Source organism: Bos grunniens, chromosome 11 (assembly GCF_055505025.1).
Source record: "Bos grunniens cultivar Pamir isolate PY7600 chromosome 11, Bosgru_T2T1.0, whole genome shotgun sequence".
In the NCBI taxonomy this organism is placed as follows: Eukaryota; Metazoa; Chordata; class Mammalia; order Artiodactyla; family Bovidae; genus Bos; species Bos grunniens.
Genome location: NC_141175.1, coordinates 10190128 through 10262216, shown reverse-complemented (window position 1 = coordinate 10262216; position 72089 = coordinate 10190128). Strand labels below are relative to the sequence as shown.

At 44.5% G+C, this 72089-nt stretch overlaps 1 protein-coding gene across 5 annotated transcripts; it reads left to right on the top strand.

Moving 5' to 3' along the window:
• Positions 1-38133: 38133 nt before the first annotated feature.
• Positions 38134-66939, top strand: ZBTB43 (zinc finger and BTB domain containing 43). Of its 5 annotated transcripts, none has more exons than XM_086325124.1 (3): positions 38134-38256; positions 61124-61177; positions 61487-66939. In XM_086325124.1, the coding sequence occupies exon 3, from the start codon at positions 61509-61511 to the stop codon at positions 63003-63005; it is 1497 nt and encodes a 498-aa protein (XP_086181250.1). In that variant the 5' UTR covers positions 38134-38256; positions 61124-61177; positions 61487-61508; the 3' UTR covers positions 63006-66939. The 5 variants fall into 5 exon arrangements, with proteins under 5 accessions (XP_086181250.1, XP_086181253.1, XP_086181252.1 ...); XM_086325127.1 differs by lacking the exon at positions 61124-61177 and adding an exon at positions 57085-57231; XM_086325126.1 differs by lacking the exon at positions 61124-61177 and adding an exon at positions 53634-54063.
• The last annotated feature ends 5150 nt before the right edge of the window (positions 66940-72089 follow it).

Genomic DNA, 72089 nt, shown 5'->3' with positions numbered 1-72089 from the left:
GAATAAAAGCTATGACCAACCTAGACAGCATATTAAAAAGCAGAGATATTACTTTGCTGACAAAAGTCTGTCTATAAGTCAGAAAGAGAAAGATAAATATCATATACTAAGGCATATATATGGAATCTAGAAAAATGGTACTGAAGAATTTACTTGCAGGCCAGCAATTGAGAAACAGACATACAGAATAGACCTATGGACATGGGAGAGGGGAGGAGAGGGTGAGATGTATATTGAGAGTAACATGGAAACTTACATTACCATATGTAAAATAGATAGCCAATGGGAATTTGTTGTATGTCTCAGGAAACTCAAACAGGGGCTCTGTATCAGCCTAGAGGGGTGAAATGGGGAGGGAGGTGGCAGGGAGGTTCAAAAGGGAGGGAATATATGTATGCCTATGGCTGATATATGTATACTATGGCTGTATATGCCTATGGCTGTATATGCCTATGGCTGTATATATGTATCAGTTCAGTTCAGTCTCTCAGTCGTGTCCGACTCTTTGTGACCCCATGAACCACAGCACGCCAGGCCTCCCTGTCCATCACCAACTCCTGGAGTCTACCCAAACCCATGTCCATCGAGTCGGTGATGCCATCCAACCATCTCATCCTCTGTCGTCCCCTTCTCCTCCTGCCTTAAATCTTTCCCAGCATCAGGGTCTTTTCCAGTGAGTCAGCTCTTTGCATCAGGTGGCCAAAGTATTGGAGTTTCAGCTTCAACATCAGTCCTTCCAATGAACACCCAGGATTGATCTCCTTTAGGATGGACTGGTTGGATCTCCTTGCAGTCTAAGAGACCCTCAAGAGTCTTTTCCAACACCACCGTTCAAAAGCATCAATTCTTCGGCACTCATAGTCCAACTCTCACGTCCATACATGACCACTGGAAAAACCATAGCCTTGACTAGATGGACCTTTGTTGGCAAAGTAATGTCTCTGCTTTTTAATATGCTGTCTAGGTTGGTCATGGAGAAGGCAATGGCATCCCACTCCAGTATTATTGCCTGGAAAATCCCATGGATGGAGGAGCCTGGTAGGCTGCAGTCCATGGGGTTGCAAAGAGTCGGACACGATTGAAGTGACTTGGCAGCAGCAGCAGCAGCAGCAACAGGTTGGTCATAACTTTCCTTCCAAGGAGTAAGTGTCTTTTAATTTCATGGCTGCAGTCACCATCTGCAGTGATTTTGGAGCCAAAAAAAATAAAGTCAGCCACTGTTTCCATTGTATCCCCATCTATTTGCCATGAAGTGTTGGGGCCGGATGCCATGATCTTAGTTTTGAGAATGTTGAACTTTAAGCCAGCTTTTTCACTCTGCTCTTTCACTTTCATCAAGAGGCTCTTCACTTTCTGCCATAATAAGGGTGGTGTCATCTGCATATCTGAGGTTATTGATATTTCTCCTGGCAATCTTGATTCCAGCTTGTGCTTCATCCAGCCCAGAGTTTCTCATGATGTACTCTGCATATAAGTTAAATAAGCAGGGTGACAATATACAGCCTTGACAGGCTGAGCTACCTCCCTGTTAGTTGTTTGGCCTGAGGCAACCCAGTCCTGAAGTCTGCAGGCTCTATGGTAGGGCTATTGGAGACCTCCAAAAGAACTTATGCCAATATACGTCTCCCAGAACTGCTGCTGCCAGTGCCCTGTCTCTGAGGCAGGCCACTACCAACCCATACCTCCATGGAAAACCCTCAAACACTCACAGGCAGGTGTGGCTCAGTCTCTTGTGGGGTCACTGATCCTTTCTCCTGGGTCCTGGTGGGCACAAAGTTTTGTTTGTGCCCTCCAAGAGTCTCTGTTTCCCCCAGTCCTGCAGAAGTGCTGTAATCAAATCTCTCTATCCTTCAAAGTCAGATTCGCTAGGGGTTCCCAGTCCATGGGATTCTCCAGGCAAGAATACTGGAGTGGGTAGCCATTCCTTTTTCAGGGGATCTTCCCAACCCAAGTATTGAACCTAGGTCTCCCACATTGCAGTCAGATTCTTTACCATCTGAGCCACCAGGGAAGCCCCTCCTAGGTAACTGTGACAATTGTTTCAGGCAAATACACATGGTTCAAATTGACTCTATAGGAAGAAACAAGAAAAGACTAATACTGTAGCAAATAAGTTTAAGGTAATTGTCAAAGGCCCTAGAACCAAATGGTCTTACAGATGAATTAGCAAACACTTTAGGAATATCTACTGCCTAAATTCTTTAAAAATTTTTCAAGTCACTGAAATGCACTAAAATATATGGAAAATTTTCAGTTTGCTTTATGAGGCTTGCATAATCCTGATGCCAAAAGCAAATAAAGCACAAAAATCTCACCTACATATAAAAATTCTAAATAATATATCAAGAAATAGAATCAAGTAAAAAGTGATATTGCATTCTAAGGTTTATTCTTGGAAAGCAAGTTTGGTTTAATTTAAGAGTGTGGGTTTGGGAGGCAAGCTGCCAAATTCATCACTTCCCAGGGTTTGGTGAGGTGACCTGGGTAAGAGATGTAACCTTTCTGATTCTTTTCTGGTTTGTAAAATGTAAATGACAATATCTAATTCAGAATTTAGCCAAGTATTTGGTACAATGTAAGCACTCAACAATGGCTAGATACTAGTATTAATTTTAAAGTGATTTTTAAGAAAACCCTTGATGATGCAATTGGCAGTTGGCTTGAGCTCTCCACTCAGTTCAAGTTCTCAAACAGGGGCCAAACCAAATGTCTTAATTTCTGAGTGAAAGGAGTGGAGAGGAAGACAGAGGGCAGGACACTCGAGCAGCAGTCCCTGTGTTCCCAGTACTCTCCTGGCCCAATCTCCCTAGATTGGTTTGACAAGTTTAATATCAAACCTGGAGCATTCCTAGAATTACTGCTCCTATCCTAAAAGTCTCAGCCAACCACAGAACTCAGAACGGTCCCCATAGATATTTAAGTATTATGGGGTTCCCCCATGGCTCAGTGGTAAAGAATCCACCTGCAATATAGAAGATGCAGGAGATCTGGTTCGATCCCTGGGTTGGGAAGGTCCCCTGGAGAAGGGCATGGAACCCACCCCAGTACTCTTGCCTGGAGAATCTCATGGACAGAGGAACCCGACTGGCTACAGTCTATGGGGTCACAAAGAGCTGGACACGACTGATATGACTGAGTATACACATAACAAGTAACCACAAGGAGGCAGCAAACCGCAGGTTAGTTCAGTCACTCAATCGTGTCTGACTCTGCGACTCCATGGACGGCAGCACACCAGGCTTCTCTGTCCATCACCAACTCCCGGAGCTTGCTCAAATTCATGTTCATCGAGTCAGTGATGCCATCCAACCACCTCATCCTCTGTCATCCATTTCCCTTCCTGCCTTTAACCTTTCCCAGTGTCAGGGTCTTTTCCAATGAATCAGTTCTTTGCATCAGGTGGCCAAAGTATTGAAGGTTCAGCTTCAGCATCAGTCCTTCCAATGAATATTCAGGACTGATTTCCTTTAGGATGGACTGGTTAGATCTCCTTGCAGTCCAAGGGGCTCTCAAGAGTCTTTTCCAACACCACAGTTCAAAAGCATCAATTCTTCGGCACTCAGCTTTCTTTATGGTCCAACTCTCACATCCATACATGACTACTGGAAAACCATAGCTTTGACTAGACAGAACTTTGTCAGCAAAGTAATGCCTCTGCTTTTTCATATGCTGTCTAGGTTGGTCATAGCTTTTCTTCAGGTAATCAGGGTCATCTTGGACACTACAGCCTAACCCTGAGAGCGCCTGACCTGCTGGCTGCTCAGTTTCATCCTGTTCATTCCACAATCATGCAGTCCAGCAGTTTACCCACATAGAATATCTTGAACCACATTTAAGGCATTGTGGTGGAGTTTCACTAGACAAATTCAAAAGCATAAAATTATATGACCATCTTCATAGATATCTAAACATCACATGATCAAATTCAACTTCCATTTCTATTTTTTAAGAAAACCCGTAGTAAACCAGAAATGAAAGAAAATAGTCTTACCAAGATAAAAATTATTTGTTCATTCACCCAACAATTGTTTTTCCAAAAATCACAGCAAATGTCATCCTGACTGGTGAAGCAGCTCCAACATTACCTGTTTGATCTCTGTTCCAAGAGATGTTACACAGTAAGGCATGAGAAAAAAAAGAGTTGATGACCAATCAGTTGAAGATAGGGCTTCCCAGGTGCACAGTAGTAAAGAATCCACCTAAGAATTCAGAAGACATAGAAGACACCAGTTCAATCCCTGGTTCGGGAAGATCCCCTAGAGAAGGCAATGGCAGCCCACACCAGTATTCTTGCCTGGAAAAATCCCATGGCCATAGGAGCCTGGCGGGCTACAGTCCATGGGGTCACAAAGAGTTAGACACAGTTGAGCACAGACACACACACACAGTTGAAGATATGTTACTTAATGTAGAACACCCACAAGGCATATTAGCAAAGAATTTTCTGATTATTGCTGAATTAAAGAAGCATGTTTGTCTTATTTAACCCAGTATAGTCAAAAGTTATCTGGGCCCCAGAGCCTTTTTTCTCAATAAAAATTTTAGCATCCTGCAGAAAAGTATTCTTCAAATGTCAGGTTTAGAAGCTGCATTAGACTCTTCCTATTCAAGGTAGCAACATTTCAAGAGTGTCTCCTGTATCTATCAGCAAGGCAGAGACAATGTTTTCATTATCTGCAAATGATGTCTCTCACCACCCTGAGAAACCAAATGCAAAAAGCTACAAGAACTAATGAGAGCAATGAATAAAGAGAGGGCACAAGGTGATAAATATGAAGATCAATGCCTGTCCATTACACCAGCAACAGCAAATTAGAAAGCCTGGGGGTGGGGAGCAGCAGGTACTACCCTGGTGACTCAGTGGTAAAGAATTGACCTGCCAATGCAGGAGACACAGGTTTGATCTCTGGCCCAGGAAGGTCCCACATGCTACAGAACACCTAAGCTGGTTCACCATAACTGCTGAGCCTACATGCTGCAACTACGGAAGCCCACGCACCCCGGAGCCCATGGTCTGCAGCAAGAAAAGCCACTGCAATGAGAAGTCCTCACACTGCAACTAGAGAAAAGCCCCAGCAGCAGTGAAGACTCAGCACAGCCAAAAATAAATTTAAAAAAACTTTTTAAAGAAAACATGAGTGGGGGAGAAGTACATTTAGCAAAATATGTGCAAAGATATATGCTGAAGTTGGATGAAGGATATTTAAAAAAGACTTGAATCAATGGAGAAATGGATCCCATTCTTGAACTGTATTGCAAAATTGTCCATCTCCCCTCAGGTAATTTATAAATTTGATGTGATGTCAATAAAATCTCCCCAGGAAAGTTTTATCTTGAGAAATTGACTCTATGGTTCATCTAAAAGAGTAATTGCACAGAATAGTTAAGAAAGTTGGGAACTAAAAGACTAGCCATGGGGGTGGAGGCTTGCCTTACAAAGTTACTTTCAATACCATAAAACTAAGCTAATGAAAATACTGATGGAAAAAGTCGACAAATAGACCAACAGACCTGGGGGGAAGGGGTACAGAAATAAAATATCTGTGTATCTGTGGTGGTTTCTGTAAGGCTTTGGGAGTGCAAAATTAGATGATCTTGCCATTATTGTTTAGTTGTTAAGTTATATCCAACTCTTTGCGACTGCATGGATTGCAGCACGCCAGGCTTCCCTGTCCTTCACCATCTCCCAGAGCTTGCTCAGACTCATGTCGATTGAGTCGATGATGCCATCCAACCATTTCATCTCCTGTTGCCCTCCTCTCCTCCTGCCCTTGCTCTTTCCCAGCATCAGGGTCTTTTCCAATGAGTTGGCTCTTCCTATCAGGTGGCCAAAGTATTGGAGCTTCAGCTTCAGCATCAGTCCTTCCTATGAATATTGAGTTGATTTCCTTTAGGATTGACTGGTTTGATCTCCTTGCAGTCCAAGGGACTCTCAAGAGTTTTCTCCAGGACCACAATTCGAAAGCAGAATCTAAATAAAAGGTGAACAATCAGAGCTTGGGCAGGGCAGGAGCCAGGGGTGTTCAGGAGTGTCCACAACAGAACACGTGGTCCTCCCGGTAAAGCTGGTGCTGTCCTGCCTCTGTGTCCTCTCCCTCCATCTCTTCCTCATTTCAGTTCTGAAGCTGCTGATTTGGCTCTTTGCAGATCAGATATTTGCCCCTGATCCCACTAGGAACGGCTGGGGTGAAGGAGCTTACACCTGGATGCAGAGGGAAGAGTTTTCTCTGAAACCCAAATATGCCCAAAAGATTCTTTACCTTGACATCACTCATGATTGTCATAGGTACTTCCAACTCTGCTCAAAAAAAACGACGTGGGCTCTTCCCCTACTAACCTGGTCTTTCTCCAGGTGTCCTCTAGTTCAGGAAGATACTCTCATAATCCAAGCCGGGCATATCAGAAGCCAGACGTCCCCAGACCCCTTTGCTTTCTCCCATCCCACATGTCCAACTGACCACAAAGTCCAACTTATTTTATCTCCTAAATATTTCTACAGTAATCTATCTCTATTGTCTTAGCCATAGTTTAAAGAATTATCATGTCACCTGGATTTCAATATCCTCTTTGCAGGCACATTGCCACTTGCTAACATTCACCAACCACACTGCATTTAGCAAATGCAAAGTGAATCAAGTCATTCCCCTTCCAACATCTCCCAGGAGACCACTAGCCTCTGCAAAGTCTGGCCACTGCCCACCCACCAGCCCATCACTAGCTACGTCTTTCCTTATCTTCCGGACTCCTGGCCCTCTGGCCTCCCTCCACCCCTGGAATACATCACATGCTGTGCTGCCCCGTGGTCTATGCACACATTGTACCATCTTCCCCAGGCTGCTCTGCCAGAGCCACTACATTACACAACCCAGGAATGCAATTATGGCTATGGTAGTGGCGCCCCCTAGGGTTGTGCCGTGGGAGCAGCTCTGCCCACCCAGCTTTCTCCAGGTTAATGTTTACTCATCCTTCAGAGCTCAGCTCAACATGACTTGACCAGAGAAGTGCTCCCTGGTGGGACCGGGCCCACGACCTTCTGCTTGTTTCACCGCTGCCGATTCTGCGTAGCACTCACAATGCGCAACACGTCGTTTATTGTACGCTGGTTTTGCTAGTTGGGGTATAACTGCTTTACAATGTTGTGTTAGTTTTTGCTGTACAGAGAAGTGAATCAGCTATATGTATACATATATCTTCTTCTCTTTTTTGAATTTCCTCCTCTCTTAGGTCACCTCAGAGCACTATGTTACTTCCCTGTGCTATACAGCAGGTTCTCATTAGCTACCTATTCTATACATATTCGTGTATGTATATCAACCCCAATCTCCCACTTTATCCCACCCCTTTCTCCCCCCTTGGTGTCCATACTTTTGTTCTCTACATCTGTGTTTTTATATCTGCCTTGCAAACATGTTCCATGTTCCTCTGTACCACTTTTTAGGTTCCACATATATGCATTAATTCATGATATTTTTCTCTTTCTGACTTACTTCACTGTATATGACAGTCTCTAGGTCCATCCACATCTCTACAAATGACCCAATTTTGTTTCTTTTTATGTCTAATATTCCACTGTATATACTGTATGAAGTTTTAAGGCAGTTTACTGCAACATAATTTGTATATAATAACATTCACCCTTTTCCAGGGTACAGACCTATGAGTTTTAATAAACACATACAGTCGTGAGACCACCACCTCAATCAGGATATATAACACATCTACCACTGCAGATGCCTTCAAATTGTGGTGCTGGAGAAGACTCTTGAGAGTCCCTTGGACTGTAAGGAGATCAAACCAGTCCATCCTGAAGGAAATCAACTCTGAATATCCACTGGAAGGATTGATGCTGAAGATGAAACTTCAACACTTTGGCCACCTAATGCGAAGAGCTGACTCACTGGAAAAGACTTTGATGCTGGGAAGGATTGAAGGCAGGAGGAGAAGGGGACGACAGAGGAAGAGATGGTTGGATGGCATCACCGGCTCAATGGACATGAGATTGAGCAAACTCCGGGAGATAAACTCAGGGAAGCCTGCCATGCTGCAGTCCATGGGGTCACAAAGAGTCAGATATGACTTAGCAGCTGAACAAGGAGCAATAAAAACCACCCCAGAAAGGTCTCTCATACCCCACCCCCAACCCAAGCCGCCAGAACTATGGACCTGTTTCTGCACCTATAGCTGTGTCCACCACAAAATGCCACACCCATGGGCTCTATAGCACGCAACCTTTTAAGTCTGGCTCCTCACACTTAGTCTTGTATGTGACTTAACATGTGTCTTCACCGCCAGAATGGAAGACTCTGCACAGTGAGGGACCATGACTGATTCAGTACCCACTGTGCCATCACAGTCCACCCCAGTGTTTCTCAACCTTTTGTTTACTGTGGCTCCTCTAAAGAGAAATTTTTAATTTAATTTCAATTCTCCCTGATTAGAGAGATTAAATACTAAAGAATAAGCTATAGCTGAGTAAGGTTGAGCTTCACAGAGCCACAAAACACTGAAATAACTTAATATTTTTTCACTCTGCAAGAATGAATTTTCATCTGTGGGAGTGGAAATCACCCCCACTGAGCATATGTGGCCCGACAGATAGTAGGTGCCCAAACAAATGTCTGGATTCAGAAGAGAATGCGTTCAGACATTGCCATGTGGTGGGACCTCCCAAGAGAGCCAGCTCATCTTATTGGAAGACATTGCTGGGTTTCAAGCTGAGTTGAGAGTGACCACCCACCCAGATGTGGAAACACCTCGCTTCCTCTCTTGAAAACCCTACCAGTAACTGCCAGGCACCACGCCAATGGCTTCAGAAGCGAGATCCTAGCATTCATGTGTTGTTGTCGTTTACTGGCTAAGTCATGTCCAACTTTTTTGTGACCCTATGGACTATAGCCCACCAAGCTCCTCTGTCCATGGGATTTTCCAGGCAAGAATACTGGAGCAAGTTTCCATTTCCGCCTCCAGGATCTTCCTGACCTGGAGATGGAATCTTTGTCTCCTGCATTGGCAGACAAATTCTTTACTGCTGAGCCACCTGGGAAACCCAGAATCCAATGTACTCAGGACTTAATCAGGTTCATCCTTTTGAAAGTCTACTCTGGCTCCAGACAGGGAGAGGAAATGGGGAAGAGGATGGAAGAGGGCAGAGCAAATAAGAGGCCATTGTAGTTGTGGCAAGAAATGAAAGTGGGCAGTGCAGACAGAGAATAACTGAGAAAGTAGAATCAGCAGAACTTGGCGATGAGTTAGTTGTAGAAAGAGGGAAGAAGGGTGGACATATTTCTAGCCTGGACGTCAGGGGGAAAGGTGGGTGACATCACGGAGATTGGACACCTGTTTGCAGGGGGCTGAAGGTGGCATGAAGTTTTATGGACTCTTGAGGTTGAACTGGCTTTGGTTTATTCAAGCGCAGTGTCTTCTTGGCTGTTGGATATACAGGTGAGAAGTTTGAAAGAACTCTCTGGGCTAGAAATAAAGATGTGGGGATGGTCAATGTAGATGGTAGCCCAGGCCATGAGTGGAAGACCTCATCAGAGAGCATGTAGCCAGACAAGAAAAGATGGTGCAGGGTAGCCACCAGGAGAATAGCAACACTGAAGGGTGCCCAGCTGGAAGAAGAGGCATAACAGTGAAATTAACCATTAGCACTAACATTTAGGTAGTATCTAGTTTTGTTTTTTTTTTTTTGTCACTGTTGCTGATTGCTTTGCTTTTTGCTAATATAAACAATTCTGTCAAGAATATCTGTGTAGAAAGCTTTTGCTGAGTATAGGACTATTTTCTCAGGATATATGCTTAAAAGAAGAATAACTAGATTAAAAGATCAGAACATTTGTGACTATTGATGTATTCTGCCACATTGCCTTACGAAAGGTTATCAATATGTCTTCTTGTCACCAAAGCTTGAGAGCATGCTCTTATGGACTGGGTAGTCTTCAGTCTTGTTCTTTTTAATCTGCTTAATTTGATAGGGAAAAAGGAAGGAAGGGAGAGAACTGGTGGGTGAAGTGGGAGACAAGGCAGGTGATGGAGTCCTCAAGATTTGGTGACCAATGAGATGTAGAGAAAGCTTCCCCAGTGGCTCAGCAGTAAAGAATCCACCCTCACTGCAGGAGCCATAGGAGATGCGGGTTCGATCCCTGGGTTAGGAATATCCCTTGGAGTAGGGCATGGCAACCAACTCCAGCATTCTTGCCTGGAGAATCCCATGGACAGAGGAGCCTGGCAGGCTACAGTCCATAGGGTCGCAAAGAGTCAGACATGACTGAAGTGACTTAGTACTCACACAAGAAATGTGGAGTGGGGAAGTCACGGAGAAGTCGGAGATAAGTCTTAAGTTGTCCCTGGGTGGATGGTGGGATGGACAACTAGTGGGAAAAACAGTCTGACATAAAGGTGACGAGTTCAGTTTTGGTTTCTCTGAGTTTGAGGTACACGTGAGGCATCCGGGAGGTCAGATGTTAGAGGATCAGTTGTGTTTGCAGAGCTGAAGCTCAGGAGAGAGGCTTGAGCTTCAGAAGGGAAGAGCTGAAATCACAGTTCCTGATCCTGATGTGGAGGGAGCACTATAGTGTGGAGGGCGTGTTTTGGGGAGCCCCCAGCATCCTGCATCCCATGCTTTCAGCTCCCAAGTGATTTCAGCTGCAGCTGTGGTGGACAGTTCCATCCAAGCTCAGACTTCTCTGGCTGGCAAGGTCCTACCTCAAGCACACACCACGTGTCTTGTCTTCTGCACCATGGCTGTGTGTTCATCCTGTATTCAAGTGAGCCCTGGGAAATGCAGGGAGTTAGCAGCCTTGCAGACACCCTCCCGCAGTGGAGGCAGGTGTCCCATAGGTGGGTGAGCAGGAGGACTCTTCCTTTAACAGGCTGAACGAAGATTATCTGCACAGTCCTGGAATCCTTGACCCTGAATCCTCTCCACAGAGCCTGGATCTTTGCAAAACAGTCTCCTGGAGGCTGTGCAGTCTGGCTCCTCCAAATGGGAAGGGATGAAGGAGGGAAGGTAGGTTTCCAGTCCAAGATGACACTCTGCCCCTCCTCTGCCATCAGTGCCCCTGCCTTCTTCCCTGCTCTGTACTGTCTCCAGGGCTGGTGAACAGGACCTCCTGCAAACCCAGGAGGGCCCTGTATCATTCCCAGCGCGTTCTCCCATCCCCATCTCAGTCTCTTTATCTTGCCTCAACTGCAACAGCACCACCTTCAGGTCATCCTGAAGTATTCAAACCCCATGAAGGGTCTGGATTACAGTCCTTCCCGGTTGGGAGGTGGGATGGCAGAGGCCGGGTTTACAAGGGAAGCAGATTGGGGCAACTCCCTACACCTCTGGGAGCCCTGTTGCAAAATGGTCATTGGCAATATCTCAATGGGAGACTCTGAGGATAGAGCGAGATAACCACATAACACACCGAGAACCAGCCTGGTGCCCAGCAACAGCCCAGTGACCAATTCTGTTATAAGGTTGGATGAAAAGCTTGTTGAAGCTTCCCAGGTGGCTCAGTGGTGAAGAACCTGCCTGCCAATGGAGAAGATGCAGGTTCGATCCCTGGGTCTGGAAGGTCCCCTGGAGAAGGGAACGGCAACCTACTCCAGTATTCTTGCCTGGGAATCCCATGGACAGAGGAGCCTGGGCTACAGTCCATAGGGTTGCAAAAAGTTGGCCACAACTGAGAGACTGAGCATGCACGTATGACGTGCTTGTTGGCCTCATTTGGAAAATCCCTAAACAACTAACAAGCTCTAGGTTTTATTTTTTAAAAAAAACAAAAAACATAGAAGTCCTTGACTCCTTTTTCTTTGATTCTTTCCTTTCTTTGCTTTGGACCACAAAAGCACAGGATTCAATTGCTCACAACTGTCAGTTCAACTCAGTGATTATCAGTCATGCACAGGTCCTCTTGTATCTTTGCTTTGCTTTTGTCTCTTCCATCCTCTTTCTTGAACTCCCTGCCTTCCCTCGCTCCTCTCCCCACGGGCAAATATTCTTATGTTGTCGATCTGTGAGCGTGTTAGCCTTGAGAATATATATTGCAGCATATATAAGCAGTACCTGCCAGACACCTTGTTTGGCATTACCTTTTTACGACCTGCCCATGTTAATACACATCATTCTAATTCATTCCATTGAATCCTGCCTGGTGTTCGTTATTTGCATATGCCGCCTGTGATTTATCTACTTCTTTTTGAGTAGACATCTTGGGCGTTTCCAGCCCTTGGCTATTACCAGCAAATGCTTAGAGGAGGAGTATCACTGGGGAAGTCTCTTTGTCTGCCTGTGTGAGAGATGCTCTGGAGGACGTGATCAGAAGTGGAATTGCTGGGATATATGCCCTCCACACCGGCCCCATAGCTCACTCTTCCACTAGGACAAGGATTCCTAGGTCTCTACCAACACCTGCCCATCGGATGGTTATAAAGTGGAGCTCAGGACTTCCCCGGCTGTCCAGTGGCTGGGACTCCGTGCTTCCACCGCAGAGTGCTCACATTCAGTCCCTGATTGTGGAACTAGAATCCTGCACGCCATGAAGATCGGCCAAAACAATAAAATAAATTGGAGCTCATTGTTACCCACCTCTCTTTGTCCAACCAGCCTGTCCCTCCTGCATGTGCTGGAGAAGGGATGGATGAGGTCTCCTAGATGCCACGTATTTTGTTACCTTTGAAGATAAGTGGCTCCAGCTGCTGGGTGTCCTCAAACTCCATCACTTGTCATCATCCACGCACAAGGAACCAGTCGAACAAGCAAAGACGCACGAGCCTAAAGATGTACCAAGGTGTGTGGCCAGCCCCAAGATGGCCCTGAAAACTCCATTCATTCCAAGAGTGTCAAATCAGCCATCAGATGCAGCTTGCCTGCCCACCTCCTCTTTCTCAGAAGTAGACATTCGGGGCAAACAACAGTGGCGTGGGTGATTTTGTTAGGACTGCTGTTCTGAGCCCCCATTAGCAATGCTCTTGGTTGCCCCTGAGGTATAAAGGGCCATGCAACTCAGGATAAGCTAGGGTCTGGGACCAAGTGGCCATATTCCCTTTAAGCTCAAATTCCTCCAAGTCTCTGCAGTGTGTTTGCTTAGAGGATTTCAGAGTCACAGCCTCTGGAGTCAGAATGTCCTGGGTTCCAGTCCCAACTGACCTCACAGGACTACTGCAGATGACAAAGGCGCAGTACGTGCGAAGTGCTGAGCGGGCTTCCAGGCACGTGCTAAGCCTCGGAAGGCCATCTGTTATCCAGAACAATCCACAATACAAGAAATACGTTCTCCACTTTACAAATTATAAAATTTGTAATTTTATATACCCAGAGAGGCTGAGCTACTTTTTTCGGAGAGCAGAATTCAAACTCAGGTCTGTCTGTCTCTTTTTGTTTCCCTCTTCAAAGGAAACTTCGCTGATTTCTGTCCTCTGCCAGGACCTTGGGCTGAGACTGGCATTAGATGCCTCCACGGGACTCCAGGTCCTGGATTCAGTGGGGACAGGCCCGCTGGGCCTTCTTGGCAGGAGTCCCTCAGGGAGTGGGAGGCCCAGGGCAGGCCTGGGCCCTGGCTGGGCAACAGGAGGCTTCCAGGTGTTGGGGAAGGCAGCAGCCTGGCTGGTCTCCAAGCACATTCAGAGCCAACCCGAGGGAAACCCCAATTCTGTCCGTGGCGGCACGCCTGGGGCAGAAACATTGGAGACATTAAATATTAAATGTGTCGGCTGGCTTCCAAACTTGGTAATTAAAACTCTTATTTCATATTTTACACAGGATGGACGCGGAGGTCATGGGGCTGCTCTAAGAGGTCTCATAGCTCCCTTGTTCACAGATGAAGTGGCTCTTCTGAGGAAAACCTCGCTCTCATTCGGGACCCACACTGCCCTATTTATAAAGTGATTTCCTGGGAGGGCAGGCAGTGGAGGTCGGGAGGTCTTCCAGGGAGGGTAGGGCCCGTTCAGGGCTCCCAGCTGGGTCTCAGGCTTTCTTTCTACTTCTCCGAAATAGGCCTGCATTCCCAGGAGCCTGCAGAGGGTCTAGCCTCAAGCCCCTCAAGTCTGCTGCAAGGGCAGCCCAGGGAGCTGGAGTTGGCTCTGAAAATGGGGAAGGAGAAGGAATAGCCAAGGGAGGGCTGCAGGGAGGGTCCGAGGGAGGGGGACCCGTCCCTTAGCCTCTAGCTCCATCTGCTGGTCATATGCTGAACTGCATCACCCTGGATGCCACCTGGAGACCTCACGGGAGCTCTGGGCTGGGTTGAGAACAGGGGATCAATGAAAATCAGGGCTGATGCTTCAGGGAACAATTTTAAAGCACAATTTAGTTTTATGAATTTTTCAATCAGTCATTCTCTGAGGTCAAGAGCTAAATAAGACTCAGACTTGGATCTCTGGGGACCCAACCCAGCTTGATAACCAGGATATCCATGGAAATCAGCACACGGTGAGCACAGGCCTCCACGATTTATATTAGTTATCTCACTATGGGGGCTGTTCTCATGCTGCATGCCCATTTGACAGATGAAAACACTCAGCTGACAGAAGACCCCAAAGCCAGATTACTCCCCTGCGCCCACCCCCATCATCAATCTTTCTGCAAGGCCTGACCCTTTCCACCTCCAAAACATACCACGAGTTTTCTTCTTTCCCCCATCATCATTCTTACCTCCTTGGTCCAAGCCATTCTCACCTCTTCCCTGGACAAAAACTCCCCAGGACCTTCGCAGGAGGATTTAAGCAGCTCCAGCCTCGCCCTCTACCAACTATGCTTCACAAACAGCCAGTGGGATCTTAGGACGCGAATTGAATCACACCCATCCCTTGCTCAAAAACTTTGATGGCTCCCATTGCCTTTAATATAAAATCTAGGACTTCCCCGGTGGTCCAGTGGTTAAGAATCTGCTGCCAACGCAGGAGACATGAGTGCAGCCTTGGTCCAGGAAGACCCACACGCTGAGGGGGGACTAAGCCCATGGACCACAACTACTGAAGCCCACATACTCTAGAGCCCACAAGCCACAAGAGAAGCCCCCACAACGAGAAGCCCAAGCAGTGCAGCTAGAGAGTAGACCCACTCACCACAGCTGGAGAAAGCCTGCATGCAGCAACGGAGACCCAGCACGGCCAAAAATAAGCAATTAATTAAAAAAAAATCTCAGCTCCTTGCCAATTCAGAAATGCCCTGATGTGGTGTTCTCACTAGCCTCATTTCATGCCCCTCTCTCCACCCTCCGCTCACTCCACTGCCTTCATGCGGGCTTCCTCAAACATGCCAGATCCTTCCCAAGCTCAGTTCCTTTGTAGATGCTGTTCACTCCACCTGGAATGCTGTTCCCTTCACTTCTTCTCTCCGAATTAAAAGTTCTCCATGTCATGGAACACCCCAGGCCTTTCCTGACCACCCTCTCTAAAGAACACCTGCCCGATTGCCCAGTTATTTTCTAACCCAGTCTTTTGTTTTTTCTTTATAGAACTTCTTGGCACTTGCAACAACTTTTTTATTTGCTCATTAACTTTTAAAAGTTGTTCCCCCAGCTGGAATGAAAATTCTGAGCAGGCAGGGAGCAGATGAGCTTTGTTCATCATAGCACAAGGCCTACCAAACAGTAGGCACCAAATAAATACCTGACACCAAATGCAGATATAGAGCATCAGAGAAGGTTTCTTGAGGAAGGGACATCTACACTGAGACCTGAAAAAATGGATAGGAGTAGCTCAGGAGAAAGAGAAGAGGCAGAGGAGCCTGGAGGGCTACATTCCATAAGGTCACAAAGAGTGAGACACGACTGAAGCAACTTACCACGCACATATCTAGGCAGAAAGGGGAGTGACAAGGAGGAGCTGAGAAATGGAATATTTCCTGCCACATCAATGGCTTCCCTGGTGACTCAGATGATTAAGAATCTACCTGCAATGCAGGAGACCCTGGTTTGATCCCTGGGTCAGGAAAATCCCCTAGGGAATGGACTGGCTAACCACTCCAGTATTCTTGTTTGATAAATCGTATGGACAGAGGAGCATGGTGGGTTACAGTCCATGGGGTCACAAAGAGTTAGACACAATTGAGCAACTAACACTTTTCACCTTCAGTAAACAAAGATGTCACAGTCATCAGCAATTGCAGCCACCAGGGTGGTGAGCTGGTGAGCCCGGAGGGAACTCCAGAAGGAAAGAACACCTACCATCCAGCAACCACCAACTGCAGCCACTCCCTATGGTGAGTCCTGAGGAAATTCCGGATGTGAAAACACAGGATACTGGCCTCAGATAGCTGATCAGATCAGATCAGTTGCTCAGTCGTGTCCGACTCTTTGCGACCCCATGAATCACAGCACGCCAGGCCTCCCTATCCATCACCAACTCCCGGAGTTCACTCAGACTCACGTCCATCGAGTCAGTGATGCCATCCAACCATCTCATCCTCTGTCGTCCCCTTCTCCTCCTGCCCCCAATCCCTCCCAGCATCAGAGTCTTTTCCAATGAGTCAACTCTTTGCATGAGGTGGCCAAAGTACTGAGTTTCAGCTTCAGCATCATTCCTTCCAAAGAAATCCCAGGGCTGATCTCCTTCAGAATGGACTGGTTGGATCTCCTTGCAGTCCAAGGGACTTTCAAGAGTCTTCTCCAACACCACAGTTCAAAAGCATCAATTCTTTGGCGCTCAGCCTTCTTCACAGTCCAACTCTCACATCCATACATGACCACAGGAAAAACCATAGCCTTGACTAGACAGACCTTTGTTGGCAAAGTAATGTCTCTGCTTTTGAGTATGCTATCTAGGTTGGTCATAACTTTCCTTCCAAGGAGTAAGCGTCTTTTAATTTCATGGCTGCAGTCACCATCTGCAGTGATTTTGGAGCCCAAAAAGATAAAGTCTGACACTGTTTCCACTGTTTCCCCATCTATTTCCCATGAAGTGATGGGACCAGATGCCATGATCTTCGTTTTCTGAATGTTGAGCTTTAAGCCAACTTTCGCACTCTCCACTTTCACTTTCATCAAGAGGCTTTTGAGTTCCTCTTCACTGTCTGCCATAAGGGTGGTGTCATCTGCATATCTGAGGTTATTGATATTTCTCCCAGCAATCTTGATTCCAGCTTGTGCTTCTTCCAGCCCAGTGTTTCTCATGATGTACTCTGCATATAAGTTAAATAAACAGGGTGACAATATACAGCCTTGACGTACTCCTTTTCCTATTTGGAACCAGTCTGTTGTTCCATGTCCAGTTCCAACTGTTGCTTCCTGACCTGCATACAGATTTCTCAAGAGGCAGATCAGGTGGTCTAGTATTTCCATCTCTTAGAATTTTCCACAGATAGCTGAGGTGCATATCAAAAGAATGATTTCAGAGAGCCCAGACTCCTGCATCTTTGCATACATAGAAAAACACTAAGTTCCTTAACTTGAGATATCTAGTTTCCTTTAATTCACAATAATCTTTTTATTATTAATCCTTGGAAGAAAAGCTATGACCAACCTAGACAGTATATTAAAAAGCAGAGGCATTACTTTGCCAGCAAAGGTCCGTCTAGTCAAAGCTATGGTTTTTCCAGTAGTCATGTATGGATGTGAGAGTTGAACTATAAAGAAAGCTGAGCGCCAAAGAATTGATGCTTTTGAACTGTGGTGTTGGAGAAGACTCTTGAGAGTCCTTTGGACTGCAAGGAGATCAAACCAGTCAATCCTAAAGGAAATCAATCCTGAATATTCATTGGAAGGACAGATGCTGAAGCTGAAACTCCAATACTTTGGCCACCTGATGCGAAGAACTGACTCATTGGAAAAGACTCTGATGCTGGGAAAGATTGAAGATGGGAGGAGAAGGGGAAGACAGAGGATGAGATGGTTGGATAGCATCACCAACTCGATGGACATGAGTTTGAGCAAGCTCTGGGAGTTGGTGATGGACAGGGAAGCCTGGCGTGCTGCAGTCCATGGAGTCACAGAGTTGTACACAACTGAGCGACTGAACTGAACCAAACTGAACTGAATCTTTTGATGTTCAGACCACCTGCCCTTTGTTGCAAAACTTCTATATAACTTGGCTCCCTTGCCCCCAACCTCATTGCAGCAGTTCTCTCAGAGTTATTTGAGATGCTGCCTCCTGGGCTTGAAGTTCTAAAAATTCCTGCTGAATAAAACATACCTCTCAACTTTTAAGATGTGAATATTTTTTAAGTTTACAAGCACTCCAGGCAGAGGGGAGAACAGGTGAAAGTGTTATAAGGCAAGAAGATTCTTGGCACTTTTAAGAGATTAAAAATAGAAAGAGGGATTTCCCTGGGCATCCAGTGGTTAAGATTCCATGATTCCACTACAGGGGCACAGGTTCAATCCCTGGTTGGGGAACTAAGATCCCACGTGCCACATGGAGAAGCAAGAAGAAAAGAAACGGAAAGAAAGCTGGTATCACTGGAGAGGAGTGAGAATAAGGAAAGCCTGAGAGTAAGTTATAGCAGAAGAATAAGTCTTCCTCCTCAGAGCCTGGAACACCATTGAGAAATGAGAGGCAAGAGGGGAAGTGAGAAGATTCATGTTTTTACAAAGCTATGACAAACCTAGATAGCATATTAAAAAGCAGAGACATTACTTTGCCTACAAAGGTCCATAGAGTCAAAGCTATGTTTTTTCCAGTAGTCATATATGGATGTGAGAGTTGGACCATAAAGAAGGCTGTTCAGTTCAGTTCAGTCGCTCAGTCGTGTCCGACTCTTTGCGACCCCATGAATCGCAGCACGCCAGGCCTCCTTATCCATCACCAACTCCCGGAGTTCACTCAGACTCACGTCCATCGAGTCAGTGATGCCATCCAGCCATCTCATCCTCTGTCGTCCCCTTCTCCTCCTGCCCCCAATCCCTCCCAGCATCAGAGTCTTTTCCAATGAGTCAACTCTTCGCATGAGGTGGCCAAAGTACTGGAGTTTCAGCTTCAGCATCATTCCTTCCAAAGAAATCCCAGGGCTGATTTCCTTCAGAATGGACTGGTTGGATCTCCTTGCAGTCCAAGTGACTTTCAAGAGTCTTTTCCAACACCACAGTTCAAAGGCATCAATTCTTTGGCACTCAGCTCTCTTCACAGTCCAACTCTCACATCCATACATAACCACTGGAAAAACCATAGCCTGACTAGACGGACGGACCTTTGCTGGCAAAGTAATGTCTCTACTTTTCAATATGCTATCTACGTTGGTCATAACTTTTCTTCCAAGGAGTAAGCATCTTTTAATTTCATGGCTGCAGTCACCATCTGCAGTGATTTTGGAGCCCAAAAAGATAAAGTCTGACACTGTTTCCACTGTTTCCCCATCTATTTCCCATGAAGTGATGGGACCAGATGCCATGATCTTTGTTTTCTGAATGTTGAGCTTTAAGCCAACTTTTGCACTCTCCACTTTCACTTTCATCAAGAGGCTTTTGAGTTCCTCTTCACTTTCTGCCATAAGGGTGGTGTCATCTGCATATCTGAGGTTATTGATATTTCTCCTGGCAATCTTGATTCCAGCTTGTGCTTCTTCCAGCCCAGCATTTCTCATCATGTACTCCGCATATAAGTTAAATAAGAAGGCTGAGCCCTGAAGAATTGATGCTTTTGAACTGTGGTGTTGGAGAAGACTCTTGAGAGTCCCTTGGACTGCAAGGAGATCCAACCAGTCAATCCTAAAGGAAATTAGTCCTGAATATTCACTGGAAAGTCTGACGCTGAAGCTGAAACTCCAATCCTTTGGCCACCTGATGTGAAGAACTGACTCACTGGAGAAGCCCCTGATGCTGGAAAGATTTGAAGACAGGAGGAGAAGGGGATGACAGAGGACAAAATGGTTAGATGGCATCATTGACACAATGGATATGAGTTTGAGCAAGCTATGGGAGATGGTGAAGTACAGAGAAGCCCGGCATGCCACAGTCCGTGGGTCCCAAAGAGTCAGACATGAGTGGGTGACTGAGCAACAACCAGGCTGTCCTATGATGCATGCAGCGCAGAGGCTGGAAGCAGGAAGATCAACTGGGAGGCCATCACTCTAGTCAGGTGGGGCTGGAGGAAGATGTGTCATGGGGAATGGGGGAAGGTGTGTCCCAAACCAGGGCAGAGGAGACAGGAGGAGATGAGTGGATAAGCCCAGAGGCCTTGAGAACATATCAGATAGGGAACTGTAAAAAAGGAAAAATGTTTACTGACCTACATGTTTCCACAAAACTGGACATAAGGAAGTAGCATTCACTGAGATAAGGCACAGGTTGATGTGTGAGGAGATAAATCAGCAGCGATTCTTTGTGTTGCAGGTCATAAAAGCCCAACTTAAATTGGCTTAAATAGCTGGAGAGTCCAGAGACAAAGTGAGCTTCAGGGTTTGTTTTGTTTAGAGACCAATGATGTCATTGAGTACCCTATTTCTTTTTTTCTTCTGGTCTTGCCTTCCACAGTGTCAGTGTCTCCTGGCGGCTGCTCCCCTCATGCTGACAGAATGGCTGCAGGAGCTCCAGTCTTCACATTTGCACCTACCCAGCTGAGAAGATGAGAAAGGGCCAGCTGTGGCCCCCTTGGGGGAATAGAAATACTCTTTCCCTAAAGTGCCAGTAACTTACCCTCATGTCTCACACTGGTCTAAAGTGGGCTTTATGCCTATTTCTGTACTAATGGTGGTGGCCTGGGGAAGCTTTATTACTTCAGATGTGGCTACTTGAACTAATTACGGCCAAGGAGAAATGACTTCTTGAGTGGGTTAAACCAGGTTTTCAAACCCAATTGCACATTTGAGTCCCTTGGGCTAAAGCCTAGGCCAGGGCACTTGAAGAGTTCCCCTAGGTGATTGTAATGTGCAGACAGGGTTAAAATCCATCAGGGCCTATTCCTAGAGTTCGGAGTGGGGTCAACCCCATCTCCTCCAAATCTATGCAGTGAAAGAAGGCTGGAAGGAAGAATAAAAAGAAGCCGCCACATTCAGCCCATGTTGAATCCGAGTTGCCATGGGTACCCATGGAAAGTGTTATGTTGGGCACAGGATTCTGGGCTGAGCTCCTTAGCCCATGATTTGACATTTCGTAAACATAGCACAATCATTAGCTGTTAACACTTTACCTCTTTTTCAATGGCTATAACCTCATTTTATACTTGAATTAATGCTGTGTTTGTATGCCTTCACCCACCTGCACTCATAGTGCAATATTTTGCTTCTGACAGTTGATGTGTGCGTGTGTGCTAAGTCGCTTCAGTTGTGTCCGACTCTTTGCGACACTATGGAGTGTAGCCTACCAGGCTCCTCTGTCCATAGGATTCTCCAGCAAGAATACTGAATTGGGTTGCCATGCCCTCCTCCAGGGGATCTTCCCAACCCATGATGGAACCCATGTCTCTTATGTCTCCTGCATTGGCAGGTAGGTTCTTTACCAATAGCACCACCTGGGAAACCCCTGATGGTTGATAAAAGGAAACAATGTTGTATGAAAGGCTCTTTGGAGATCAAGGCATCACAGAGCCGGGAACGTTAACTTCTCTTGCAGCCCCAGGCTGGTGATGAACTTTCCCACAATGCAGACTGAGCCTGTAACCCCTCTGGTGACATCCTCCCATACCCAGTCCATCGAAGATACTGTACCAGTTTGTCACTGCTCCTTAATAGACCGTCCTAAAATCCTGTGGCTTTTAACAACAGTTGTTCATAATCACGCACACCTCCACAGGTTGGCTGGGTTTGGCTGAGCGAGTCTGGGGTCCCTTTGACTGCTCTGCTTGAGGCTTCAGGGGCCTCTGTGGTCATTCCACATGTCTCTCATTCTCCTTGGGCCAGCAGGCTACAACTGCCGAGCACAAGAGGGTCAGGCAAAACCACAAGACCTCTTTCACCCATGTTTCACAGAGCGAAGACCAAGAAAGGATGGGGAGTAAGTACTGATGGGGAATAAGTGGGAAGGACCATGAGTTACATGGCAAAAGGTATGGATACAGGGGGAGTGCGTGCTTAGGGCCAATGAAGCATGGCCTTATTTATTCTAAGTAATGGACAGTGTCCTGGGATAAAACAATTGATGTTTAGGAAGCCAATCCCTGCCCGCCACACACACACCCCTCTCAAGGAGGGAATCCTGCTTGCAGGGTTGGCTCCCGGCGGCCCTTTTCTTGTGGAGGTTCTAGATAATCAGCAAATCTCACAGAAAGTAGCCAGAGGGGGACGTTGATCTCTATAATAAAGACATGAAAGAGAGCCCAAGCTGGAGAGAGTCAAGCTGCTTGGGTCCGGAGAAAGAACGCTGTCTGGGTTCCAGCAGTGCCTCAGGCCCTGTTCCCGTTCCTTCCTGACACCTGGCTCGGTCCTCAGCCTCAGTTCCTTTTAAGAAGCCACTGAAGGAGTTGAGGCTACAAAATGATAAGATTTGATCTTGGTCTTCTGAAAACCACTCTGACCAAGAATAGCTAGGACACTCAAGAACAGCAGGCATCAGGAGTCAGGATTTAAGAGAACGATTTTATTAATAATTATTATTATTTGTTAAATTATTATTACTATACCATTACTAATTTTATTTAATTATTTTATTAATTAATCAGGACGGCATGGTTTTAGCACAAGGACAGATATTAAGACCAGTGCAGAAGAAGGTAGGCCCAGAAACAGATCTTTCTACACATGGGCACGTGATAAATGACAAGGTAGCCCTGCAGAGCAGTGGGGAAAGGAGAGTTTTCAGTAAGTGAGTTCTGAGATAATTGGATCTCCACAGGGAAAAAAAATGAAATAGGACCTCTAATTCCACCATCTGCAACCATAGAAATGGTGTGCAGGCTTCAGGAGGAGCTGGATCCAGGAACTGGAAGACTTTTGGGGAACCATGGAGGTTGCTCTACTTCAACCCCTGCCCCTCCTCCCCTGATGTTTCTTGAGCATGTTTTCAGCATCGGACACTGAGGGTTTTATGGGCACTCTTGTGTCCCTGCAACATTGCTTTGAGGCCAGTGTTAATATCCCCATTTTATAGCTAAGGAAACTGAGGCTGGAGAATTGAGACCTTTGTTCAAGTTTACATGACGCACACATGGCAGGACTGGGATTTGACCCCAGTAGGGCAGTTCCAGAGCCCACTGTTCATTCTTCCTCCTAAACAGCCCTCAAACCTGCCCCCTCCTCTAAATCTCCACAGCCATCCCTTAAACATCTCTCATGTGGATAGCTGCAGGAAGTAGAGACCTCAAAGGTCTCTCCCTCTTCAGTCTTAAAATACACAATAGCTGTGTCATTCCTCTGTCTAAAACCCTTCAGTTACTGGCACAGAAACAGACATACAGTTCAGTGGAATAGAACTCAGAACCCAGAAATAAATGTATATACTTATGGTCAGCTAATTCTCAAAAAAAAAAAAGGGTGTCAAGATATTTTTTGACTACACCAAAAGTCTTACGGGAACTTGCTTCCCTCCCTGGCCTTGAAAGCACCAAGTCCTAACCACTGGGCTGCCAGAGATTTACCTACCTCAATTTTTTAATAAAGCAAACACATCAATGACCCCAAGACTTTTTCACCATCTAACAAATGCCTGCCTACCCTTCCAGCCCTATCTCTTACTAGTCCTTCCATTGATCACTTTGCTCAGAGAAGCAGAGAGTCTAGGAATGATTTTATTTTAAGGGATTGAACTTAGAGATTTGACCTTGACTGTAGGAGCTGGGCAAGCTTCCTCGGTGGTTCAGAAGGTAAACAATCCGACCTCAACGCGGGAGACCTGGGTTCGATCCCTGGGTTGGGAAGATTCCCTGGAGGAGGGCATGGCAAAACACTCCAGTATTCTCACCTGGAGAATCCCCATAGACAGAGGAACCTGGTGGGCTATAGTCCATGGGGTTGCACAGAGTCAGACACGACTGAGCGACAAAGCACAGCACAGCACAGCACATAGGAGCCGGGCAATCAGCCTTTCTAAGTCTGTTGCCCCTGGTCGACATGTGTGAGCTGCAACAGCTCCTGACTCACCAAGGCTACTGCTTCATCTCTGTCTTCCTGCTGCTGCTAATTCGCTTCAGTCGTGACCGACTCTGTGTGACCCCATAGACAGCAGCCCACTGGGGTTACCCCCGTCCCTGGGATTCTCCAGGCAAGAACACTAACCTCACCCAAAGTTCCCCTGAAGTCCACCCCATCCCAGAGCACGCGGGGAAGGGCATTCTGGGAAATGTAGTTCTAGCCTCGCTAGGTGGACACAGCACCAAGCCACCCACGGCTCTTCTCACATGCCCTTCCCTCTGCCTGGAGCATGGTCCCTGCTCTTCACCCACTTATTCCTACTCCACCTTTGAATCTCAGCCTCCAACAGGAAATCGCTCTGGCAGTTCCTCCAGAACAGAGGTGGGCACTTCCCGCAACCTCTGGCCCACCACGGGCAGCTGTGAAGGTCGTGCACAACCCCAAGAGCACAGATCGCGTTCACAGCCATCCTAGATGGGTGTCTTCATTATTTCATTGTTTGTTTGGCGGTGCCGGGTCTTACTTGCAGCATGCAGAATCTTTAGTTGCAGCATGTGGGATCTTTAGTTGCAGCCTGTGGGATACAGTTCCCAGACCAGGGGTCGAACCCAGGCCCCCAGCTTTGGGAGAACTGGCAGAGTCATAGCCACCAGAGCACCAGGGAAGTCCCAGATGCTCATCTTTATATGACTGTCCTCCCACAGGTGGCAGTAAAGTGACTAGAGTAAGGAGCATCCTTTTCTAATTCTAACAACTGTGTTCATGGACTGTTGCGGGACTGGGTGCACTTCCTTTATCCCAAGGGATACTTGGCTGCCAGGCTGTGCCCCTTTTTACACTGTGAGCCCCACTTGGCAGGGGCCATAATGGGACAACTCACTGCGGGGTCCCCAACACTTAGCACAGAACCTGACACACAGCAGACTCTCCGTATCCATAAAACAACATAATAGGAAGCAACCTAGATGTCCATCAACAGACAGATGGATAAAGAAGCTGTGGTACCTATGTACGATGGAATACTACTCAGCCATAGGAAGGAACGCATTTGAGTCAGTTCTAATGAGGTGGATGAACCTAGAGCCTATCATACAGACTGAAGCAAGTCTGAAAGAGAAAAACAAATATTGTATATTAATACATCTAGAAAGATGGCACTGATGAATCTATCTGCAGGACAGCAATGGAGATGTAGACACAGAAAACAGACTTACGGACAAGGGTGGGGGGGAAGGAGAGGGTGAGGTGAATGGAGAGAGTAGCCTGAAAGCATACACACAACCTCATGTAAAGCAGACAGCCAATGGGGATTTGTTGGATGACTCAGGGACCTCAAACTGGGGCTCTGTGACAACCTAGAGGGGTGGAAGAGAGTGGGAGGTGGGAGGGAGGTTCAGGAGGGAGGGGACATATGTACCTCTATGGCTAGTATATGTTGATGTATGGCAGAAACCAAACCAATATTGTAAAGCAATTATCCTCCAATTAAAAATAAATAAATTATAAAAGAATAACTGAATGTCTAGACGATGAGAGAGGGGTAACAGGAGAAAGCAGAAAGATGAATGAGCTGGGGGCTTTGGGAGCAGGCTGGAAAGAAGAGGTAGCACAGCTGGGTGGTTCAGAGCATGGACTCAGGAGCCAGGCTCCACCTTCATCACTTACCAGCTGGGTGACCTCTCTCAGTTACTCCACCTGTCTGTGCCTCAACTTGCTCATCTGTAAAAATCAAGATAAGAACAGCACTTTCTTCAAGGAATTGGTAGGAGAATGCATCAGACTGATGTTTGCAAAGCACTAAGACAGCAATATATAACCATTTGTTTAAAAAAATTAGATAGATGATAGATAAAATGAGGGAAGGATGAATCATTTTGTTTCTCCCTCAAAGCCAGGGTGAAAGGCAATCCCGATGGAGAAGCTGCTGCCAGGGTCCCCCATTTGAGTGACTGGAAGGTGGTGGAATGCTCCTACTCTGAAAATATATAGGTTTAAGAGCATTGAGACAAACACCCTGGCTGGTAAGAACATCTAGACTAGAGGGTATTACATTATCATATGGTTAGTTAAGGAATTATAGCTCTTAGGGTACCAGCTTCTGCACAATAAAATGATTTTTAAAACAACATTTTAAAAACCCGATTAAAACATAATGCCCTGTTTAGTTACTGCCACAAAATGTTTCATTTGCAGATTACAGCCTAGCGGATTTAATTTACTTTCCACTGACACCCATATTAGACACGATGAGCCAGGGAGGCACTCAAGGCTGTAAGCTGCAGAACTTAGAAGCTCATGGGTTCTAAGCCTTTTTGGAGGACGTGGCATGGCCAGGCTTCCTCCCCACCCCCGGGACCCTGAGGGTTTCCTGATGGTTGGCACACAGCGCTCCTCCCTGCAGGCTCTTCTGATCAAGTAAGGTTTGGGACTCTGCAGGATGCTATATGCTGAGAGTTCAGACTGAAAACTGGTGCTTCAAGGGCCAAGTTCGGCTATTGATCATCTGCCTCACAGCATGATTTCTAAATAGTCAAGCCAACATTCGAAACATCAAGAGATCTCACTCTAAACCTGGACATTTTGCTACTTTTAAAAAATGGGAAGAATTGACAACACTGAACTGTCACTGTCACGGCAACGACAGGCTGGAGCGGGAGAGGCCATGTGCTTTCCAGTTCGTCACAATCCCTACCATTCCTTACCGTCTCCCTCACAGTCAGGGGTCTGAGAGTTAACTCAAATCCAGTTTACTATTGCATGTGAGGTGCTCTTCTGTTTTGTTTTTCGGTAGAGAAACATTCCTTGATTCCATCTTTTGAGGTACCAGCAGGAAATAGACAACATGCTCAAAGCTGGGGAGGTGAGGAGAGTTTAGTAGTGGGATTATTTACCAAGGTATGGATAGAGTTTAGGAAAAGCAACAAAGAATGATACAGCCTCCAGTGCCACAAACACTGGGGAGTGTTACCATCCTGAGTCCGAAGGGATGCAGAGAGGGGGCCTGGAGAGAAAGCGCTGCTGATGGAGCTGAGTCTGGGTCAAGGGCGGCAGTCAGCCCAGGGTGACTCCTTGTGGACAGAGCCTGGAAAAGACTCCTCCAAGTTCCTTTCCTCATGCCTCCAGTTTCCTCTGGTGACCCCCATGGGCCACACCAACTGGAAGCGAGAAGACAAAGGGATCCTCCCAGGCTCCCCATATAGCTCAGATTCCAGGACACAGAGTTGGGGAGCATGGGGGACAAAGAAAGGACCTGGAGAAGGACCGAATAAAAGAGAGCCAGCATGCCATGTGTCCGTCAAAAGTGGCAAAACAGAAAGAGGGTGTATATATCTGTGTGGAAGTTAAGAATATTCTTGTACTTCCCTGGTGGTGCAGTGGATAAGAACCTGCCTGCCAATGCAAGGGACAAGGGTTCAGTCTCTGGTCCAGGAAGATTTCACACGCCTTGGAGCAGAGAAGCCTGTGCACCACAATTTCTAAAGCCTGCACACCTAGAGCCTGTGCTCCCCAACCAGAGAAGCCACTACAGCGAGAAGCACGCGTACCACAGTGAAGAGTAGCCCAGCTCACCACAACCAGCGGAAGCCCGTGTAAAGCAACTAAGACCCAGCGCAGCCACAAATCAAATAATTTTTTTTTAAAGAATATATATTCGTATATATTTAATGTGCCAATGCTTGGTCCACTTCTCTCGTCTGCGTCATCTTCGTGGTCCCCTAAGCATCTGACTATGCATCACTGGCCCTGGGAGAGTTATCTCCACCCCTGCCCCCCACCCCCATCCCACCACACCCTCTTTCGACTTCTTCTCCTCTTGGGGAAGGAGATTCCCATCCATTCCCCAAAGAGGAAACAGCAGTAGAAACAAGACCCTCCCCATCCTCCTCTGCACGCCCTCATCTGTGCGCTGAGGTGGAGCTCAGGTCAAGTTCAGACATGGCCCTCCCCCTGGACCTGCCTTCTAGAACAGCTCATCCTTCTTTCTGCTCCTGTTGCAGGCAGTAACTCAGCAAGACGAAGCATCACTGCCCTCAGGAGAGGGCTGTCTGGTCTAAAGGCGCCCCCACAACTGGGAGAGAAACTCAATCCCTTTAGGGAAGGAGAAGTCAGAAGCCCCAGGTTCCAGCTACATTCTCTAACTCAGAGTTCCACTAACATTGCTGAAGCTATTATTCCCATTTGATCTCAATTCCTTTTGCCCTGTATTGAACATTTGTCCTATTTTTCTGACTTCCCAGCAAGGACTCCCATCCTGTTTTTGAGGAATTCCTCATTTTACAAGGCTTAGAAGGAAACAGAATTCATTTTCCACTCTGTGTGCTCGGTCGCTCGGTCGTATCTGACTTTTTGACACCCTTTGACCCTTTGGACAGGCTCTTCTGTCCATGGGATTTTCCAGGCAAGAATACTGGAGTGGGTTGCCATTACCTCCTCCAGGGGATCTTCCTGACCCGGGGCTTGAAGCTGTATCTCCTGTGTCTCCTGCATTGCAGGCAGATTCTTTACCTGCACTCTAGAAGCCTTTAAGGCTGGGTGTCATTTTCCCGGTCTCCTTTGCAGCTAGGAAGCAGCCACAGGACCAGGCTCTGAGTTGGTCTCATGGCTCAGGGAGGTGGCAGCAGCAGTTGCAGTAAGACCAGCTTCCAAGGCCGTGAGGCCAGCAACAGCGCAGCTTGGGGCATCAGTCAGCAGTGGTCATGGTGGTGGCCCTGGGGGTGGCAGCAGCGTCCTGGCCACTCCAGTTCTGTGACCTGATTGTGGGCAAAGCTATGTAGTCACCAAGCCTGCTTTTCCAGCCTCCTAGGGACTGTGTGAGCCACCCATACCTTTCTGGTGAATTCCTTCACTGCCAAAATCAGCCAGACTCCATTTCTGTTCCTTGAGTCTTTTTTTTTTTTTTAATTTGGCTGTGCCGGGTCTTCGTTGTAGCACACAGGATCTTTAGTTACAACATCCAGGCTCTTAGTTGCAGCATATGGGATCTAGTTCCCTGACCCGGGATCGAACCTGAGCCCCCTGCATTGGGAGCTCGGAGTCCCAGCCACTGGACCACCAGGGAAGTCCCTGCTCTTTGTGACTTGGAACTCCTACTGATACATGTGACCACAGAATCCTGGAGGGAAGAAAAGATGAATGGCACCCCTAGCTACACCCCCAGCAACTCCCTCCAGATTATGTGTCCATTAAGACTACCTCAATTATTTAACAATGCAAATCAAAATAAAAGCAAAGCCTCAAATTGACAAAGAATAAAGAGAAAGTGTAAGTTCACAGGAGCCTTGTGGGTTAAGGCTAGAAGCAGATTCTCAGTGAGAAACTGATCCATCTCTGGCTCTCTTGTAAGTCCTTCTGGCTGTCAAGTTCATCTTCAGCCCCCACACAGGGGCCCCTGCAATTGCAAGGCTTCCTCTCCTTGCAATAAAACAGCTACAGTAGTTCTCGACCTCACCTCCTCCCACACCACCCTACAAAAGAAAGTCTCTTCTGGGAGCTCTCCCACAAGTCCAGGGATGTCCAAATAAGGTCACAGGCTTGTCCTTGCACACATCATGGTGGCCGGAAAATGGGATAAGCTGATTGGCTTAATCAAATCAAGGCTCAGCTGAAACCGAATTTTCTCAAACCATCGGATGAGAATGCGGCAGGGTGGTGAAGTCCCCAAGGACAGTCAGCTTCCTGTTGGTGGGAAGTGGGGGCACGGATGCTGGGGACCTCTGGGGGACTCAGATATCTGGGTCAAGTCTCAGCTCTGCTCCAGCCTACCAGTGTGAACCTGGCCAGCCCCTTTTCCTCTTCATGTCTCAGTGGCCAGGTTTATACCATGGTGGAGAGTGGGGTACATTCTACAAGTCTACGGGTCTTGGAGGCAAAGTAGCACTACCTTGAGTCAGTGGCTAGATGACCTGAATTGTGTCCCTGACAAATTCACATGTTGAAGCCATAGCCCTCAGGACCTCAGGATGTGACTATATTTGCAGAACAGGGCTTTAGAGGGGTGATAAAGCTAATTGAGACCCTGAGAGTAGGCTTTTCATATAACATCCTTATAAGAAGAGGACATTAGGCTATACAGAAACACCAGTTCTCTTGCCCATGAGAACACAGCCAGAAGATGGCCCTTGGCAAAGTCGAGCAGAGCGGCCTCAGGTAAAACCAAACCTGATGACACCTTGATCTTGGACTTCCAGCCTCCAGATCTGTGGGAAGATCAGTCTTTGTTGTTTCAATTACCAGTCTGCGGTACTTTGTCTAATACAGAGCTCATGAATTTGAAAGGGGAGGTTCATCTGGCCAAGTTCCCATACCCTACCCTGTCTCGTACCAGTTGTATACCTGGGCAAGGCACTTCACTTCTCTGAGCCTAGCAGCTTAGCTGGGGGAACACATTCTCCAAAAGTACCTACTATTTCAATGTTTCTATTGGACACCTGCAGACATGGTAAGAATATGATGAAAAGATATTAGAGGGAGCAGAGGGAGGGTTGGGGCCAGTCTGTTCATCAGGCAACTGAAGCATCAGTGACCAGAGCTTGAGCCTCACGAGGAGTCATCAAAGGAGAATGTGCCCCCAACCAACCAGTGCCAGGGATCCCCTCTCAGCCCCCACATACCCACCTCTAGGCCCTTACTGAAGGGCGGAACTTTTGGGGGCTCCCACTCCCAAATGAGAACATCTGGCTTGCTCATCTGCCAGCGCTCCAGATTCCTCACGCATAGAGTGAGGACAATAGCATCACCTGCTGCATGGAGTTGCAAATGTTTAATACGATAACAATGTGAAGTGCTCAGCACAGCACCTCCTACAGAGTAAATGCCTGAAGGATGAATGTGAAGAGTACTGCAGGTGCCCTTCAACTTCCCTTGAGCCAGATATTGATCCTCCCCCAGTGATAACCCAGATTTCAGCAAGACTCCTGGGTCTAAAAGAAAAAGAGGATCATGGGACTTCTCTGGTGGTCCAGTGGTTAAGACTCCATGCTTCCACTGCAGGAGACACGGGTTCAATCCCTGGTCAGGGAACTAAGATCCTGCATTACATGCAGTGCGGCCAAAAAAAAAAAAAAAAGACAAAAAATGATCAGCTAAAACCACCACATCTTCTCCTGTGGAGACTTCAATGTGTTTCCAAGATGTTTGCAGGTACCCTGGGTGCACCTGTTCTTGTTACTCCTGGATCTAAGCGCCAGCTTATGTTGAATTTGTTCTATTTCTGTCATTGTCTCCAAAGGAACTTGACCCTTCCTTTGATGTACACACACACACACCCCACTCCTGCAGGGCTTTTTGTGGGTCTAACAGCCTTTACTGAAAGTCTAGGATGACAGAGGGGAGGTTAACATCACAAGCACTCAAGCCAAAAGAAAAAAAAAAACACCTTAAATTCACATATGAAATATCTTTTATCGTAAATGAACGTTCATGCTTTCTGCACCAGAGATTTCTCACTGGCCACACCACAAAGATCCCTGGAGTCTCATCAACTTGCACACTTCTCTGTTCTTTTTGTCCTTCCTCTTTACCTACACTTTCCTATTAATAGACGGCCCCTCTGAATTCTTCTCATTCCAGTATCAGAGTAATGATGATATATTGAGATATCAGCCCGAATTCCTCACCGCTCCCTGTGTCCTTTTCCCATGGGACTTTGCACATCCCCCTCACTAGAAGTGGAGTCCACTTTCTTACCCCTTGCCTGTGGGCTCAGCCGTATGACTTGTTATGGCCAGTGTGATGTTAACAGAAATGACAAAAATATGCTTGCACAGTGAGGATTCATCTCTTAACATCTCTGCATTCCATGAGAAGAGTTTCCCCTGGGTAGCTACCATCCCTTCAGCTGGATCCCCAAATGGAAACACATGGACAGACCTGAGCCTAACCTGCCGTGAGGAGCCAGGCTCACGTGGACCCACAGCCTGAAGCACAGCTGCTCAGCTGAGTCCAGCTTCACTGATCTGTAGACACATAAGTGAAAAAATAAATCAGTGTTGTTTTAAGCCACTGAATTTTGGGGTGAATTGTTTTGTAGTAATGGCAGACTGGGGGACTTCCCTGGAAGTCCCGTAGTTAAGACTTTGCCTTCCACTGCAAGGGGTGCAGGTTCCATCCCTGGTCAGGGAGCTAAGATTCCACATGCCCTGGCCACCAAAAAACCAAAACATACAGTCCCAACCTTGTGTTTTTATCTCTGGTCAGCTTAGGGATCTCCCACCTGCTATTTTCACTCTAGGACTCTTGTTGATGGAGCAGGCACTTTCTAGAACATTGCTGGTCTTCATGGCATAGAGAAAGTGAGGAGGGGAACTACACACTGACTCTCAAAACTTTCACCTGAAAGTGACACAGGCCATTTCAATCCTTTTTCATGGGTCAAAGAAAGCCACAAGGCCACATCTGTGTTCAGGGGCAGGCCTAGCCTCTCCAGGAGAAAGAAAGAAAACATTTAGTGGCAACAGTCGTGAATTCCACAGTCTCCACTCTGATGGTGAATCTGTGGATTTCGACCAATTTTTACTCTATATCATCATTTGAGGCTATGATATCATATGGTTACAATTTAGAATTATCATGTACTTCTGGTGAGTTGAACCTTTCTCATAAAATAGCCTATATTTATTAGTCATCTTTTGCTAAGTTAGGCATGAATCATGCACTCATTCATAAAGTATCCACTTGGAACTGACATATTTCATGTTACATTAGTCAAAGAAAGCCACATGACCACACCTAACTTCAAAATCTCAGTGGCTTATAAAGATGATGGTTAATTTCTCATGTTATACATCCTTTGGGTCATTGGTAGGGTTTCCCAGGTGGTACCATGGTAAAGAATCTGCCTGCCAATGCAGGAGGTGCAAGAGATGTGGGTTCAATCCCTGGGTCAGGAAGATCCCCTGGAGAAGGAAATGGCAATCCACTCCAGTATTCTTGCCTGGAAAATTCCACGGACAGAGGAGCCTGGTGGGCTGCAATCCATGGGGTGGCAAAAGCTGGACATGACTGAGCATGCACACAGGGGTCATTGTGGCACTACCCACTCTTCAATCTGGCTTATTTTCATTCAAGGACCCCGTGGAAGGAGCAGCCCCATCTTGGATGTGACCTGCCTGTGGCAGAGGGAAAGAATAGATGGTTCATCATTTCTATTCATGTGTCAGTGACCAAGCCTGAAGTCCACGGGTTGGGAAGTACAGGCCTCTTACAGGAGTAGCAAATTATCGAGAACGATGATAAAATTCACTACACTACTTCTAGCAATGCTTTTGCCTCAAAGTCTACCTTGTCCAATGTTGATACAGCTAAAACAGACCCAGCATGGAATCTCTTACCATTCTTTGACTTTAAAATTTGTCTTTGTGCATAGCTAAATGCTTTCAAAAGTTGGTGTTACAATCTATCTTTTAACTAGACAGTTCAAGTTTTTAAATATATATGCTGTGCTGTGCTTAGTCACTTAGTTACAGCCGATTCTTTGGACTGTTGCCTGCTAGATTTCTCTGTCCATGGGATTTTCCAGGCAATACTGGAGTGGGTTGTCATTTCCTCCTCCAGGGGATCTTCCCAACTCAGGGATCAAACTAGCATCTCCTGTGTCTGTTGCATTACAAATGGATTCTTTACCCACTAAGCCACCAGGGAAGCCTTATTGTGATTACTGAAATATTTAAATTTGTTTTTCCACTTTATTTTGTGCTTTGTATTTTTCCACTATTTATGTTCTTTCATTCCTGCCGTTATTTCCTTCCTTTCTCCCCCTTTCCTTCTTTCTTTTTTTTTTTTTTTCTTTTTCAACAGAATTTTTTAAAGTATTGTTTATTTGGCTGTGCCAGGTCTCCGTTGAGGCATGCAGGGTCTTCCATTGCAGCACACAGGGCATGTGGGATCTAGTTACCTGCTCAGGGATCAAACCCAGACCCCCTGCATTGACAGCCACTGGGACACTAGGGAAGGCCCCTTCTCCTTTTACAGTTTTGTTGATTTACTTTTGGCTGCACTGAGTCTTCACTGCTGTGTGCTGACTTTCTCCCGTTGCAGTGAGCCAGGGCTTCCCCTTGCAGTGGCTTCTCTCGCTGCAGAGCACAGGCTCTAGAGCATGCGGGTTTCAGTGGTTGCGGTACACGGATTTAGTTGCATGTGGCATCTTCCCCATATCAGGGATCGCACCTGTGTCTCCTGCATTGGCATGTGGATTCCTAACCACTGGACCACCAGGAAAGTGCTTTCCTTCTTTTTACAAATCTTCTTCTTCTTCCTCTGGTTTGGTCTTTTTTCTTTAAATAGTAAGCCTTGAAATTTTAACATTCGTATTTCATTAGAAGTCTAACGCTAACCAATACTTTTACAGACAGTGGAATCGGTTCACTCTAACTGACTGATACACCTAAAGACTCCAATTCTTTGCTTTCTTATGCACACTCTTTGCCATAATCCTTTATAGCTCCCTCTTACTATAGCCTTGGGCTTCCCTAATAGCTCAGTATTCAGAAAACTAAGATTATGGCATCCAGTCCCATCACTTCATAGCAAATAGATGGGGAAACAGTGGCTGACTTTATTTTTGGGGGCTCCAAAATCACTGCAGCCATGGTGATTGCAGCCATGAAATTAAAAGATGCTTACTCCTTGGAAGGAAAGTTATGACCAACCTAGACAGTGTATTAAAAAGTAAAGACATTACTTTGCCAACAAAGGTCTGTCTAGTCAAGGCTATGGTTTTTCCAGTGGTCATGTATGGATGTGAGAGTTGGACTGTGAAGAAAGCTGAGCTCTGGAGAACTGATGCTTTTGAACTGTGGTGTTGGAGAAGACTCTTGAGAGTTCCTTGGACTGCAAGGAGATCCAACTAGTCCATCCTAAAGGAGATCAGTCCTGAGTGTTCGTTGGAAGGACTGATATTGAAGCTGAAACTCCAAGACTTTGGCCACCTGATGTGAAGAGCTGACTCATTTGAAAAGACCCTGATGCTTGGAAAGATTGAGGGCAGCAGGAAAGGGGGACAACAGAGGATGAGATGGTTGGATGGCATCACCGACTCAATGGACATGGGTTTGGGTAGACTCCGGCAGTTGGTGATGGACAGGGAGGCCTGGCGTGCTGCGGTTCATGGGGTCACAAAGAGTCGGACACGACTGAGTGACTAAACTGAACTGAACTGAACTGAATAGCTCAGTTGGTAAAGAATCCACCTGCAATGCAGAAGACCCCAGTTCTATTCCTGGGTTTGGAAGATCCACTGGAGAAGGGATAGGCTACCCACTCCAGTATTCTTGGGCTTCCCTGGTGGCTCAGCTGGTAAAAAATATGCCTGCAATGCTGGAGACTTGGGTTCAATCCCTGGGTTGGGAAGATCCCCTGGAGAAGGGAAAGGCTACCCACTCCAGTATTCTGGCCTGGAGAATTACATGGACTGTATAGTCCATGGGGTCCCAAAGAGGTGGACACGACTAAGCGACTTTCACTATTACTACTACTACTACTACTACTACTACTACTACTACTATAGCCTTGGACTCAGTCATGTGACCTTCTTTAGCCAATAAAATATTTTTTAAAGTCTTAGAAAATGTGCTTATACTTTTCCATTGCTCTCTTTTGTGCACCTACCATTGCCATGAGAATTTATCCCCATTGCCTGGCTGGTGAGTAAGAGACACATGGAACAGAGTCAGGGCTCCCAGCCGAAACCACCCTAGATCAGCTGACCCTAGACATGTAGGCAAGCCCAGCCAAGCTGAGCAAAGCTTTCTAACCAACCCCAAGCAGACACTAGACATATGAGCCAGAAACAAATAAAGCTGTATCCCTCTGAGGTTTTGAGGCTCTATGTTATGCAATAGTTAACCAACACACAGTTTTACAATGTATTCAGTTCAGTAATCCTTTTATACTATCATTCCATTATTTTGGTTTTACATTTTTTGATCCTACAAATTATAAGTTGTTCTTTGTTTGTCCCTAATGTTTGTTTATATTTACCTATGTTTGCCATTTTATCTGCTCACTAATCCTTACTGTTCCTCAGTTTTTCCTCTTGGGATCATTTTATTTCTTCCTGAAATAAATCTTCTAAGAGATGCTTCAGTTAAGTTCTGTTGGTAGTAACTCTTAGCTTTTGTTGATCTTAAAAGTATTATGTTTTCATTTTTTGAAAGATTATTTGCTAAGTATACAATTCTAGGTATAAGATTATTTTCTCTCATCTTGTTAAGGCTATTATCCCATTAATGATATTATTTCATGCTATTATTATTATCATTGCTCCCATTATTGCTGTTGAGTAGCCAGGAGTTGGTATCACTATCATTCTATGGTAGATAACCTGACTTTCTTCTCTATCTGCTTTTAAAATCATCTCATGCTTTGGTGTTCTGCAGTTTAACCAGATCTAGGTTTTCTTTTCCCCAATCCTAGTTGGGATTCCTTGTGTTTCCTGAGGCTGCTTCTCTTTCATCAATTCTGGAAAATTCCCAGCCATCAATATTTGACAACTACTTTGTTCATATTCACTTTATTATCTTCTAACATAAAAGAGAGTCAGACACGACTGATGAGACTTAGCAGCAGCAGCAGACCTTACTCTTTTTCATTTCTTTATCTCACTGGGATGGCTTTTGGATTATTTTCTTCAAATTTATTTTTTAGCTCATGAATTTCTCTTCAGCTGTACCTCATTAGTTATTTAAACCTTCCAATGAGCTAGACATTTAAAATGTATCTGATGCTGCTGATTGTCTTCTCTGCCCATGGGTTTTGTTTTTTAATTGTGAATTCGTATTTTCGATATTTCTCCTAGCAATTTTATCTATTTTGTTGCGGTTATACTTGGATATATGTAGTCTATTAACCGGAGAAGGCAATGGCATCCCACTCCAGTACTCTTGCTTGGAAAATCCCATGGATAGAGGAGCCTGGTAGGCTGCAGTCCATGGGGTCACTAAGAGTCAGACACGACTGAGCGACTTCCCTTTCACTTTTCACTTTCATGCATTGGAGAAGGAAATGGCAACCCACTCCAGTGTTCTTGCCTGGAGAGTCCCAGGGACGGGGGGGGCCTGGTGGGCTGCTGTCTCTGGGGTTGCACAGAGTCGGACACAACTGAATCGACTTAGTAGTAGTCTATTAACAGGCTTCCCAGGTGGCGCAGTGGTAAAGAATCTGCCTGCCAATGAAGGAGATGCAAGAGACTTGGGTTTGATCCCTTGGTCATGAAGATCACCTGGAGTAGGAAACGGCAACCCACTCCAGTATTCTTGCCTGGAAAATCCCATGGACTCAGGAGCCTGGCAGGCTACAGTCCATGGGGTTGCAGAGCCGGACACCTGAGCAACTGAGCAGTCTATAATATTGCCAGAAATAACGCCCAAGACCAAAGCAGTCCTACAGAGCTGAGATCTTGGGTCTGGAGCCAGACTGCAGGGCTTAACAGAAGTTGTGCCACTTACTAGTCGTAAAACTACTCATACAACAAACATCCAGGGATACATCGTCCAAACCTGAGACTATAGCTTAACCTCATCTGAGAACTAGGCTCTCTCAATCTTTCTGCTTTGTTGGCCTTAGCATTTGTCATATCACAGGCACATGCCAGTAACTGAATTTTCAACCTTAGAGACAGGAAGAAAATAAAGGCTGCAAAACACTTGAGCATATTCAACTAGAAGTCTTGGTGAACTTTGAAAACAAGAACAGAATAAACAAAAGCTTTTTCAGAAGCCCCAGTTGATGGCTTCTCTAAGTATTATGGGCCAGAAATTGGTCACATGCTTATGCCTAGTCCAACTACTGGCTAATAAGAATGAGTTTATCACGAATAGTCTGGACCAGTTATGAGTCATTCAATTGGCGTGAGGCTTTTCCTAGGGGAACCCGGCACAATGCTTGAGAGGGCATTGGTCCCTTCACTAAACTCTTACTGAACATCTGCTACAAGCTAAAGGCGCTGTGGAGCCAGTAAAGGATTTGACATAATCTCTATCAGACAAGCTGAGATAGGTCAAAGTGTTTATTTAGCACTCCTCTCCGCAAACGTCAGCGTTGGCCCTAGAGTACCTACAGGAGACTGACCTGCTCCGGGCTGTACTGCGCAGCCGCGGGTTCTCTCGGAGCACGCTCCTGACGCCCCGCCCCGAATGCGAGTCCCGCAAGCGCACATCGCTTTCTCTCAGACGCACCCCCGGAAACACTGGCAGTTTTAGGGGGCGGGACCGGTAAGCGTTTCCGGAGGCGGGAGGCGCAGGCTGAGGCGGTCGCGGCAGCTACGGCTTGAGCGGGCCCGGCGCCGGCGGCGGCGGAAAGTATCCCACCGGCGGGCTATGTGAGCGCCGAGCCCTTGGCAGGTATGGCAGAGTCAGGACAACGCGTAGCAAGGGGGCAGGAATGGAAACCGGAGAGGTTTGAAGGGTTCTCTGCAGGTTCCGGCGCGCTCACCGCTGACACCGCCAGGCCCATTGCGCCGACCGGGATGCTGAAGCCGCGCGCGGGACCGTTGGAGTCCCGGCGCCCCGGGTCCGACTCCTGCTGTCTCTGGCCAGCCCGGAGCTCGTGCAGCGACACCGAGGCCCCCGAGGCGGCCTCTCGTCCAAGGTCACCCTCCGGTGACGGACCTCGGCGGGCCAGAGCGCTTAGAGATCCCGCCACCCCTTCTTCCCCCCGTCAGACCGCCCCTCCGGCCTTTCGGGGGCGCGGAGTGGGCGCGGCTTGGCGACCTCTCGGTTGAGTCAAAGCCAGGAGAAAAACTGCGCTTGGGACTTGGCTGATATGGTCTCTGTTTACCTCTGCGTTTCACGTCTCTTGCTGTCTGTGTCACCTGTCATCACCTGCCCTTTATGCCTATTAACTCGGCCTCGGTCAGCTTTGTGTTTCTCTCGAACCCATCTCCTAGTATCTGGATCCTGTCTTCATTTCTGTTTCCACCTTCTGTGTCCCTTGACCCTGTGTTTCCCTCTTAGTCTACTCTGATTCACGGCCTTCCTGTCGGTCCAGCTCTTTACTCATTCTGTGCTTCTCTGCCAGTCGTATGTCTTTCTCTCTTGTTTCTGCCTCTCCTCACTGGGTTTCTCTGGGCGAGGCGGCCTGCCCGGACCTCTGAGCCATGGCAGGTGACTCATGACCCTGTGAAGCTTCCTACACTGGTGACATGATCAGCGACTAGACTGCAGTCTGACCTCAGCTCTGACAGGTGTCGCCCAAACGGTCAGGGTGTAGGCGCTCCTGGAGGACAGAAGGCCATCTGCAGGCCAAAGTAGCTTGATGAATCCTTGCTTTTTTTACCCATGGTTTTTCAGAACTGCCGACTCTACTTCCCTTTGCTCCATTCACGTGGCTTCCAGGGTTCTAAGGAGCCTGCTCTCTGAGTTACCACTGCTTAACCAGGCCTGTGTACAGGCTGAGGAAGGGTCTGTCAGAGATCCTCTGCCCGCTGGGGCTCGTGGGGCAGTAGCAGGATTTCTGGGAGAGCTGTATGCTTAGTTTGAAAATCGTGTCACTATGTACAGTTAAATTGTGAGAAACCTAGTCGCTTGGCGTTCGTTCTTTGCTCTACAAAAGTATTCAGTGGAGAAGTAAGCTGGACCCAAAAGAACAAATATTGAATGAGTCCACTTATATGAGGTATCTAGAATAGGCAGATTCATGGAGACAGAAAGTGGAGTATAGCTTTGCCAGGGGCTGAGGGTGTTGGCAAAATCTTGGTTCTCTGCGCACCAGTGCCCAACAGAAATACAGAGAGTCATGGAAGAGAAGGAAAAGAGTGGCTTTACTGCTTTGCCAGGCAAACGGGGAACAGAGTAGGCTAGCGCCTCAAGAGCTGTGCCCCACTCCCAGCTGAATAGAGAGAGGTTATATAGTCAGACTGGAATGTGTGATAGGATTAAGGCAGTCACAGTCTTGCATTCTTCTGTAAAGTTTCAAAAGGGTGGGATTGCTGACAAGATGGGTGTGCAGGGTCTTAGGTGGGCTTCCCAGGTGGCACAGTGGTAAAGAATCCACCTGCCAATGCAGGAGACTCAAGAGACTTGGGTTCAGTCCCCAGGTTGGGAAGATTCCCCTGGGGTATAAATAGCAAGCTTCTCAAGTATTCTTGCCTGGAAAATCCAATGGACAGAGGAGCCTAGTGGGCTCTATTCTGCAGGGTCACTGAGCACGAACACAGTGTCTTGGGTTCATTCTCCTAATCTTGATGAGCCTCTCTGGTCCCTTTAATCTTACCTCAGGTGATTTCTTGGCTGCTCCTCCCTTGATTAGCAACTTTTCTGCCCTTTGGAACTAAGAGAACGTTGTGGAGGCTGGAGTCTTGCGTATGAGAAATGGAGGACAAAAAAACCTCAGTGTCCTGGAGCCCCACAGGGCCCTGCTCAACATCAAGGGAGAGGAGAGGATGGAAAATTATTATTTAATGGATACAGGGTTTTAGTTTGGGATGATGAAAAAATTCTTCAAACAGATAATGGTGGTGGTTGCGCAACTGCATAAATGTACTTAATGCCACTAATTGTAAACTTTAAATGGTTACAATGGTAAATTTTATGTTAAGTATATTTTACCACAGTACCAAAAAGAAAGTTGTTGAATGTAGATTCCTGAAACTAACAAGCTCTTTGAAAATGTGATTTTAAAAATTCCATTCTGTAGCTTTTAGAAACATTTAGTTGAACTGACGTTTCTTGATGCCTGCTCTCCACAGCCAAGGTCCTTAGAAAAGGAGTTTGGTTAAAAGAATGTAGTTAAAAATTTCTACTTTTAGCACCCTGACTCTCCCTCTGTATTCATTGGGTTCAGTGCAGAAATCTGCTGCATAAGCAGGAAACTAGAGGATGGTTTTACTTTTCACTTGAAGAAAAATAGTCCTTTTATTATAATAATGAAAAATTATGTGTTATGTGTTTTCTGGTGGGAGAGGCCTTTGTTTTATGTTTTCTTATCTAAGCTGTCAGTTTGTAAGCTAGTTTATCAAGCTTTCTTATAAGATGTAGCAGCCAAATTACTGCCATATTGAATCCCTTGATATCATTGGTTATTTTATGTACCACCAAAGGAAGAGAAAGCTTTGGCAATTAAACTTCTGCTTTGTGCATGCTAAGTCACTTCAGTAGTGTCTCACTGACCCCATGGACTGTAACCTGCCAGGCTCCTCAGTCCTTGGGATTTCCCAGACAAGAATACTGGAGTAGGTAGCCTTTTCCTCCTCCAGGGGATCTTCCCCACCCAGGGATCAAACCTCCGATTCCTGAGTCTTCTGCGTTGGCAGGCAGATTCTTTACCAACTACACCACCTGGGAAGCCCAATTAAGCTGTTACATATGCTTTTTTACATGTTTAAACTTATTTAGATATTTTAAAGTTATATTCTAGTACATTTGTAAAAAGAAGAAAAGTGAAACAAACTGATTAAAATGTTCATTAACCTCCTTACTATTCCTACTCTTCTGAATACTTTTCAGTTCAGAGTTACACCTGTGCTTTTCCACAGTTTGTCCTGTGTGTCGTCAGAAGCATTGGTGAGGCTCTCAGGAAAGCTCTAGTACTGTTTAAGCAGAGACAACTGTTATAACTTCCACCTGGCCATCACATCCTGATTTCAGAAATTTGAAAATGTGCCTCTTATAATCAATTGACTATAGCTCTATATTAGTTTCAGGAACTTTTCCGTTTTACCTTTTTATGTTTGCAGTTAAAATACAAAGAGATTTTTGTCTCGTTTGTAACATATTGAGGGGAAAAAAAACTTTTGTTGTGTATGTTGTAGAACATACAAAACAGCAAGTGCTATTTCTTCCTTCTGCTTTCTTGGTTCAGCTTCTTATCCTGAATTCTAATGAATATGAGAGTGCAGTTAAAATACATGTCCTTGGCTTTACTGTAATGTTAATGGCAGGATGAGATGGTGGATGGCATCATCAACTCAATGGACATGAGTTTGAGCAAACTCCAGGAGATGGTGAAGGACCAGGAATCCTGGTGTGCTGCAGGCCATGGGTTTGAAAAGAGACACAACTGAGCTGAACGACTGAACAACAACAACAGCAATAGCAGGATGACTGATAAGTGGAGAGTTAGTGGTTAGAACAATAACTTCTCTTTTGAATCACAAAGAATTTTCCACACTGGATCATTTGCCCTGAAGTTTCAAGTAAAACATTCAGCTGTGGCAGGAATCAAACTTCATAAAGTAGGTAGCTTGTTTTTTAAAAATCCTAGAATAGGTTTTACCAAGTGCTCTGGCTGTGTGTGCTCAGTTGCTCAGCTGTGTCTGACTATAACCCTTTGGACTGGAGTCTGCCAGGCTCCTCTGTCTGTGGGATTTTTTAGGCAAGAATACTGGAATGGGTTGCCATTTCCTTCTCCGGGGATCTTCCTGACCGGAGGACTGAACCTGGGTCTCCTGCATTGCAGGCAGATTCTTTACCTACTGAGCCATCAGGTTGCAGGGGGTTGCGGGGGCGCGGATGAGCAGTGTGTTCCAGTTAGAAAATATAGGTATATTTGATTGATAATGGTCTAGAGAACAAAAAATACTTTTGCACAGAGTAGTTTAATTCTGCAAAATCACATAGGTATTTTGAGAGAGGTATCTAGTGAGAGTTCCAGAAAAACATCTACTTCTGCTTTATTGACTATGCCAAATCCTTTGACTGTGTGGATCACAGCAAACTGGAAAATTCTTCAAGAGATGGGAATACCAAATCACCTGAGCTGCCTCCTGAGAAATCTGTATGCAGGTCAAGAAGCAACAGTTAGAAGTGGACATGGAACAACAGACTGGTTCCAAATCGGGAAAGGAGTATGTCAAGGCTGTATATTGTCACCCTGCTTATTTAACTTATATGCAGAGTACATCATATGAAATACTGGGCTGGAGGAAGCACAAGCTGGAATCAAGATTGCTGGAAGAAATATTAATCACCTCAGATGTACAGATGACACCCTTACGGCAGAAAGTGAAGAAGAACTAAAGAGCCTCTTGATGAAAGTCTGTTGATGAAAGAGGAGAGTGAAAAAGTTGACTTAAAGCTCAGCATTCAGAAAACTAAGATCATGGCATCTGGTCCCATCACTTCATGGCAAATAGATGGGAAACAGTAGAAACAGTGACAGACTTTATTTTGGGGGGCTCTAAAATCACTGCAGATGGTGACTGCAGCCCTGAAATTAAAAGACACTTGCTCCTTGGAAGAAAAGTTATGACCAACCTAGATGGCTTATTAAAAAGTAGAGATACTACTTTGCCAACAAAAGTCTGTCTAGTCAAAGCTATGGTTTTTCCAGTAGTTATGTATGGATGTGAGATTTGGATTATAAAGCTGAGTGCTGAAGAATTGATGCTTTTGAACTGTGGTGTTGGAGAAGATTCTTGAGTCCATTGGACTGCAAGGAGATCAAACCAGTCCATCCTAAAGGAAATCAGTCCTGAAGATTCATTGGAAGGACTGATGCTGAGGTGAAACTCCAATACTTTGGCCACCTGATGTGCAAAGTTGACTCATTTGAAGAGACCCTGATGCTGGGAAAGGTTGAAGGCGGGAGGAGAAGGAGATGAAAGAGGATGAGATGGTTGGATGTCATCACCGAGTCAATGGACATGGGTTTGGGTAGACTGCGGGAGTTGGTGATGGAGAGGGAGGCCTGGCATGCTGCAGACCATGGGGTTGCAAAGAGTCGGACATGACTGAGCGACTGAGCTGCACTGAACCATGGTGATACAAGATGTTAACATTTAAAGAAAGCTGAGTGACAGTCATGGAGGAACTCAACACTTTTTGTAACTTTTCTATAAATCTAAACTTATTCAAAAATTAAAACTTTATTTAAAAAATGCAAAGGCAGTAGCTCAGAAGGTAGAAAAGCTGATATAACAGAAAATATCAGTCATGATTACTTTTCTTTGCCACTCACCCACAGATACAATTTTATTAGCAAGACACTGGTACACAGTGAATGGCACCAGCATCTCTCACATTTTCAATGTGATTTTTCTTTTCAGAAAGCACTGTGATTTTAGTTTGAAACAAAACTAAGAAATGGGTTCCTCTTTGTCATTTATTCTTACTGTCTTTTGATGGTCATGGCATAAAGAATTTTAGCCCAGGAATGCATCTTTTCTTTAGGTAAGCTATAAACTTGCTAAAAATACAGTTTTTAAAATTATTTACTAAAATGGTTTCTTTTTCAGTAATTTTTTACTGAAATAATAATGTAATTGTATTTACATTAGACCAGAAGGTTCTTTTACTTCTGAGGAGTAGATACTGCGCATTTTAAGGCCAATCATTGCCATTCTTTGTTAGAGAATTTAACTTCCAAGAAACTTCTCTAAGTGACATTTTTTTTTCACTTAGAAAAATATTAGATTTGGAATTACATTTCTATTTGAATCCTAACATACCACTTCTGAGATATGTGACCTGGGACAGATCTTTTAACCTTTCTGAGCTTCAGTTTAACTCATGAGTGTGATGGTATAAAGGCTATTGCCACCCCTGAGTTTACATAGTCTGCTTAGTGAACTGTAAAGCATTTGGCTAAAGTATTTGAGTAGGCATGGGGTGTTGGTATTTTTGTACATTTGTGCCAGACTAGAGATTTACTAAAGTAACATTTACTGTGTTTAAATGTGCTCTCTACAGTAAGCATGCAAATTACCATGCACTCTGATTAAGAAATCTCTGGAGGGCTTCAAGAAGAGTCACTGGTGGGTCACCTTCCCTATTATACTGTTGTCTTGTGTGTTTTTAGGATATGGAATTGGTGTTTAAACAGTATATAAAGCTTGACATACAATTCCTCAGCTAAATAATAGATGTAGGCTACAATTAAACTCATCAGAGTTGGAAAGGGTCTTGTAGGTCATCTAGTTCATATTTACCCTTTGTCCTCTGCTCTTAAAAAGCCAGATTAGAACTTCCCTAGTGGTCTAGCGGTTAAGACTGTGAGCCTCCACTGCAGAGGCTTCAGGTTTGATCCCTGGTCAAACCTCACATGCCACGGGATATGGTCAAAAAAATTTAAAAAAAAAAGAAAAGCCAGATTATTTTAGGGAACAATGGAGGGAGTTAGCTAGGATTGGTGTGTTTGTTTTAGAACTGCTACTATTGGATTAAAAAAAAAATGTATACAAGGTGACATAAAATTGCTAGTACTTCATTAAGTCTGAAGATGGCGAGTAATTTGCTCTGATTGCATTGCACACTGTAGACTGTTTTGGTTATTTGTGAAAATATTCATCTTTACCTTTCATACTGCCTCATCTCTCAGACTATTGGGTCTGAGCCGGTGTTTTGAATTTAAGTTCCAGCTTCATCACTTACTGGTTGTATGACCTTAGGTACATAGTTTAGCCTCTCGTCTATTTTTTATTCTTTACAATAGGAGTAAAAAATATCTTATCAAGTGATTTTTTTATGAGGATTAATTTATGAGAATATATAAAGTGCTTTACATAGATCTGTTACAATACATTCATTAAATAAATGGTCCATGCGATTACCTGTCCTACTAATTATGACATTGTCCTGCTTACCCAGTGGGATTGGTAACTAGTTTACCTTGCATGCATGCTAAGTCACTTCAGTCGTGTCCGACTCTTTTCAACCGTATGAAGTGTAGCCCACCAGGCCCCTCTGTCCATGGGATTCTCCAGGCAAGAATACTGAATGAAGTGGGTTGCCATGCCCTCCTCCAGGGGATCTTCCCAACAAAGGGACTGAGCCCTTATCTCTATGTCTCCTGCATTGGCAGGTGGGTTCTTTACCACTAGCACCACCTGGGAAGCCCAACTAGTTTATCTTGCATTACTCTGTTTTTAAAAACTGCTTTATCATGACATAATTCATATGCAGTTTAGAGTTTTTTTTAGTATATTCAATGAGTCAAATACCCATCAAAGATTGAGGGCAGTAGGAGAAGAGGGCAACAAAGGATGAGATGGTTGGATGGTGTCACCGACTCAATGGACATGAGTTTGAGCAAACTCAGGGAGATAGTGAAGGACAGGGAAGCCTGGCTTGCTGTAGTCCATGGGGTCTCAAAGAGTCAGATATAACTTAGTGACTCAACACCACCACCACACTTTAATTTTAGAATTTTTGTCTCCCCTTTTAAACCAATTAGCAGTCACTCCTTATTTCCTTGCCCTGTAGTTTCTTGCAACTGCTGACTTATTTTTGCCTCTGAAATTTGCTATTCTGGACATTTCATGTCAGTGGGGTCATACAAGATTTAGCCTTTTGTGTCTGACTTCTTTCACTTGGCATGATGTTTCAAGGTTTGGACTTCTGATATATATCAATACTTCATTTTTATTGCCAAAAGGATGTTATGATGCATGTAGTATGTAATAAAATGGAATAATATTCCATTGTATAGTTATACCATGTTCTATTCAGTCATCAGTTGAGGACATTTGGGTTATTTCCAATTTTTGGCCATTATGAATAATGCTGTTAGAGACATTCATGTATGTTTTCTGTGGACATCATGTTTTCGTTTTGGGTAGATACCAAAGAGTAGAATTGTTGAGTTATATGATAACCCTGTTTAACTTTTTGAGGAGCTACGGAACTGTTTTCTAAATTGGATGCACCATTTTACATTCCCACTATCAATGTTGCTGTTCAGCCGCCCAGTTGTGTCTGACTCGGCGACCCCGTGGACTGCAGCACATCAGTCCTCCCTGTCCTGCACCATCTCCCAGAGTTGGCTCAAGTTTGTGTTCATTGCACTGGTAATGCCATCCAGCCATCTCATCCTCTGACACCCTCTTTTACTTCTGCCGTCAATCTTTCCCAGTATTAGGGACTTTTCCAATGAGTCATCTGTTTGCATCAGATGACCAAAATACTGGAGCTTCAGCTTCAGCATCAGTCCTTCCAATGAATATTCAAAGTTGATCTCCCTTTAGATTGACTCGTTTGATCTCCTTGCTTTCCAAGGGACTTTCAGGAGTTTTCTCCAGCACCACAGTTCGAAGGCATCAATTCTTTGGTGTCTGCCTTTATGGTCCAGCTCTTACAACCATATCTGACCACCGGGAAGACCATAGCCTTGACTATACAGACCTTTGTTGACAGAGTAATGTCTCTGCTTTGCAATGCACTGCCTAGGTTTGTCATGGCTTTCCTGCCAAGAAGCAGTCATCTTCTGATTTCATGGCTGCAGTCACCGTCTGCAGTGATCTTGGAGCCCAAGAAGAGGAAATCTGTCACTCCTTTCACTTTTTCCCCTTCTATTTGCTATGCAGTAATGGGGCTCCGGGAGATGGTGATGGACAGGGAGGCCTGGCGTGCTGCGATTCATGGTGTCACAAAGAGTCGGACACGACTGAGCAACTGAACTGAACTGAATGGGGCTGAGTGCCATGGTCTTAGTTTTTTTAATATTTAGTCTTAGCTCTTTCACTCTCCTCCTTCACCCTCATCAAGAGGCTCTTTAGTTCCTCTTTGCTTTCTGCCATTAGAGTGGTGTCATCCACATATCTGAGGTTGTTGATGTTTCTCCCGCCTATCTTGATTCTGGCTTGTAACTCGTCCAGTGGGGCATTTCTCATGATGGACTCAGCATATAGGTTAAACAAACAGGGTGACAGCAGACAGCTGTACTGCAGTGTATAAGGGTCCTAATCCTTCCGTATCCTCTCTAACACTTGTTAGTGTCTGTCTTATCACAGCCATCCAAGTGGGTGAGAAGTGATAGCTCATTATAGTTTCAATTTGCATTTCCCTAATGAATAATGATACTGGACTTCTTTTGTGTGTCCTACTTGGGGAAATGTCTGTTCAAATCCTTGACCCATTTTTCAGTGGGTAGTCTTTTTATTATTGAATTTTAAGAGTTCTTTATGTATTCTGGAGTATGAAGTGGCAACCCACTCCAGTATTCTTGCCTGGAAATTTTTATGGACAGAGAAGCCTGGTGGGCTACAGTCCATGGGATTGCGAAGAGTCAGATACCATACCACTACCACCACCGTATGTATTCTGTATACAAGTTGCTTGTAAGTTACCTGATTTGAGTATGTTTTCTCCCATGTTGTAAGTTATGTTTTCTTGATAGTATTATGTGTACTTTGGCCCACTCTTGTATCTTCCTGCCTACTGATTCAGTAGGTCCCATTGATTCTGTTTTCCATATTCATTGTTACTTTCATTGCCTCAAACCTAGACCATATTTACTGAAATCTTAGAATTGGCCTTTACTTTAGGCTTGCTCCTGCTTTAAGTTCATCTGTAAATTATCCTTTCTGAACATTTTTCACAGCATGTCACACAAAAGTTTTCAGTGCTGCCCCCAGTGCCCCATTTAAAGCTCAGACTCAGCCTTTAGCAGGGTAGTGCCAGTCATTCTTTTCAGATTTATCTCTCACTACCCCTGTCACTTGTAGAAGGAAGCACAGGCAGTGATGCCCATGCCGCCAGAGGTGGTCTTGAATGGAAGAAAGCTTTTAAGAGGGTCTTCTGGTGGTAATTTTACCATAAAATAAGTTCTTGCCCTCAGTGTGGTGGTACCAGTAACTCAGTTTCTTCAGTGTGTCACACTCATAATACACTCAACCTACAAGAAATTAAAGCAAAATGCTGTCTGGTTTATAATTTTTCTTTTCTGTGTTAATAAGTGAGAGAGTTATGTTTTTTCTTTGTCCATTTTTGATACTGTGGTTTTATAAAAAATACCAAGTTTTCTTATATCTTTGTTCCCTTTCCCCTTTCTTCCTCCTCTGAAACAGTTTATATAACATAGGAATTCGTTTTAAAGAATTTTCCCATAAAATATACTGGGCCTGGTGAGCTTTGGGCAGTCATTTGAATATGCTTTGTCATTTCTCCACAGTTACTTATCTCTTTAGGTGTGTCTATTCTTCTATGAAGTTTTTTTTTTTTTTTTTAATCAATGTGACATTGAAATTTATTAGGGGAAAATTGTCTTCTGTTTTAAAAAGTTTCTGTCATGTGATTATATTTTGTTTCATTTCTTATTCCTAATTTTCTGAATTTGACATTGCTGGTTTTACATTATTTGTTGTTATTGCTCAGTCGCTAAGCTTTTCTTCTGCATTGTTAATTCTGTTGTTATACCCAGCCAGTGTTTGTTTGTCTTTTAATTTATAGTTCAATTTTGGAGTTCCTGTGTGTTTGTTAGTTTTCCTGTGTACCTACCATGCTTAATTTTTATGAACATATGAAATGTAGAATTTTCTACCAGTTGTAGAAGTCTGTCATTTCTGGGTCTGTTTCTGTTGATCAATTTTTTTTCTCTCTCTCCTTATTATGAATTATATTTTCCTTCTTTGCATGCCAGGTGATTTTTTTTTTTTTAATTGGATGCCATACACAAATTTTACCTTAGTGGGTTCTGGATTTTTTGTGTTGTATAAATATCCTTAAGCTTTGTTCTGAAACACATTTAAGTTACTAGGAAATATTTTGATCCTTTTGAGGCTTGTTTTTAGACTTTATTTAATGGAACCAGAATTGCATTTTGTCTGAAGCTAATTTGTTCCCACTGTTGAGGCAAGATTCTCCTAAATACTCAAGGTTTTACACTCGGAAGTTTTCTTCTATTAGATACTTTGATTATTCCTTCTGCTCCATTCATTTTGTTCTTTCTTTCAAGGACTTTTAACTAGCCATATGTTGGAACTATATTCTCTGTTCTCCTGTTCTGTTATCTTCTACCTTGCTGTTATCCTATTTTTATCCTCCTCCTGCATAAACATTCCTCAGAGTGCTTCCACATTATTGATTCCATTTTTCTACTCCTTACCGCCTATTTAAATTTCTGCTCTCTTTTAGTTTCCTTATATCTTGTTCTTTTTGCATCATTCTACTGTTTTATCTTCCCTAAATTTTCATTCACAGAAATCACATTTTCATGCTTGTGGAAAACATCAGTTTAAAAAGGTATTCTAAACTGTACTCTTTGTTTACACTTTACTATTTTCTTCTTTTTGGTTATTGTAGAATCTATTTACAGAATAAAACAGTGTTGGGAAACATTTTGTTCAGGTCTGAAAGTTTCCCCCCTTTTGGATAGATCATTTTGGATAGATCACTTTATACCTGAATGCTGTTATAGTCAACTGTTAGCTCTTTTGCTGGAGGATGGGTTGATGATATTGACATCAGTGTTATAACGAGTTAAAAAAAAAAAAAAAAAAACAACTAGGTTGAGACATTGTTAGGCAAACTTGAGCTCCATGCAGTTTGTTCTGTGTTGGTGAAATTGTTTTACCAGGGGCCAACTTGTGTTTCTTTGGTCTAGCTGACAAAGGATGGGCTATGTCTTTGCTTCCTTCCTGGGGCTACTAATGAGGCCCACCCTTTCATATCAAGTCTTTAAAAATTTTCTGCTGAGGCAGTGTGCAACCTTTGGTACCCAGTGCAGCCATCTCTGAATGTTGCCAGAATGCAGGACCTTTCCTGTGGTCTGCCCTCTTTAACTGTGGGCCTTCCTGATGAACAGGTACCTGCTGGTCCTCTGTCAGGATTACTGCTGCCAGAATTGCCTGGTGTAGCAAGGGGAGTTGCCAGGGCAGGGTCTCCCTTTAGCCTGGCCCCATCTCCACTAGATCCTTAATTAAAATTTGTTGCATAAAGACAGCTCTGATCCCTGCTTTTCAGGCTAATCTTTTTGTTTCTTATATTTTTTGGTTTGGATGTAGTAGATGGAAAGAATTATATGCTGCTTGCAAGTCTTCCTTTTAGCCTGGTGACCACCAAAATTTATAGTGACGATATATAACTTTAGAATACACCAGGTTCCCTCCTCTGAATTCCTCATGATTTGTAATCCTCTTACGGTGCTTATATCAGGCTTTGCATTGAGTAACAGGATTATATGCATGAGGTTTTTTGCATGTTTTTTTTAATCCCCCTACCAGATCATAAACTCTGGACAGTGACATTCCTTCATCGTCTTAGAAATCCCCCTCGTACTTTGCACATAGTGTTTTATGTTGTGGGGCGCTTGAAAATGTTCTTTTGTGGTGAGTTAATTACTTCTGTGAAACTCTTAACAATTGAAATGGCAACTACTATTATATAGACCTCAGTTGCCTGTGAGTTTGTAAATACTATTTGCTTCTGTGCTGTCATGTCCAACTCTTTGCGACCCCATGGACTGTAGCCTGCGAGGCTCCTCTGTCCGTGAAATTTTCTAGCAAGAATCCTGGAGCAGGTTGCTGTCTTGTACTCCAAGGGATCTTCCTTACCTGAGGATCAAACCCATGTCTTTGGCGTATCCTTCATTAGTAGGTGGGTTCTTTACCACTGCGCTACCTGGAAAGTCCAGTATTGCTTATATAACAGGGAAACCTGTAGGAGAGATTTAGACTTTGCATGTTACAAGATAAGAGAATATGTAGAAGTGCCAGAATCATTCAAATTTAAGGGTAGAGGTCAAATACTTATTAAATTACAAAGATTATTACCATCTCGACAGAGTTAAAAAATAAAGTTACATGACCTTTTTCCAATTGTTTTTTAGTATGTGGTAAAACATACATGTTATTCAATTTGCTACTTTAACCATTTTCAGGTTACTTATATTCCAGTATTGTGCCTGACGTGACTTATATTCTAGTATTATATAGTCAGCACCACTTTCTAGTTCCAAAATATTTTCATCACCCCAAATAGAAACTCTATTCATTAAGCAATAACCCCCCATTCCTTATTCACCCAAACCCGTGACAACCTCTAATCTACTTTCTCTGTATTTGTCTCTTCTAGATACTTGACAAAAGTAGAATTATACAACATTTGTACTTTGTTTCTGGCTTACCCTAACGTTTAGTATGTTTTAGTGTAATGTTTTCAGTGTTCATCCATGTTGTAGCATATATCAACTTCATTCCTTTCTGTTTGTGTTCTGTGTGTCTTCTCAATATAATTGACTTATAATGTTGAAGTCCTCTGTTTCCTTATAGAGCTTTTGTCCTGTTTTTCTAGATGCGTTGAAGTCTCCCCCTGTTAGTGTACATCTGTATGTTTCTCTCTTGAGTTCTGTTCATTTCTGCTTCATATAGATTTCTTTTGTTAGGTGCATATATGTTTTTGTCATACATTCTTGAAAGTGAAACTTTTATCAGTGTATAATATCCATCTTCTTGTAACCTTTTTGACTTAAAATCTATTTTGTCTGATAGTGTTAATAATGTAGTCACCCCCCTCTCTTTCGGTTTCTCTTTGCGTTAGTCACCTTTTCCATTATTTTACTTTGAACATCTTTGTGCCTCTGTAACTGAAGTGAGTCTCTTATAAACAGGGTATAGACCGTGTTTTTTAACCTATTCTCCAAGTCTCTTGCCTTTTAACTGGAGAGCTTAATCTACTTCATTTGAAAAAAATTACTGATAAAGATGGATTTATTTCTACTGTTTATTTCTAGCTATTTTCTGTGTATCTTATGTGTTTTTTGTTCCCCTTATTGCCTTTTAGGTTTTTGGTAAACATTTCTTGCATCTTCTCAACCTTTGCCTCCTTTCTTTTTCCGATATCCTAAATCATATTCACTGTCATTGTTCTGCATTCTTTTTCTGGAAGGTTGCCTATCTCCACTTCTTTTACTTGTTTTTCTGGGATTTTGTCTTGTCCCTACATCTGGGACATAACTTTCTGCTTTTTCATACTGATTAACTTTCTGTAAAGTGGTTTTGTTCTAGTTGTGGGATTGTGGTTCTTGCTTCTTCTGTCTGTCCTCTGATGCAGCAGGGTAAGAGGTTTGTGTAAGCTTCCTGATTGGAGGGACTGGTGGTGGGAAAAACTGGGTCTCCCTCCAGTGGGCAGGACCTTGCTCAGTAAAGCTTTAATCCAGTTATCTGCTGATGGGTGGGGTTGTGCTCTCTCCCTGGTAGTTTTTGGGCCTAAGGCGACCCAGCCCTCTGGGCTCTGGGCTGTATGGTCAGGGTAATGGCAAACTTCCAAAAGAGTTTACGCCAAAGAAGACCTTCCCAGACAGCTGCTGCCGTCCCGCCATCCCTGTGGTGAGCCCCTGCTGACCCACACCTCCCCTGGAGACCCTCCAACACTAGCAGATCGTTTCAGATCAGTTTCCTGTGGAGTCACTGCTCCTTTCCTCTGAGGCTTGGTGTATGCAAGGTTTTGTTTGTGCCCTCCAAGACTGGAGTCTGTTTCCCCCAGTCCTGTGGAAGTCTTGTCATCAAATCCTGCTGGCCGTCAAGGTCAGATTCCCTGGGGATCCCCAGTCCCTTTGTCGAGTCCCCAGGCTGGGAAGCCTGACAGTGGGGTTTAGAACCTTCACAACGGTGGAAGAACTTCTTTGGTATTATTGTGCTCCAGTTTGTGGGTCACCCACCCAGCAGGTACGGGGCTAGATGTTGTTGTAATTGTGCCCCTCCTACGGTTTCGCTTCTTTCTCTTTGGACGTGGAGTATCTTTTTTAGTGGGCCCCAGCGTCCTCCTGTCAATGGTTGTTCAACAGCTAGTTGTGATTTTGGTGCTCTCGCAGGAGATGAGTGCACTCCTTCTACTCCACCATCTTGAACCCCCCCTTATTGCCTTTTAATTGAGATTTTTGTTTTATATATTGTTTAGATTCCCTTCTTTCCTTTTTATGTATATTTTTAGTTATTAGTAGTTATCTTGAGGTTTACAATTAACATCTTAAAAGTTATAACAAGCTATTATCAGTAGTATATTAAAAAACAGAGATATTACTTTGCCAACAAAGGTCTGTCTAGTTAAAGCTATGGTTTTTCCAGTAGTCATGTATGGATGTGAGAGTTGGACCATAAAGAAAGCTGAGCGCCGAAGAATTGATTCTTTTGAACTGTGGTATTGGAGAAGACTCTTAAGAGTCCCTTGGACTCCAAGGGACTTGGACTGCAAACCAGTCAATCCTAAAGGAAATCTGTCCTGAATATTCACTGGAAGGACTGATGCTGAAGCACCAGTACTTGGGCCACCTGATGTGAAGAACTGACTCATTGGAAAAGACCTTGATGCTGGAAAAGATTGAAGACAGGAGAAGGGGACGACAGAGAATAAGTTGATTGGATGGCATCACCAACTCGATGGACATGAGTTTGAGCAAACTCCGGGAGTTGGTGATGGACAGGGAGGCTTGGCGTGCTGCAGTCCATGGGTTTGCAAAGAGTCGGACACGACTGAGCAGCTGAACAGACTGACTGATCGGTAATATGTGAAAACTCTACTCCTATACATCTTCATCCCTCCCTCTTCATATTGTTGTTGCCACTGATTACATCTTAATACAGCAGTCCCCAACCTTTTTGGCACCAGGGACCTTTTTCATGGAAGACAGCTTTTCCACAGAGCAGGGCTGGAGGGGTGGTTTCAGGATGATTCAAGTGCATTACATTTATTGTACACTTTATTTCTAATCCAGTGCCACTTCTGAACTAACAGGAGGTACTGGTCTGCAGCCTGGAGGTTGGGGACCCCTGTCTTAATACATTGTGTGCCCAATAACATAGACTTATTGTTTTATTCATTTGCCTTTTAAATCATTCAGGAAAACAGAGGAGTTGTAAACCAAAAGTGTAATAATATCGGCTCTTACATTTACCTATGCTATTACTTTTACTGGTAGCCTATTCGTTCATATGCTTTGAATTACTATCAAGTGTTCTTTTATCTCAGCCTGAAGGACACCTTTATCATTTATAGAGGAAGCCTACTAGTAGCAAACACCCTTCGCTTTTGTTTATCTGGGAGTGTCTTAATTTCTCTCTCTTTTTAAAAAAATATTTACTTATTTGGCTGTGTCGGGTCTTAGGTGCGGTGTGCAAACTCGTAGTTGCAGTATGTGAACTCTTAGTTGTAGCCTGTAAAATCTAGTTTCCTGACTAAGGATCAAACCCAGGCTGCCTGTGTTGAGAGTGCAGTTTTAGCCGTTGGGTCTCCTTCATTCTTGAAAGGATAGTTTTGCAGATATGAAATTCCTGGTTGACAGATCTTTCTTGTAGCACTTTAAATATGTCGTGTGCTGCCTTCTGAGCACCATGGTTTTTGATTAGCAGTTAGCTGTTAGTCTTACTGAAAGTAAAAGTGTTAGTCACTCAGTTGTGTGTCTGACTCTGTGACCCCATAGGGTGTAGCCTGCCGGGCTCCTCTGTCCATTCAGTTCTCCAAGGCAAGAATACTGTAGTATTGCCATTCCCTTCTCCAGGGGATCTTCCTGACCCAGGGGTTGGAACCCGGGTCTCCTGCGTTGCATGCATATTCTTTACTGTCTGAGATACCAGGGAAGTCCAAGTCTTACCGAGGATCCCTTTTAGGTGATGAGTGGCTTGTTTCTTGCTGCTTTCACGATTCTCCATTGTCTCTTACTTTCCACTGAGAAATGGAATATTTCCCGCCATATCAGTAAACAAGGACGTCATAGTTAATAGCAGTTTCAGCCACCAGGATGGTGAACTGGTGAGCAGTGAGGGAACTCAGGATGTGAAAATGCAGGATACTAGCCCCAGATAGATGGCACGCATATCAGAGGAATGATTTCAGTGAGCCCAGACTCTTTTGTCTTCCCACACATAGAAAAATGTGAAATTCCTTAGCCTGACATATTTGGTTTTCTTTAATTATCAATACTCTTTTGACTTTCCGAAATACCTTTCCTTTGTTGGAAACCTTCCTATATGTCCTCCCTCTCTTGCCTCCTCAGAGCAGTTTCTCAGAGCTATCTGAAACACTGTTTCCAGGGCTGCAGTCCTCATTTTGCCCCAAATAAAACTTAACTTGCAGCTCTCACATTGTGCACAAAGTTTTTTTTCCAACCCCACTATTTGACTTACAATGTATCTTATGTGGATCTCTTTATCTACTTGGAGTTTGTTAAACTTCTTGGATGTGTACCGTTTATGTCTTATCAAATTCAGGAAAATATATCATTTCTATTCTTTTTTCTGCTTCTGAGACTGATTTGCATGTTGGTATATTTGGTTTTCCATAGTACCGCAGATTGTGTTTCTTTTTCTTTGTTCCTAATACTCCTCAGACTGGATATTTCAATTGCTTTACATTTGAGTTTGATGAAGTTTTTTCCTTTTGCCTGCTTAAATCTGCCATTGAACTCCTCTTATGAATTTTTAATTTTAACTTGTATCTGTTTCCTTGGTCTGCCATAATAAAATACCACAGGCCAGGTGGCTTAAGCAATGAGAAGTTATTTTTTTCACAGTGTCAGAGGCTTGAAGTCTGAGAGCAAAATGCTGGCAGATTTGGTTTCTCCTGAGGCCCTTCTCTTTGGCTTGCAAGTGCCCCCTTTTCATTGTGTGTTCACATTGCACACATGCCTGATGTCTCTGTCCAAATTTCATTTCTTTTAAGAACACTAGTCATCTTGGATTAGGTCCCACCCAAACAGCCTCCTTTTAACTTTACCTTTTTAAAGGCCCTAAATCCAAATATAGTCACATTCTGGAGTACTGAGGGCTAGGGCTTTAACATCGGGGAATTGGAAGGATGCAATTTAGCCCATAATGCAGCTATTAAAATTTCCAGCTCCAGAATTTCTATTTGATTGCTTTTTACAATTTCGATCTCTTTATTGACATTGTTCTCCTGATTTTCTTGAACTCTTTGTCCATAGTTTTCTTTAACAGTTTGAGCAGGTCCACAGCAGTTGACTTTAACAGATCTAACTAGCTCTTAACAATGTCTGGTATTCCTCAAGGATAGTTTCTAATTTTTTTTCCCCTGTGAATGTACCTTTTTTTCCTTTTTTGTGTGTGTATTTTGTGTATTTCTGTGTAATTTTTGGTTCAGAACTGGATATTTTTAGTATTCTAATGGGATAGCTCTTGAAATCAGATTCTTCCCTTCCTAGGGGATTTTTTGTTCATTTCTTGTTGATGGCTGCTGGGGTCTATATGGTGGTTTTTTCCAAACTGTTTTGCAAAGTCTGTACTCCTTGTTGCATATAGTCCCTGAAGTTTCTGTTGCTTTAGCTATGTGGTAGGCTGTGTCCTGACAGAGATTTCCTTAAGTGTTTGGGCCCAGGAAATAGCGGGAAAGGTGTGTGTATTTTAAAATCTTATGATGGATGCTACTGGGGAAACCACGCAGCCCGAGACAAAGCTGCATGGATCCGCCAGACTGGCCAAGATGCAAAAACCCCAATTTTTGAAGAACACCGTTCTTCTACCCTAGCATCAGCTAGGCACTCTTGGAAACTGGGCCACTGTCTTACAGATTGTGGCAGGAGGAAATGGCAACTTGCTCCAGTATTCTTGCCTGGAAAATTCCATGGACAGAGGAGCCTGGTGGACTATATACATGGGACCGCAAAGTTGGACACAGCTGAAGCGACAAAGCATGGACACTCACTCTCTTAACAAGGTTTAACAGCCTCTTCTTTGATCAGGCATTGCTGTGGTTGCTGTTAAGTGTCTGATCAGATTCCAGAGTTCTGAAATGGTTGATTTTGATCATCTTAACAGTTTACTGATTGTTTTGGTGGAGGGACTGACACCTAGAGCTTCCTACTCCATTTTCTCTAACATCACTTATGGCATCTTTTTTGTAGAACTGTTTTTAAGTCTTATCTCAGTCACATAAAATTTCACAGCAAATATTTTAAATCTTGAGGAAAAGATGAGTTATTCAGTAAGTAGTGTAGGAAAAATAGGCTTGCCATTTTGGAGGGAAAAGGAAAAACTGGATCCTAATCCTCTCCTTATGCCAAAATAAATTCTTTATGTATTAAAGACTTAAATGCCTTTAAAAGAAAAATGGTGCCAGGAATAAAGTCTAAATAATTCTTTTTACTTTTTAAAAATAACCTTGCAGTCAGGAATGCCTTTGTGTGTCTAACACAAAACCCTGGAGCTATAAAAACAAGATTGGATAATTTGCACAAATTTGAAAAGTTAATGTCCTGAATTTACAAAAATTACAAATCAATGAGATGAATTGCTTAATTTATTTGAACACAGAGTATGACTGATAATATATAGGAAAAACAAATGACCAGTAAATGTAAGTAGAATATCAGTCTCGTTCATAATTAATTGAATGTTGATCAGAACAATGACTCATGGATTATTCACTTGAGAAATTTGCAAACTTTTTGTGTTGTTTGATCAAGTTGAGAAATAGACACTGTCATTTATTGTTGGTAAGAATATGACTTGGTGCAACCTTTCTGGAAATTAGTTTTATTGACCCGGGAATTCTACTGGTAGAGATTACCCTATAGATATTTACAAAGATAAACCAAGATAGTCATAATTTCAAAAACCCCAACAATTGAAATTCCATAAGAAGAGAGCCAATTAAATTATCGTTAAGTCCATATAGGAGAAAACTATATAGCCATTAAATAGAATGAAAGTGTTAGTCGCTTAGCTATGTCCCACTCTCTGTGACCCCACAGACTGTAGCCAGCCAGGCTCCTCTGTCCATGGAATTCTCCAGGCAAGAATACTGGAGTGGGTAGTCATTCCCTTCTCCAAGGGATCTTCCCAGCTCAGGGATTGAACTGGGTCTCCTGCATTACAGGCAGATTATTTACCACCTGTGCCATCAGGGAAACCCAGACATAATGAATTCCCTCTTCTTATGCTATTATGGTGTCTTAGTCCATTCAGCCTACTATAACAAAGTGCCATAGACTGGGAGTTCTGGAGGCTGAGAAGACCAGGCTCAAGGTGCCAGCAGGTTTGGCTTCTGGTGAGGGCCTACTCACTAATTCGTAGACAGCCAACTTTTCACTGTCTCTTCATATAGCCAGAAGGGACAAGGGAATTCTCTGTTGTCTTTTCATAAGGGCACTAATCCCATTCAGGAGGGCTCGGCCTAATCATCCCCCAGAGCAAACACAATCACACTGGGGGAGGGTGTCAGCGTGCATTTGGAGGACATAATCAGTTTTTAGGGTGTCAGATACTCTGCCAGATACGTTGAGTGACAGAGCTAGGACAGAGTAGAATGTAGATAATGAGCCCATTTGGGTTGGAATTTTTAAAGAATATAGATCATTTATTCTGATACATGCACAGAGAAGTTTCTAGAAATATATACAGGAGTTTGTAAATCTTGGTTTCTTTTGTGGGGGAGGGGAACTAGGAATAAATGGTGGAGAGATTTTTTTCTTTAACAGCTTTTTGTGTTTTATGCCCTCCCAATTTTTTTCCAAATAGCTAAAACCAAAATTCTGTGGTGATGAGAGTTTACATACCTGTAGTCTGTATGCATTTATGTAGTTAACTGTTCCTTTTGAAATTATAAATAGCTAAATAGTTAATTTTCTGGTCTTTTTGTTGTTTTTTTATCATTATGAAATGTTCTGTGTGTGCTCAGTTGCTCAGTCGTGGCTCTTTACGACCCCACAGACGGTAGCACACCAGGGTCCTCTGTCCGTGGGACTTCTCAGGCAAAAATAGTGGAGTGGATTGCCGTTTCCCTCTCCAGGGGGTCTTCCTGACCCAGGGATCAAACACATGTCTCCTGCATTGGCAGGTGGATTTTTTTTTTTTTACCGCTGTGCCACCTGGGAAGCCACTATGAAATGTTCTGAGAGCTCTAAATAATAAATTAATGCTCAATTCTAAAAACACTGCCTTACCTCTTAAAATTAGTCATGACTAATCTGGTATTTTCACATCTCCTTAGAAGATGCAGTGATGTGATAGGAAAAACAGCATGGGCTTTGGAGTCGTAGAAACCTAGATTTCAAATCCCAACATAATAAAAATTAGCTTTAATTTTAGCCTTAGGAAATTTACTTGAAATAGTGAACTTAAGATAACAGCCCTCTACATTTGCCTGGCGTGCTGCGATTCATGGGGTCGCAAAGAGTCGGACACGACTGAGCGACTGAACTGAACTGAACTGAACATTTGTAGATTAGGTGAGAAGGTGTATAGTCCCTCAGTTCAGTTCAGTCACTCAGTCGTGTCCGACTCTGCAGCCCCATGGACTGCAGCATGCCAGGCCTCCCTGTCCATCACCAACTCCCAGACATGCTCAAACTCATGTCCATCGAGTTGGTGATGCCATCCAACCATCTCATCTTCTGTCGTCCCCTTTTCCTCTCATCTTAAATCTTTCACAGCATCAGGGTCTTTTCCAGTGAGTCAGTTCTTCTCATCAGGGGGCCGAAGTATTGGAGTTCCAGCTGTATAGTCCCTGGTATATAGTAACTACTCAAAAAACTTTGGAAGTTTCTTCTCTTGGTATCTCTCCCTGTCTCTGAAATGTAACTTTCAACCTTTGTTGGGTTATCTGCTTCCTTTTTCTGGTACTTAGAAAATCTGCTATTTAGCAATGTTTAGATATGGTATCAGACTCAAGTGACAAATAGCATCAATAAATCTGTTGAGGGACTTCCCTGGTGGTCCAGTGGCTAAGACTCCAGGCTTCCAGTGAGGAGGGCCTGAATTTGATCCCTGGTGAGGGAACTAGATCCCACATGCTGCAGCTGAGAGTGTGCAGCCTGCATCTGGAGAGCCTGCCTGCTGCAACTGAGACCTGGTGCAGCTAAATAAATACTAATTAAACAGATAAATCTGTTGGGTTTTCTGGTTTGTTTTAATTTTCTCTGGAATTGCAGAGGCTGAGCAGCATCTCTAGCAGAGTTCATCTCATTGATCACTCTTGTGAATTGTCTGTAATGCTTGACTCACCCCACAAAATATATTTACGGTAATGCGACAAGCAATCCCTTCTTTGTTATAACTATTTTCAGATTGAGTTCACTCAGTGATAGGGACAGTGTTTACTGTACTCTTTGTTTGATAGCTTTTAAAACAATTTGGAGATTACCAGTGAGAAAGAATACCTTGCCTTGCCATTTTGTTCTGTTTCACATTATCAGAAGCTCTTAAAGGACTAGAATTCTGACAGCAGCTAGAGCAACCCATGTTGTTTGGGACCTCAGTGAGTTAGCCCCTGTGGTGCTAAAGAACCAAAGACCTGACTGAACTGATCACAGCTCTTTGGCCCCTTATCCCCTCCCTGGATTCTAGCACAATGGTCTTCTTTCAGTTCCTTGCAGTTACCAAGATCACGTCTGCCTAAGGGACTTTACCTCTGCTTTAAGAATCTGCCAGCAATGCAGGAGACCCGGGTTTGATCCCTGGGTTGGGAAGATCCCCTGGAGAAGGAAATGGCAACCCACTCCAGTATTCTTGCCTGGGAAATCCCATGGACAGAGGAGCCTGGTGGGCTACAGTCCATGGGATTGCAGAGTCGGAGACGACTAAGCAACTAACTCCCCTTCTTTCCACAGTTCTTCCTCGTGTGGATTAAATTTGAGGCCTCTTAAAAATTCTGTCAGGAAAAGGTATTGTATTTGTTCTGACTAGAAATATTTATTTTGTTTTACTTGGGATTTATATGGTTTACAAATATCTCTGGATTCTGTTTTCTCACAGACACAGGCAGTGTCAAGAGTTAATACCATAAATAATGGTGGGAGGTTCTTGCTTTTGGCACAGTCAACACCTGCAAGCCTTGCGCTGGGGGATGAAGGCCCCACCCACTGTCCCCACAGGCCAGGACGTTTTTTGAAACTATGGAACCTTGGTTTTCTTAGTGATCTGTAAGTTTCTCTTTGGGCTGGAATTAGTACTAATTTTTCTTTCTCTTTTAGCACCAACAAGATTTGTGATGAAATGGAGCCTGGAACAAACTCTTTTCGAGTAGAATTTCCTGATTTTTCCAGCACCATTCTGCAAAAACTGAACCAGCAGCGCCAGCAGGGACAATTATGTGATGTGTCCATTGTTGTCCAAGGCCACATTTTCCGAGCACACAAAGCTGTTCTTGCTGCCAGTTCCCCCTACTTTTGTGACCAGGTACTCCTGAAAAACAGCAGGAGGATTGTTTTGCCTGATGTGATGAATCCCAGAGTGTTTGAGAACATTCTCCTGTCGAGTTATACAGGGCGTCTAGTAATGCCTGCTCCAGAAATTGTCAGTTACTTAACAGCAGCAAGCTTCCTCCAGATGTGGCATGTGGTCGACAAATGCACTGAGGTTTTAGAAGGAAACCCTACAGTCCTTTGTCAGAAGCTAAATCATGGCAGTGACCACCAGTCTCCAAGCAGCAGCAATTACAATGGCCTGGTAGAGAGCTTTGAGCTGGGCTCCGGAGGCCACACGGATTTCCCCAAAGCCCAGGAACTGAGGGATGGAGAGAACGAAGAAGAGAGCACCAAAGACGAGCTGTCATCTCAGCTCACTGAGCACGAATACCTTCCCAGTAACTCATCCACAGAGCATGACCGGCTGAGCACGGAGATGGCGAGCCAGGACGGGGAGGAGGGGGCCAGCGACAGTGCCGAGTTCCACTACACCCGGCCCATGTACAGCAAGCCCAGCATAATGGCTCACAAACGCTGGATCCATGTGAAGCCCGAGCGCTTTGAGCAGGCGTGCGAGGGCATGGATGTGCACGCACCCTATGATGAGCACCAGGTCACAGAGTCCATCAACACCGTGCAGACAGAGTACTCAGTCCAGCCCTCGGGGGTAGAGGAAGACTTTCACATTGGGGAAAAAAAAGTGGAAGCCGAGTTTGACGAACAGGCTGATGAAAGCAATTATGACGAGCAGGTGGATTTCTATGGCTCCTCCATGGAAGAGTTTTCTGGAGAGCGGTCAGATGGGAATCTCATTTGGCACAAACAGGAGGCTGCCCTAGCATCAGGCTACAGTGAGAATATTGAGATGGTAACAGGGATTAAAGAGGAAGCTTCCCACCTAGGATTCTCAGCCACTGACAAGCTGTATCTTTGTCAGTGCGGCAAGAGTTTCACTCACAAGAGTCAGAGAGATCGACACATGAGCATGCACCTCGGGCTCCGGCCTTACGGCTGTGGGGTCTGCGGTAAGAAATTCAAAATGAAGCATCATCTCGTGGGTCACATGAAAATTCACACAGGCATAAAGCCATATGAGTGTAATATCTGTGCAAAGAGATTCATGTGGAGGGACAGTTTCCACAGGCATGTGACTTCTTGTACCAAGTCCTACGAAGCTGCAAAGGCTGAGCAGAATACGACTGAGGCTTGTACCAAGTCCTACGAAGCTGCAAAGGCTGAGCAGAATATGACTGAGGCTTGTACCAAGTCCTACGAAGCTGCAAAGGCTGAGCAGAATACGACTTGAGTGGCAGGCACAAAAATAAACTGTGGTAATTATGCAAATCTGGGCACAGATGATGCGTGCTACTTGCTATTATGAGAGAAGCTTAAAAAAAAGGAAGATATTTCTGCAAGACCAGTTCTAAGTAGGCCAATTAAAAAATCTAATTCTTCAAATTTGTATGTTCCTGGCCTGGAGTGGCTAAAGGGGATAAGTGCACCCACCTCACACCTGGCAAGGTGAACCTTCAGGCCTCTTGAATGAAGCTGGTGGACTAGAGGGTAGAGACACCTGCACTTGGAATTGGACTCCAACCCCCCAGTTCCATTTCAGGTGGCAGCGGTGTTTGATCAGTCATTATTACAAGGTCATATTGGAATTTTATTTTGCTCTTACTATAGATACTTAGGTAATGTGGGTTTGTTTTGGTAGCTGCTTCACTGAATGAAATGCTCCTTATGTAATAGCTACAAACAATGTGATTTCTAGGATACTAAGTTGATTAACAGAGCTCTTTTATCTGGTTTTGTTCTTTCTAAAGAGTATTCTAACCAAAACTATGGAGATTATTAAGAGGGTGACATTCTAAGTAAAAAAAAAAAAAGTAACTCATGGTACCAGCTCCAATTTCTGTAAGATGCCACTGTCACAACGATTTTCAGACTCTTGATAAGTCAGAGTTTTATATTTTAGTACTAACATTTAGTTTGAACAGTTGTTTCTAATTGTAATTCTCTAGGGTGCCAGAGATAGGTATTTCTAACTGGTTTGCTGTCCCAAATCCTGTTTGTTTAATTGTAGCATCCACACGGTAGAATCTGCTGTGGCTAGTAGACTTCTAGCCTGCCTTGACTCTGACCACGGTACCATTGGCTGCTCCAGCCCATTCACTCTGTCTTAGATTATGGTGCTTCCTGAAGTGGTCAGTCAATGACCAGTTACTGGGAAGGAGCTGGAAGCCACAGCTGAGAGTTACCTGTGAACTTCAGGAGCCTATAGAGTGCTACAGTGACACTCCAACTGTCAGAATGAGAGCCGCCAAGTAGCAGAATTTTGAGTGTCAGGTTATGGGGACGAGGGGAACCAATTGCTCAAGAAAAGGGGAGTTTTGAAAATACACTGGTAGAGATACTCACAGAGGGGTACGTTGAGCTGGTCCTCCCAGCTCTTTAGGAGTGCTGGAATGTGTTTTAAAAGAGGGAAAGAAAGAGTCCTAATTTTAGGAGGTTGTCTGCAAATTCCTGTTCTCATTTAATAGATAAAGCTGCATAAATTTACAAGTCCGTATAGCTATACCTACCAAAAAAAAAAACCCAAGAAAATTAACTATTCTGAGACCTTTTCTGAGGATCAGTCAGAAGTTTGGGATTAAAAAAGAAGCTTGTTCAGGATGTTTTAAACTGTAACATACCTGAAGCTGTCACCAGGGTTGGGACAGGGTGCTACTGTTATGTTAACTTTTCCATAAACTTAATAGTTTATTATTTCTTAGTGGAAACTTTTTTTTTTCCTGAAAACAAAAATAACTTTTCTTGGATTTGGAATGAAGTTTTTGTTTTAAAAGTTGGGCTTTGCTCTGAAATGAGTGATGACTTTCCTGGCAATGGCCTCTGATCCTCAAACTCCTACCATCAAGGCATTTAGTTGTATGGAAAGGGGAAAGATTTACTTACCAGTTAACGCTTGTAATCGAGGTTACAAAACAGGGATCTATTCATTAACACTGTATCATTCTCAATATATAAAAAGCACTTTGTATTTAAAACTTTATTATAAATATATATTGATTTTTTTAACCTAGAAACTAGATATTACCTCTTGGTTGTTTGCCATGTTAATACTCTCTTCTCTTAGTGTTGAAACTTCACCAGTTAACAGTCATTTCTCTGTGTACCGGACAGAGAATGTAGAGGTGACTTATAGCCAAGCTCAGTTGCTGCTTCTCTTTCTCATGTTAGAAGCATTGGGTTTTAGGTATGATCCCAGCCATTGTATGTGAGGAAAAATTGTTGTATTCCTTCTACTGATTTCAGTACTAAGGCAGTGAAGCCATTTTGTTCGTCCAAAAGCCAGTCACCCTCTCTCATAGTATCAGCAGACCATTTCTGCCTGTTTGGAAGGTTTGATGTGCTGGTTTCTGTTAAAGATTGTACTCAAATGAGTGTTGGAACACTTGGGAAGAAGAATCTTGAGAGGTAAAATAAAAATATTCTGGAACAATCTCATGGTCCTTCAGTTATGTTGAGATCAGCACGGCAGTCGTCGTGAGTAATGAGGAGGAGGAGGACAGGACTAGGGGGCAGCTCTCTGGTGGTAGTTTTAGAAGCTCTCAGTTGTGCTGGGACTTCATGTGTTATGAAGAGAAGCAGATCTTCTATTGAAATCCTTATGTGTACACCTGCTACTAAATGTAGAATATAAATGTAAGTTCCTCACACCTGCTGTTTGAAGCTTTTTATGGTAGTGGGGTTTTTATAAAAGTTAGAGTTGCTGATCAGTCAACCAGACCCTGTGAGATGATTGGGCATCTGAAATGCTGGCCATGTCCAGAGAGGCGGGGCAAGGGGGTTGCCTTAGTTTGGATATTGAAAGTGAATCTTTATAAACTTTGCTTTTAGGCTTAAGAGATCATACTGTATTACTACTTTTTTTTTTTTTCCTCCTGCCCACCCTGGGTTGGACAGATAGTCTCTGTCTTTACCCTCAGTACAGCTTTAGAAAATCTTTCTCCTTCCCGTTGAGTTTGGAGAGCAGTGGGTAACGTTTCCAAACAGTCTTTCAGGGATCTTGTCAGTGGCCTGCAGCCAAGGTGTTTGTCCCTTACTTTGAGTCTTTACTGTGGTTTCTCTCCAGTCCCAATGGGAAAGGGCTTGAAGGCACCACCAGTGGTCTTTAATATTCGTACTGATGCTATGCCTTTCATTTTAGATCCACAGATTACAATAATCCACCTGGTAAAGTAGGTCTGACCAGTTGAGAACAGACTGCCATAATCTTTTCTCAGCTGTTGAAGGTTACCCCCCAGTCCCTTCTTTTGGCCGCTGGTCTCAAAGAGTCTGCCCGAAAGGGTCTCCTCCGCTGTAGTGGGCATTTGCTGAACTGAACTGACCCTAAGTTGACTTCTGACTGACTGGGAAAGCTGCTTAGTCTCAGTGGCATCTTCCTACGGAGGCACACACCTCCTCCTGAGGCTGCTGTGGACATGAAGTTGGGGCTGAGGAGAAGCAGCAATGCTGGCTTTCCCTGGGGAGGGGGGTTTGCTGCGCCCCCCGCCCCGGGGCGGGAGGGCAGGGGAGGGTAGAGAGGATGCCATCACACCAACTTCAGGAGTTTGCTTTCATAAGGTCTCTGGATAATTTAGGAATGCTGAACACCAAGCAACATAGACCCCCACCCCTCCAGCCCTTCTGTGCCACACTAATTTTGTGATTTAGGTTGCTTTTCTGTGACTCACTTTGTTCAGTGAAACCAGGGTGTTTGTTTGGGTTTTTGTCTTTGCTAACTTATGTATTCGAAGGTACATGTTTCTTATTTCAGATTTCTACTGATAGTGCCCAATGGGAAGATGCTGGAACACATTTTGCAAATGTGATTTTTTTTTTTTTAGTTTTGCTTGAAGCCTGTGTCATAATGTCAATTGCTGCTGCCTTCTTTCCTTTTATGAGGTTCCCAGTGTTTCTTCTAGAAAATTATTTATGCAAGTCAGGTGACTCTTAGACCACAAAACCATTTGACAATAAACAGAGTATCATTAGGTGCATATCTTATTGATATTTTGTGAAATGTTATGCCTGTGTTGCAAAAGTTGAATAGTTTTGTCTTTATATACTGCTGTCTTCAGTGTACAGCATGGTTTTACTTAATTGAATGTTACTGTTTAATATTTTCTTCTTATAGAAGAGACCATGCCCTTTTGTATGACATGTTTTAATAAATGTTATCTGTCAACTTTGTAAAAGTTTTGTTTTTCACTCTGGATATTTGACCACAAGTCTTTGTTTTCATTCTGACCTTTGCCACCTGAGAATAAAAGTTATATTGTGGCCTTTTGATAAGTAAATGCCAACTAGCCTGCTCAGATGGGTAGTGAGTTGATCATTTGCCCTGTCAGGCATTTATGACGATTATCTCGCTTAGCCCCCCGCCCCGCTAGCCCCGTCAGGTGTTTGGGTGTCCTGGTTATTCTCTCTTGGCTCCTCCAGATCCCCTCCTTACCCTGGGCTTCGCTTTGGCCGCTCACCTCTGTGGACCTGTCCCGGCTTCTGGTCAGGGTCTACAGGAGACACGCTGGGAGGAGCCTGGCGGGTGGGAGGAGAGGCCAGGCGTGGCTCCACAGGCGGGCTCCCTCCGCAGCTCCTGTCAGGCAACTTCAGCGTCTGGGGACTACACCCTCCTCTTGGGCTATCAAGCCGAGGCTCGGTCCTGACTCCGGTTTCGCCGGCCCTCAGAGACTGAAGTGTCCCTGTAGGAGTTCCTGGAGCCTGCCCACACCCTTTGTAAATAGTCCCTTATGAAACGCCCGTCTCCCAGCTGAGTTATGCCTGTGTTCCGTGCCCGAACCCCAGGTGATGCCTTAGGTGCACTCGCCTCAACATGTGAGCCAGCTGTGATTCACAGGAGGGGAGTCTGTTACCAAAGGTGGCGCCGCAACTTCCCCGGCAGAACTGAGATTCAGAAGCACGACTTGTGGCTGCAGCACTCGAAAGGTGGTTTTTTCCAGTCTCTTTAATGCCGCCTTGCTCTTTAGTCAGGTCTCTGCTTCACCTCACTTTCCCCTCCCCTGCTCCCCAACCCCCACCCCCAAGAAAACCCGCAAGAAGCAGCAACAGTGCTCTTTAAAAGTGCCGCAGGCACTGAGGGCCACACGTATTTCCTAACAACAGCTCATTACCAGAGACACTGCTTGTTTTAGACCAAACTTAACCATCTTCCCACACAAACCTTCTGTTACCACTGTTTGTTGTGAGGTTTCCCCCCGCCCTCCCCACTGCTGATTTTGAAGCCAGCTACAGATTGCCTCAGCTAGCTTAGCCATTCTCTGTATGGGAAGAAGTCCAAAAGAACCATTTCTAGCCCTTTTTTTTTTCTTTGAGGCGAGGCTGTCCATTCTGACCAAGGGCAAACGGTTAAGGCCCTGCAGCATGGTGACCCCGCCGACCCCTACTCTTGCCCTTACTGGGTACCCTGCAGAGGCCCCTGGTTACCCCCAGTCCAGCCCACCTAGAAAGTAGATTTCGGGGGCAGAGACCATAGGGTGAAGAGGCAGGCCCCTTTTCTTATCAGGGGAAAAGAAAAGGATGAAGTGGCTCATTTGTATTTGTGAACAGAAGCGGGGTGGGATGTGAGGGGTGTTATCCAGACGGAGCGTGTAACACCTGTGCAGTTTATTTAGGTTTCCTTATAGTCAGTTCAGGGACTGCTTCCCACCAAACCACCGGAGCACTTCTTGAGAACAGTCTCCACGCCTAGGCGTCCTGGAGGGTGTACAGCTCTAGGATTTGCCCACGGTCAATGGACCAGTTCGCAGGTCAGCGACAGGAAATGAGGTAAGCTTGTTGAATTGGATTTAACAGTCATTTACTGTTTGGCAAGTGATCTTAAATTTGTTCTTTCTCAGCACAGAACATGAAAGATAAGGGTTCTATACCCTCCCATCTCTGTCTTGGGTTCTCTTTAAGAAAAGAATGAATGAATGGTAAATGAAGATAGGCACAAATGGTATATTTTTTTCCCCGCTTAATGAGAAGCCAGAACAGGAGCAGCGGTGGAGAGAAAAGTCTCATGGTCTTTCTGAACTGGTTTGACTAGTTTGAATCAAAACCAAACCATTTGATTTTATAATCTTCTGTCACTTTCTTGTCCCACTGCAAGTAGCTTGATGCCATCACAGGAGAGAGACAGCTGTCTTTCAAGGGAGTATGTGGGCACTATAAAAATAAGCAATATTGTAGGTAAGTAGATGTTTTTAAAAAATTGTGGCTTTTAAAGTCTAGAAATTGTGAGTTCTATTTTTTTTCTTCCTCATATTCCAAAATAAGAAAACAGGACTAAAGCCATTAAATGTATTTATAACTTAATAAGATACTTGTTACTCCCCAGAGTATAATGGTCTGTCTAATGTAATAGCTAACTTTTATGGATAGAAGCGAAAGACTGCCTCTAGAACTGCTCCTGTCTTGTTAATTTGGGGTCAGCCACACTGTGATAAAATCTCACTTGTTAGGGTTCTCAGAAAGCTCCTGAGCTGCACAGTGCTCCACTCATGGTGGACGGACGCCAAATCTGAACCAGTTGCTGGAATTCCTGCAGGGTCTGGCCGAGTGGAGATTGTAGGCTTTAAAATGACAGCAGTGACTTTGAACCAGACTGGAAAGGATTAATTTTTAACCTCATTTATAGAGTGTGTCATAATGTGTGAGGTATCTTTTGTCTACTCCCAATGTGGTGATACAGAGAATCTTTCTTGGAAAGTTGTTTTTTTTTAATGCAGTTCTATATCTTTAGGACTCTGAACACCCACTCAATCCACTGAACACCATACCTACTTTAATAGGTGTAAGAAGAATTGGGATTGCAGACTATAAATAACAGCCCTAGGAGAAGGTTTATCACAGGCTTAAGCGTGTGCTAAGTGTCTAACTTGCATTAGCTCACTTATTCCTCATAAGAGTCTGGTGAGGCAGAATTTTCTCCCAGGCCACCTTGGGTAGCAAGAAAGGATGACAGCTTCCTAGTCTGCAGGGGAGATTTTTTTTTTTCCCTCAGGGAAACCCCTCTCTGAGCCCTTGTTCATGGGCTAGGAAGGATGTCTGCTTCTGAGATTTGCACAGTTACCCTCACCACCTGTAGGGCACTGAGCAAGGCTTCTAGTGTGGGGTGGCAAGGACCTGGGATAGATTAACCTTCCAGTGCCTTTAGGTGCTGGGTGACTCACTGGATGTCGCTTGGGTTCACACACTTTGCTCTCTTTGGAGAAATAGAGACTCCGTCTGGGGACAATTCCAGGCCTGGCACCAGTAGGTCCCTGCTTGAATGCCTTAGGTTCAGGAAATATATGAAGAAATTAACCCCAGGGGTGGAAAGTCCAGTGATTTTCAAACTGGTAGGAAAGGCGCATCAGGGCCTACTCCAAGAAAAGGGCAGGGAAAAGGAGCATGACCCGCCCACCACCACCCTCGCCATCAGAGCAGCTTTATTTTCACATAGTACAATCAACCAATTGCTTGCTCCTTGATAAAGTTCACATTTACGTGGGCCTACTGTGTTCTGCACCATTCTAAGCACTTTTCTTGGCCTGACCCTTCACCCTCACACCCACTGTGCAAGGCAGGTGCTCATGCCGTCACCATCTAGCAGGAGGACGCTGACAACAGAGCCAGCATTCCAACCCAGCCAGCCTGAGTCCTGGGCTCCACTAAGCTACACGTGTTCTGTCGGGCTCAGCATGTCCGGAGGAAACCCCGCCCTGGCTGCTGGTGCCCTGGATGTGAAATTTTGAATGTAAATCGTCTAGAGAGGGGTTCCAAAGGCCACAGGCTTATCTCAGCCCCCTGACCACTGCTCTAGTGTCTTATCTTCAGGAGACCGGGTCTTGGCACCAGCAGCACCTGCTTATCTCTAGGTTGGTGGGCCCCAAGCAAGCTCACCCTGTTCCCATCAGCCTCTGGGGCAAGGTACTCCCTCCCAGCATCCCCAACTCCTCACTTAACTGCTCCAAGCCCTACCCCCTCCCAAGCAGATCTAGTCCTGTTACCTCCCATGATCCCCCTCAGAGGATCTTAAACCCTTAGCTTGCCATCCAGGTTCCTGCTGTCACAGTAGCTGGTTGGTCTGGTCTTAACTGCCCATCTCCACTTGGGCCCTGGCTCCTCTCCTCGGACTTTTCTCTGTCCTTCGACGGACGCTTTTCCCTGCCTTGAACACTCATCCTTCTCTTTTCCGTCCCCACTTCCTAACTTTCCTCCTCCTGGAACACTTTATTCCAGGCTCTGCAAAAATAACTCCTGTGATGCCTTCCCTGAGTGCCCCTGAAAATTATTCACACCAAGTCTTAGTGATTCCATTTTCATTTTAAAGGTAACTCTGCTATAGCCTTTGTTACTATCTTAGAATGTTACGTATACCATCCATTCTTCACACAAACCCATGTTCCCTGCTAGACAGTGAGGTCCTCAGAAATAGAAACTATACCTTAATTGCCTCTGAGTGACCGTTGCTGACACAGTCCTGATCCACAGTCAGTAAATACTGCTGAATTTTAAAAATTTTATAATGATTGCTGATCTACTGTTGAATCTTTAGCCACCAGATATGGCCATGAACTTTTTGCTTTGTCAGACACCTTTCTCAGGAAGTATGCATACCCAACGATCATAGAAAGGCCCTCTTCCCACTGAATGTCATCTAAGTGATGCTGAAATTGCCTGTTAACTAAGAATTTTAAGGTAAGTATAGATCCTCTTTCCTAACCCAAGTGAAAGGTTTTGTATCTGAGAAAGTACTGAGCTGTAATATTTGATGCTGTTTATTTAAGTAGAGTCAGGCAGAAGGGGGCAATGAGATTTATCAAAAAAATGATTTCTGGTAGAGAAAAGTCAGTGTCTGGCTCACACCAGAATGTCAGTAGAGTAACTTAAAACAGTTGACAACTTGCTTTGGAAGCAGAATAAACTGAATTGCCAGACTCCTTATTAAATACACCAGCCCTGTAGTGAAGGAAAGTGATGAATATTTTTTTGTTGTTAACTTCTGCTAAGAAGCTTGTTCTAGAAGAGGGCATATTTTCAGTGAATTTTGGCGCAGTCTAAAACAGATGGTTACATGTTATTTGGTGCTTCATCTAATACTAAAACTTGCGGCAATTGATTAAGGACCAAAAGTTGCTTTTCTACAACACTCAAAACATGATTGTAGCATTCTGAGCTTTAAGTATTCTTAATAGCAGTAGGATGTTGCAGTTGGGAAACACAGGATCTGGACTACACACCTGGGCAGGTTATAGGCAATAAAGGCAGTTTGTTTTGTGTGAATCAACTCTTGAGAGAGCATGGCATGAGGCTCTTCTGACCATCTGAAAGTAGAAAGGGCAGCAGTGAGCTTGTGACTCAT

What these genes read in the sequence shown, in the direction of transcription:
- ZBTB43 (XM_086325123.1), top strand. Translation starts at nt 61,509, where the DNA reads ATGGAGCCTGGAACAAACTCTTTTCGAGTAGAATTTCCTGATTTTTCC.